This window comes from Oncorhynchus masou, chromosome 15, assembly GCF_036934945.1.
Source record: "Oncorhynchus masou masou isolate Uvic2021 chromosome 15, UVic_Omas_1.1, whole genome shotgun sequence".
Taxonomy (NCBI): Eukaryota; Metazoa; Chordata; class Actinopteri; order Salmoniformes; family Salmonidae; genus Oncorhynchus; species Oncorhynchus masou.
This window is the reverse complement of record NC_088226.1, coordinates 2,922,675-2,980,205: the sequence shown is the minus strand read 5'-3', so window position 1 is coordinate 2,980,205 and position 57,531 is coordinate 2,922,675. Positions and strand designations below refer to the sequence as shown.

General features: G+C 42.1%; 3 protein-coding genes and 1 long non-coding RNA gene across 5 annotated transcripts; 1 reads left to right on the top strand and 3 right to left on the bottom strand.

Moving 5' to 3' along the window:
- Nucleotides 1-2,941: 2,941 nt before the first annotated feature.
- LOC135554938 (progestin and adipoQ receptor family member 4-like) lies at nucleotides 2,942-14,712 on the bottom strand. The gene is made up of 3 exons (XM_064987325.1): nucleotides 13,590-14,712; nucleotides 6,447-6,665; nucleotides 2,942-4,182 (listed from the first exon to the last, which is right to left on the bottom strand). Exons 1-3 carry the CDS (start codon nucleotides 13,861-13,863, stop codon nucleotides 3,749-3,751), a joined length of 927 nt encoding a protein of 308 aa, XP_064843397.1. The 5' UTR covers nucleotides 13,864-14,712; the 3' UTR covers nucleotides 2,942-3,748.
- Nucleotides 14,713-19,183: 4,471 nt separating this feature from the next.
- On the top strand, nucleotides 19,184-22,811 carry LOC135555335 (perforin-1-like). The gene is made up of 5 exons (XM_064987675.1): nucleotides 19,184-19,341; nucleotides 19,980-20,567; nucleotides 20,764-20,902; nucleotides 21,062-21,279; nucleotides 21,447-22,811. The coding sequence occupies exons 2-5, from the start codon at nucleotides 20,035-20,037 to the stop codon at nucleotides 22,324-22,326; spliced, it is 1,770 nt and encodes a 589-aa protein (XP_064843747.1). The 5' UTR covers nucleotides 19,184-19,341; nucleotides 19,980-20,034; the 3' UTR covers nucleotides 22,327-22,811.
- A 475-nt stretch (nucleotides 22,812-23,286) lies between these two features.
- LOC135554937 (uncharacterized) lies at nucleotides 23,287-47,157 on the bottom strand. Of its 2 annotated transcripts, none has more exons than XM_064987324.1 (20): nucleotides 47,088-47,157; nucleotides 46,789-46,875; nucleotides 46,660-46,692; nucleotides 46,316-46,357; nucleotides 45,616-45,666; nucleotides 45,139-45,189; nucleotides 44,586-44,645; nucleotides 31,206-31,262; nucleotides 30,542-30,868; nucleotides 30,283-30,360; nucleotides 29,988-30,050; nucleotides 29,628-29,666; nucleotides 29,280-29,330; nucleotides 25,538-25,597; nucleotides 25,269-25,343; nucleotides 24,881-24,979; nucleotides 24,657-24,689; nucleotides 24,383-24,433; nucleotides 23,925-23,996; nucleotides 23,287-23,750 (listed from the first exon to the last, which is right to left on the bottom strand). In XM_064987324.1, exons 1-19 carry the CDS (start codon nucleotides 47,136-47,138, stop codon nucleotides 23,955-23,957), a joined length of 1,350 nt encoding a protein of 449 aa, XP_064843396.1. In that variant the 5' UTR covers nucleotides 47,139-47,157; the 3' UTR covers nucleotides 23,287-23,750; nucleotides 23,925-23,954. The 2 variants fall into 2 exon arrangements, with proteins under 2 accessions (XP_064843396.1, XP_064843395.1); XM_064987323.1 differs by having other exon boundaries at nucleotides 23,288-23,750; nucleotides 25,269-25,346.
- A 640-nt stretch (nucleotides 47,158-47,797) lies between these two features.
- On the bottom strand, nucleotides 47,798-50,604 carry LOC135554936 (uncharacterized). Its single transcript, XR_010457792.1, has 4 exons — nucleotides 50,448-50,604; nucleotides 48,525-48,569; nucleotides 47,936-48,001; nucleotides 47,798-47,833 (listed from the first exon to the last, which is right to left on the bottom strand). It is a non-coding gene; the product is annotated as an uncharacterized LOC135554936 (long non-coding RNA).
- Between the last annotated feature and the right edge of the window lie 6,927 nt (nucleotides 50,605-57,531).

Sequence of the window (57,531 nt, the reverse complement as noted above, 5' to 3'; positions counted from 1 at the left end):
TTCTTACCTTCCCTCGGACCCCTACCCAGTTCCGGAGTCCCTCACAGTGGCCTCTGTGGTGTGTGGCTCTAAAAGCCATGTTTCAGAGAGGAACCCCCTGGCCTCAACGTAACAGCTACAGCACCCTGAGAAGTAGAAAACCCAGGGTGGTGGAGTCCCATTGAGTAGAGAACTGGCCCTTTTTGTTTGTGACAGTTGAGAAACACCACTTGAACACACATCCACTTCAGACAGTGTAAATGTATTTGTATCTGATAATGCATAGATATCCAGTTGTAATCAGAGGTATTCATACATGCCCCCCCTCCTGTATCTTCCCCATCTTTTATTTTTATGAGGTTATATTTAATCGAGCAAAAGCATTCTTAAACCCTGGGTCTCTCAAAAACCCACACGGTTACCCATCTCTACAACAGAACTGAAAAGAATCCATTTCATCTGGGTTCACATATTTGAGTAAATAGGTTGGATGTGGTTGATATTAAATACACAGTAGTACCACCCCTCAGGTCCCTTTCCCTCGGACACAGAGCATTGTCTGAGGTGACATACAGATTGAATTCCAGGTTACTACTTCTGCTTTCTTTCCTTTAATTACATGTATAAAAAAGTATCAGCGTTATATACTGTTTGCACTGTATGTATATATAATCTACATACATACATGTATTTACATGGACTTTAAATAAGTTTCATTACTGGTATTCACTTTGATCCAAAGCCCTTTTGAAAATAAATAAACAGTGCAGTTTATTTGATATAGTTGTATTGCCTCTGTTCTAGTCCCTCATATTCCTGTATTAGTATATACTGTATGTAGTATGTTCCTCTCTTAACACTCATGGTCCACTGCCCTGACAGCATGTAAAGCTCTTAGCTGGAGTGACAGACACATGACGTGTCATATGTTACAATGCACAAGCATTTGGCTTAATACTAAGTTAAGGTCCTCGTATGAGACAATGACTTTCCCTTTGAGAGCTACTAACATGCATTAATAATCAGTTTCATTCAGTGCACTGTAATACAAGTTCAGCTTATGACGATACAAGGGGCCATGGCTGTAATGTACTCACCATGACAGGGGTGGTTTCACAAGGGGGCTGAGAAACGGTTTAACACTAGTCAGGGTCGGGTTGCAGTCTGAGGCCTGTGTGGGAGAGGCTGGGACATTCTCCCTCACCCTTGACTCAATGTGAGCAAAGTATGTGCTACAACAGAGGCCCTCGACACATCATTTGGCAACTTGTGAGTGAAGTGGTTATTAGTGTGGGTATGTGTGAGTGTGTGCACTAGGTTACAAAAGTGCAGTGTTACATAGAAACATGCAAACTTAACTAGTCCATGGGACGGCTAGGTTAAAGTTCCCTCAGAACAAAGTAGATTAATAAAACAAACCGCTTGGGCTCAACCTTCCACATACAGTCAATCGTTGAACAAAATCTATAAAACACAAAAGTAATCCAAAAAGTAAACATTGTATTGTTCCTCAGAGCATAAACTCAAATGCCAGTGCAAAAACTAGTGGCAACAATTTTGACTTTAAAACTGAGTAACCAGAAATAGTTTGCTCAGGGTTACTGGTTGTGAAAATGGTGAGAGGGTTAGGGGTTCATTCATGCTTGGTTGCAGTTGTCTAATGAAATACTATATGGCACAGGTCAGCTTGGTACTACAGTACTGTACCTCTCTAAGGGTAACAAAGTGCAAAGAGTCCAACTGGGCTATGTTATGTAGTAATAATGTCCAGCTTTGGCATAGAATGCAGTGCCTCATACCAAATCATTATCTGGCCTCGGACAGTTAAAAGCCTAGAAAGTAGCCTAGCTGTCGGCCATTTCCACCCTCCCAGAGGAACCTACTGGTTTCTAGTAGTCAAATAATAATAGTGCATTCGAATTTAAAAAACCCTCATCACAAACTGTCTCTCTAATACCGTAGCGTAATAAGCATTTGGTATCTGTTTGGTGGCAGAACTTCCCTTTTCAGTCAACAAGATCCATCTTGCAGTCATGTAACTATTGTTCAGGTATTATAAAGAGAGACATCCGGTCTGTTTTAGGCATCTTCATTTCAGACGTTATGTGCCCTTTTCATTGACTACAGTATGTGCCAAACATGATTACAATAATCAACGACAAAATATATTTTTTTAACTTCATAGTCATGAACTAATTCTAATAATCCGGATTCAAAACCAATTCAAATTCCTCAGTTAAATGTGAGGAATTGTCACTTTAAATATAGATATTGATGAATAAATAAAATGCACTGTCTCACAAGATTAATTGGTTAACCAATAATAAAGAGTAACTTCATGTAACTCAACAATAGCAATTGTAAACGTAAATAATCTGTCATGATTCCCTATTCAAAATGGTTGTATTTTCAATGGCACAAAGCATCCAAGTTCAGTCTAGCATTTAGGCTATGTGGACTGCACTAAAAGGGAGGTAAACTTCAAACAAAATGAGCACTCACAAGCCAAGGAATGAACCCTTTCACCCATACCCAGTTACCCTTCACCCATACCCAGTTACCCATACCCAGTTACCCATACCCATACCCTTCACCCAGTTACCCATACCCTTCACCCAGTTACCCATACCCAGTTACCCATACCCTTCACCCAGTTACCCATACCCAGTTACCCATACCCTTCACCCAGTTACCCATACCCTTCACCCATACCCAGTCACCCATACCCTTCACCCATACCCAGTTACACCCATACCCTTCACCCATACCCAGTTACCCATACCCTTCACCCAGTTACCCATACCCAGTTACCCATACCCTTCACCCATACCCAGTTACCCATACCCTTCACCCATACCCAGTTACCCATACCCTTCACCCATACCCAGTTACCCATACCCTTCACCCAGTTACCCATACCCTTCACCTAGTTACCCATACCCTTCACCCATACCCAGTTACCCATACCCTTCACCCATACCCTTCACCCATACCTGACCACAGAGAGACAGACAAAGCCAGAGAGAAGGGAGAAAGACAAACAAACATGGAAGAAATAATGAGAGGGAGAATATCCTCTCTAATACACAGTAACTCAAGTAGTTCCATAGGACTCTGTGACGGGTCTGGGAGTGCTTTGTGCATTACTAGCATGTATGCATGCTACGCTGTGAATGTGTGCGGTGTGTGTGTTTGTTCTAACGTTTATATGCTATGTGCTGCATAGGTTGCAATAGAATGACATCTGAAAAATACTTCAGAATGAATGAATGCATCATTGAAGGTCCACTTTGACAAAAGACATAGGTTGAAATGGTAATTGACACATGAGGATAAGTCAACAGCAAATGAAATATTGCTCAAGTGTAACTTCACTTGCATATCATGATTTTTTTGGTAGACATTTCTATGTGTATTTCTGACATCAAATCCTTAATCTCCTTTGTGTGTAATCTTCAAAGATCCTCTGCTGTGTGTGTGTGTGTGTTGACCAGTGAGCCAATTTCCAAATCCTTGTGTGTGTTCCCTAATATAAATAGCAACGCATGTATAATGGCAAGGTGGACACAGATACAGTATGAACATTCTTGCACATGTGTCAAAGCCTGCACCAATGCCTATTATGTAAAACACTTTATCTGGCCTTCCATGCACGTCTTCATGAACACCTCCCATCTTCCCTTCCCAAGCATTACCTATTGAAACAGCCCCCCCCCCCAGAGGTCCTAAACCCTGTTCCCCGCTGGTCCCCCTCCAGGCAGGGTGGGGCTCAGTCTGAGGGACAGTGGTGGCTGTTGATCCAGAGCAGGTCGTCCAGCACACCCCAGTGCAGGTAGAGGATGGAGCCCACCACCAGCACGTGCATGATCTGGTGGCTGTTGCACCAGTAGTCAAAGAGGCCCGGGCGGAAGCGCTCTGGGATGCGTGAGATGTTGATGATCCCGCCTAGTACAGCCAGCGCGTCCATGGTGAGGAAGTGTTGCAGCGAGGTGGGGCTGCCGCCTCCCACGCCCACCCAGCGCAGCAGGAAGAAGGAGAAGCGGAACAGGGCCTGCCAGGCAAAGGAGCGCAGACGCCGCACGCTACTCCGCGCCGTGATGGCCGAGTAGATAGCGTAGCTGGACAGCAGGATGTAGACGAGCAGAGCCACTGTGCGGGTGAATGGGTAGCACAGCAGGGTGCTGTAGACGATGGGCAGCGCTCCTGAGGCAAACACAACACACAAAGTCAGAGGCAGTTAGTCATTGAACTACACCAGAACAAATATTCCCATCCCAGAGAATCATGCACACAAAGCTGCCATCAAGGCAAAGGGTGGCTACTTTGAAGAATCTCAAATAGAAAATATATTTTGATTTGTTTAACACTTTTTTGGTTACTACATGATTCCATACGTGTTATTTCATAGTTTTGATGTCTTCACTATTATTCTACAATGTAGAAAATAGTAAAAATAAAATAAAAGCCATGGAATGAGTAGGTGTATCCTAACTTTTGACTGGTACTGTATATATAGATGACTTGCCTTTCAAAATAAAGGTTTAATAATAATAATAATACTTTATTTGACACTTAATAGGTACAGTGCCTTGCGAAAGTATTCGGCCCCCTTGAACTTTGCGACCTTTTGCCAAATTTCAGGCTTCAAACATAAAGATATAAAACTGTATTTTTTTGTGAAGAATCAACAACAAGTGGGACACAATCATGAAGTGGAACGACATTTATTGGATATTTCAAACTTTTTTAACAAATCAAAAACTGAAAAATTGGGCGTGCAAAATTATTCAGCCCCTTTACTTTCAGTGCAGCAAACTCTCTCCAGAAGTTCAGTGAGGATCTCTGAATGATCCAATGTTGACCTAAATGACTAATGATGATAAATACAATCCACCTGTGTGTAATCAAGTCTCCGTATAAATGCACCTGCACTGTGATAGTCTCAGAGGTCCGTTAAAAGTGCAGAGAGCATCATGAAGAACAAGGAACACACCAGGCAGATCCGAGATACTGTTGTGAAGAAGTTTAAAGCTGGATTTGGATACAAAAAGATTTCCCAAGCTTTAAACATCCCAAGCAGCACTGTGCAAGCGATAATATTGAAATGGAAGGAGTATCAGACCACTGCAAATCTACCAAGACCTGGCCGTCCCTCTAAACTTTCAGCTCATACAAGGAGGAGACTGATCAGAGATGCAGCCAAGAGGCCCATGATCACTCTGGATGAACTGCAGAGATCTACAGCTGAGGTGGGAGACTCTGTCCATAGGACAACAATCAGTCGTATATTGCACAAATCTGGCCTTTATGGAAGAGTGGCAAGAAGAAAGCCATTTCTTAAAGATATCCATAAAAAGTGTTGTTTAAAGTTTGCCACAAGCCACCTGGGAGACACACCAAACATGTGGAAGAAGGTGCTCACACTGAACACACCATCCCCACTGTCAAACATGGTGGTGGCAGCATCATGGTTTGGGCCTGCTTTTCTTCAGCAGGGACAGGGAAGATGGTTAAAATTGATGGGAAGATGGACCATTCTGGAAGAAAACCTGATGGAGTCTGCAAAAGACCTGAGACTGGGACGGAGATTTGTCTTCCAACAAGACAATGATCCAAAACATAAAGCAAAATCTACAATGGAATGGTTCAAAAATAAACATATCCAGGTGTTAGAATGGCCACGTCAAAGTCCAATCTGAATCCAATCGAGAATCTGTGGAAAGAACTGAAAACTGCTGTTCACAAATGCTCTCCATCCAACCTCACTGAGCTCGAGCTGTTTTGCAAGGAGGAATGGGAAAATTTTCAGTCTCTCGATGTGCAAAAGTGATAGAGACATACCCCAAGCGACTTACAGCTGTAATCGCAGCAAAAGGTGGCGCTACAAAGTATTAATAACTTAAGGGGGCTGAATAATTTTGCACGCCCAATTTTTCAGTTTTTGATTTGTTAAAAAAGTTTGAAATATCCAATAAATGTCGTTCCACTTCATGATTGTGTCCCACTTGTTGCTGATTCTTCACAAAAAAATACAGTTTTATATCTTTATCTTTGAAGCCTGAAATGTGGCAAAAGGTCGCAAAGTTCAAGGGGGCCGAATACTTTCGCAAGGCACTGTACTTACTATAGTCATTATTTATGAGATGGGAAAATGTTTTTATTTTTATTAGGTTATGCATGTGCTCTTTATGACAAAGTGTGAAATCAAACTTTTTTCCCCCTACCAAGTTACACATCTTGAAAGGCACCAAATTGCTGGAAGGACCCACTGGTTATTGGATACTCAAGATGATTTGCATATATGTAAATAAAAAATGGATTGCACAAAAAGAGTGCGCCAGAGAGTGTACACAGAAAACAAAAGGCCGGAAGAGAAAGAAAGGAGAGAAGGAGATAAAAAAGTAGAGAGAATGAAAGAAAGAATGAGAGAGAGCTTTTAGTTGCTACCCAGAAGCCCCTCTGCTTACCCAGAGTGTTGATCATACAGATGCCACACATGTCGAGGGTGAGAAGAGTGTGGTAGACAGGCTCTCCTCCCTCGTGGTTCATGAAGAGGTGGTAGAGCACAGAGCCCAGCTGGGGGGACAGGCAGGCCAGGAAGTGGACCACACCCAGCCATGTCACACTGATCTGGGACCAGGGGAAGTTGAGCGGGATGAGGAACAGGAAGCAGAGCAGAGGGATACCTGTCAGGAAGGGGTGATGGGGATAAACAGGGTTCGGTCAAATAGGCCTAAATCTTGCTGACAACTAGCACCAGGTTTACCAATACAAAACGCTTGCAGTTTGCACTACTGTACTGGATAGTTTATTTTCACCTGTTAATCTATTCCAATGAAATGACATAAAATGGCAAATGTGTTATGAATTTCCAATCACATTAGCAATACGGCATAGCGCTACTGCATAAACACCTTTTTTCACCTTCCACAAGCTCTTGTTTAGCTTCAGCAACAATTACTGCCGCACAACAGGGTTATCCCACGGTAACAGAATTACACAGTGACTGTATGGCAAGCAAAAAACAACTATGTACAATGACTACTTTGACCAACTTACACACCAGGATTCTCTCCGGGATATTTTAACAAGGAGGTGCTGCAGAGTACAGCCAAGATTTATGAACACCTGTAACTGCAATTTCCTGCAATCTAGAGCAAACAATGGCCTTATATGATAACAAATTAGGTAATAAAAAATGTTTTTAAATGGTTTGGTCCTACAGACAGTGAGTCATATGGCAGGCAAACAGGCATCCAGTTACTGTTTGATTGAACGCTAGGATGACATAAGCGACTTTGAGTGTAGTACGATTGTCCAGTATCTCAGAAATGGCCGGCCTCCTGGAATTTTTACGCATGACAGTGTCTAGGGTTTACTGAGAACGGTGCAACAAACAAAAAGCATTCAGCCAGCGTAGCCCTGTGAGCAAAAACAGCTTGTTGATGAGAGAGGTCAAAAGGACAATGGCAAGAATTGTGCAAGCTAACATGCAGGCCACAAACAGGCAAATAACGGAGCAGTACAACGGCATCTCGGAACGCATAACTCGTCGGTCCTTGTCACGGATGGGCTATTGCAGCAGACACCACACCGGGTTCCACTCCTATCAGCTAAAAACAAGAAGAGGAGGTTCCAATGGGAACGTGATCACCAACACTGGACAACTGAGGAATGGAAAAACTTTTCCTGGTCCAACTAATCACGGTTGCTGTTATGTCATGCCGATGGCAGAGTCAGGACTTGGCCTAAGCTGCATGAGTCCATGGCTCCATCCTTCCTGCTGTCAACGGTACAGGCTGGTGGCAGTGGTGTAATGGTGTGGGGAATGTTTTCCTGGCACATGTTAAGTCCCTTACTACCAATTGAGCCATGTTTGAACACCAACCACACCTTGTAGAATCCATGCCCTGAAGAATTCAGGCTGTTCTGGAAGCAAGAGGGGTGTCTGACCCAGTACTAGATGGGTGTACCTAATAAACTGGCCACTGAGTGTAAGTGCCTTTAGAAAGTATCCATACCCCTTCACTTATTCCACATTTTGTTGTTACAGAGCAAATTCTAAATGGATTAAATAGATGTATTTTCTCACCCATCTGCACACAATACCCTATAACGAAAAAGTAAAAACATATTTTTTCAAGATTTTTGCAAATGTATTTAAAATGAAATACAGAAATATCTCATTTACATAAGTATTCACACTCTTTTTCTTTGACACTCCAAATTGAGTTCAGGTTCATCCAATTTCCTTTGATCATCCTTCAGATGTCACTACAACTTCCTTGAAGTCCACCTGTTGCCAATTACATTTTTGGGGCATTTTGAAAGGAACACACCTGTCTATATATGTCAGAGCTGCAACTATCCCATGAAGTCCAAGAAACTAGTACATCTCCAAGATTGTGATGAGGCATATATCTGGGGAGGGTATAAAACAACTTGTAGAGTGTTCAAAGTTTCCAAGAGCACAGTGGTCTCCATCATTGGGAAATAAAAAAAATATGGAACTATCCAGACTATGCCTAGAGTTGGCCTTCTGACCTAAATTTAGCAACCGGGCAAGAAGGACCTTGGTCAGGGAGGTGACCAAGAACCCAATGAACACTGACAAAACTACAGAGTTCCTTGGCTGAGATGGGAAAACCTGCCAGAAGGACAACAGTCTCTACAGCCCTTTAAGGGAAAGTTTCCAGACAGATGCCACTTCTGAGAAAAAGCCACGACAGCATGCCTGGAGTTAGCAAAAATGCAGGTGAAAGACTGATAGCATCAGGCAAAATATTCTGTCGTCTGATGAGACAAATTTTACTGTTTGGCCTGAATGCAAAGCGCTATGTCTGGAGAAAACCAGGCACAGAACATCAACCGTCTAACACCATCCCTACTGTGCAGCATGATACTATGGACATGCTTTTCAACTGCAGGGATTGGGAGACTGATAGAGGGAACAATGAATGGAGTCAAATACAGGCAAATCCTTGATGAGAACCTGCTTCAGAGTGCAAACGACCTTAGACTGGGGAGAAGATTTACATTCCAACAGGACAATGACCTCAAACATACAGCCAAAGCAACGCTGGAATGCTTTCCAGCGTTGGAATGCTGTTCACCACCACTGCCCATCTAACTTCACAGAACTTGAGAAAAAAAACAAATTCAGATGTGCAAAGCTGATACAGACATACCCAAGACGACTCAAAACTGTAATCACCGCCAAAGGTTCTTCTGCAAAGTATTGACTCATGGGTGTGAATACTTAGATATTTCTGCATTTAATTTTCAATACATTTGCAAAAAAAATTAAAACGTGTTTTCACTTTATCATCATGGGGTATTGTGTGTAGATGGATGAGATATATTTTTTTTAATCAATTTTGAATTCAGGGTGTAACAAGAACAAAAAAGAGGTATGTCCGGAGGTGTGAATACTTTCTGAATGCACTGTTTTTTTCCCTCTTACATTATTTGGGAGATCCCTGCACAGTAAATACAATTAAAACATTTACTGGAAAACAGTGCAGATGCAAAGATCACAGTTCTTTCCTGTGAAAAAGTGCAGCGTAATTCCGTTACCATGGAATTACCCTTAAACTACAGAGATGTGTTGTAGGTTGCTTCACTTAGGCTATTGGGATGTGCTTGGAGAGCAAAATCAGGTCCTTGAAATTTGATACACACATATCACTCTCCTCCACATCCTGCCTTCTTCCCGTCTTTCGCTCACTCTGCTTTTCCGAATGTAAAATAATTTGTCCTGGCCAGGTGATACAGCCAATGCAATCCAACACCAGAGGAGGCTGGTGGGAGTAGCTATAGGAGGACAGGCTCATTGTATTGGCTGGAATGGTATAAATGGAATGGAGTCAAACGTGATTTCCATGTTTGATAATGTTCCATTTATTCCATTCCAGCCATTACAATAAGCCCGTCCTCCTATAGCTTCTCACACCAGCCTCCTGTCTAACATCTATTTTGAGTTTGATCTCTTCTGCACCCCTCCCTCCATACCCTCCCTCAGCACGACTGAACAGTACAACTGGACAGGCTCTCTAAGGCTGCATTTACACAGGCAACCCAATTCTGGGGGTTTTCCATTAATTGGTCTTTTGACCAATCACATCAGATATTTTTCAGAGCTGATCTGATTGGCCAAAAAAACAATTAGTGTAAAAAATATAATTGGATTGCCTGTGTAAACACAGCCTAAGCGGTCCAAAGTATGATTGCTACTCTTTAGACAGGAGTTGCGTGTTTCTATCCAAAAGTATTCCAGCTGTTGAACCTATTGTGCAAATGTAGCATGTGGACTCCATTTGTGTGATCTTATTTGGTTTTCAGGTGCCATATATTACCAAAAATGGGACCTGTGTGACTTCACCAACTTGAAATATATAAATATATACCATTTAGCAGATGCTTTTACCCAATGAGACCCAATGAGTCATACATCCGTATTTATGTAGCCTATTTTCTGAATGCTATTATGCTGCAAGAATATTGCAATAACCTTTTTCTCTGAATGACAAACCTTTTTCTCTGAACATCCTTTTTCTTTTAATTACTTTCTCTGAATGACAAATTGCATAGTAAGGGAGAGGCTAAGCTGCCTGCCAATCAATCAATCATTCCTGGTCTGAATAAAGGATTCCTCTTCCTTTCAGGAATAAATTCCCCCCTGCCCTGGTGATCACTAATCCTGTCTGGTTCAATGACTGTTGGCAGGTGTGCTGTAAGTAAAATGGAAGGAGATGGCTGACACTAAAACTCAACACTCCATTGGTACACAAGCATCCTTTATACCGTAGCAAGTTGACTTCACTTGAGGTCATCAAGAATCCTATGCTAGAGACCATGGTTTCATATGCAATCTTGGTCACTTCAATCTGAAAATTAAGAGGATTTTTAGAGACACAAAGAGCCTTCTCCTTCTCTACCCAACATATATACTGAAATTATAAGAGTATTTGGGCAAATTCATTGTGAATATCTAAAAATTGTTACCATACTTTCTGACATAATTACCACGTTATTACCAGTTTATTATGTGCTGTAATGTACTACCAAGTGCAACCAAAACTTTACATAAAGCTTATTATATTAGTCATCAGCTGGTGTTGAGCTTTGTCTTTGGCAACTTACTGTGATTCAACTAATGACAATAGCAAGCTGCTTGCTAGTTAGCTAGCCAGCTAACACTTCCCATGGCTGCTGTCACTGGTCACAGTACGGAGTAACTTCAGTGCCAACAGAAACTGTATTTGAATTCAACATTTTTGAATTTGTAATGCACAAATTCAATAAATAAATTGAACTTGTATTTCATGATTGAAAACTGAATTGAATTAATAGTTTTAATGTTTAATTTCAATTTAATTAAATATATTTTCAAATTCAGTTCTCTAAATTCAGATTCAAAACAAGAGGCAACATCCTGGTACTTTGTCAGCAAGGAATGGTAGAAGTTAACAGATTGAATCAAACGTTCTACAGGTTGAACAGGGTTCCGACGGTTTCTGAAGCCAATGTGGCATGTTTCATTTATTTATTTCCGATTAATTTGGCTCTAATATGTGTACCATTTTGGCTATAAGCTATTATGACCCCATTCCTGAATGGGACTCTCTTAAGACTCTCTTAAATATTGTCGTTCCTTCTGTTCCCCTCTATGATGCACACAGGACACGCAATAGAGTGTGACAAAAATAAATGCAATTTGGCCCCCATAAGAATATAGTTGAATTGCCCTGTCATAGCCCTTCTGAGGATAGCTTTTCCACTCCCTATTTAATCTTGCTCTTGTGACCTACTGGGTTCAAACCGGGTCCCCAACATGTCATAGACTGTGTTAGCCCACTTAGCTAAATCACATATGGATGAGTTCAGGAAGCTAACAAGTCTTCAAGTCTCCAGCAAGGGCTCCTGAGTGGCGCAGGGGCCTAGGGCACAGCATCTCAGTGTAAGAGGCACCACTACAATCCCTGGTTCAAATCCAGGCTGAATCACATCTGGCCGTGATTGGGAGTCCCATAGGGCGGTGCACAATTGGCCCAGTATTGTAAAAAATAGAATTTGTTCTTAACTGACTTGCCTAGTTAAATAAAGGTTCAATAAAAAATAAAGGTTACTCATTAAAAGACTGTGGATCTTGGTTACATTTCACCCACCTTTGACCTCATACTCACAGCACCAATATAACTGACTGGGTTTGAACTCAGGCCTACTGGAGAACAACACTTTCTGTGGCAAACAAAAGCATAAGAATCTGTTTACTACATTTAATGAGAGCACAACAGTGGTGGTTTGGTGATCCATGCATGTGATGAACAACCTTGCCTGAGACCGGAAGACATGATTAGGTTCTAACCCAGGTCTCCTGTGTGCCAGACAATGCAACTTTTCAGGTCTCAGAGTAGTCATCATGCAAGCATGGTCCATGAGCCAGCTGTTACACTTCACCCCCCTTTGACCTCCTCCTCGAAGAGACCCATCCAAGTCACAGAACCAATGCCTAAGCTTTAGCTCAGCAGGTTAACAAAGTCTTCACCCAGTCAGTCACATTATAATGAGTACCCTTGCCGGAGACTTGAAACTAATATGCCTAACATGTCAGACTAACACGTCTTCAAATCTCAGGCAAGGTTCTCATCACATAAACATGGTCACAGAAACCACATCCATGTTCCAAGTTTTATCTTTCAGCAAAGGAGTCATAATAGTTTGTAGCCCAAAGAGTTCAAACGCTTGAGCCAAATTCATTGGAAGAAGATAAATTCAACATGACACATTGGCTTTAGAAAACGCCTGAAACCTGTTTAACACAGAGCGCATGGTTCTCCCCAATGTAAGTGTGGTGCTGCGCCACCTTGTAGACTGGCTGCACCACTATGTAAAAAACATATTTTTTTGTTAGCATTTAATAGAGTATTTTTTGCTCTAGATTGGAAGAAATGGCACTTACACGTGTTAAAAAAAAAAATCTCTGAGTCCAAAGGGAGTCACTGCCCTGCTCCAGGCCTCCCCTCAGCCGTACTCTGCTGCACCACCTTGTTAAAATATCCTGGAGTGAACCCTGGAGTGTGTGATTCTATCTGTTATTCCTTGCTAGCAAAGTACCAGGATGATGTCTCTAGTTTTGAATCTAAATTTAAAGAACTTAATTTGAAAAGTGAATCTGAATGCATCTGAGAAGTTGAATATATGAAACTTTGCTAAACTTGAAATTATATTTTGTAAACTTAATACACAGACAATGAAAGCAATATATACCATATTTAAACTGAATATATAAATATTGCATTTGAATATTTAATGCAATTGAAATTGAATTTTTAAACGGAATGAAATATTCATTCAATTCAGTTTCAAATCATGAAATACAAGTGCAATTCATGAATTCAATAACTCAATTTGTGCATTACAAATCGAAAAATATAGAATTCAAATTCAATATCTTAATACAAAAATATTGAATTCAAATCGTTTCTGTTTGCACTGAAATCGCTCCATAGCAAAGCCTGAACTGCTCTCATGAACCCACTCATTTACTTTTAGAGAAATTTAGCTAGCCAGCCAGCAAGTTATCTTCATCTCAAAATATTTAAACTCACCATGTGTGTATATGTTTCCCAGTTCGTTGTGCATGTAAAAAAGGCTTCTTATACAGTCTTGGACAGAAGATATTGGTCGGTATCCAGTCAGGACGTATTTGTTGAATTGAAGATGAGGAGGTGAATTCGCCCAGTCTAATAGTCTGGGTCCATTTAAAAATGCCATAGCAACCAAAATAGTTAAAACGACGCCGCCAAAAAAGTAAAATAATGACTGTACACCTATATACACATATAATAGAATGATTGCGAATAAAAATTTATTAGACACCATTGATAGAATCTGAGGGGGTTAGCTAGCTATAATGTGCTGCTAGCTATATAGCTAGCTAGCTCCCATAGCTACAGTACTGTAGCGAGATAGCGACAGAAAATATGTTCTTTCTTTTCAGCACCACTACCCGGTGACAGCGTTTTTATCCCGCTGTTTGCTTTTAAAAACCGATACATGTGTCAACCACAGGGGTTGACAAGGACGAGGCCAACCACATACATGGTGTAAGCCCGTGGTATACATTACATATTACATTTGATTGCCGACATAACACCCAACATCTGTCGGAGGTTAGCGAACACAATATAATTCATGGTAGCTGCTAGCTAGTTACTCAATGTGTCGCTAGCTAGCGTACAACATTCCACGGCACATAGCATTAGCCATAGTTAGTTTATCTACACCGGTTCACAAGTCCAGTGGCTTTAGCTTAGCTACTCCCATCCGTCACCTTGATACCACTGACTACAGAGGAATGGGTTTAGCGGTCAGATTTCCAATACAGGACTAACGTTAGCAGGTCATAACGTAAAAGCAGATAAACGCTCGAGCAAAAATATCCATATTCTGGTTACAGCTAACTAACGGTAGGTAGTTTTTCACCGACCAACAACTGCAGATGTAGTGCGATGGAACGCGTTAGCGTGCTACTGCTGTGATTTACACCGGGAGATTTCAAACAAATATGGATAAGGAAGATGTCAACCCGACACCAAAAAATACAGATTTTCGTGTCCAAATCTTCTCTCGTGTTGGTACCCCCATTTCCCATAAAGATTCCGTCCAAACTCTTGTTAGATGTGACTCGTTTATTCACCGGCGTCGAGTCCCTCGCATCGGATGATTGATGCCCTGTACCGGACAGTGACGCTGTAATCCACTGTGGGTATAGAGCGGTACTGAAGAGAATTATTGCGGGGGACTGACAGTGGGGTTTTATGAGAAAACAGCACAAGGGAGACAGGGATAAATACCTCACCAGTCACTGTTTGGTAATATTTTGGAATAATGTTTAATAATGGCTGCACCAATAATTAGGTGATCCTCTCTAGAATTTAGGAAACATGAAGAAGAAACAGTTATTTGTACTTTAATCTTACATCTTCTTCTATGTATTTTTCTAATTACTTTCACGTAGTTAACACATATAGACCTACAACAGCAAAGTTTACTTTAAAATACACAAAAAATGCACTTTAGATAAGAAGGTGAAAGGTTGACTGTAGTGCCAGCCAGGGTGGCGGGAGCCATGTCAATCAACCAGCCCTTGCAGCTTGCGCTCTATGTTCACTCTTCATTAGCCAATAGGAAAGCCTATAACATGAACACGCCATTACTAAACCAATTGGAGGGCAGAATTGTATTAATGGGTGTGTTCATGTAACATATTATTATATGGGTGCGTTTCTATCTAATATGACTCTGTAGTTGTGAGAGGGCAAAGCATAGAGAAAATATATTGTCCCTATATTGTTGGAGGTATGCTTAATAATTCTAATTGACTGTATAGATTGTGATTCAATAACAATAACAATTGTTTACCAAAAAGTAATAACTTAGTTATTAGGAGCACATGAATGTTTCTCTAAATAGAATCTAAAATGTTGTTTCCACACTCTTTCTCTCTCTCTCTCAATTCAATTCAAGGGTATTTATTGGCATGGGAAACATATGTTTACATTGCCAAAACAAGTGAAATGGATAAAACAAAAGTGAAATAAACAATATAAAGTTAACAGTAAATATTACACTCACAAGTTCCAAAAGAATAAAGACATTTCAAATGTGATATTATGTGTGTTGTAACGATGTGAAATAGTTCAAGTACAAAAGGGGAAATAAATAAATATGGGTTGTATTTACAATAGTGTTTGTTCTTCACTGGTTACCCTTTTCTTGTGGCAACAGGTCACAAATCTTGCTGCTGTGACACACTGTGGTATTTCATCCAATAGATATGAGAGTTTATCAAAATTGGATTTGTTTTCAAATTCTTTGTGGGTCTGAGTAATCTGAGGGAAATATGTGTCTCTAATATGGTCATACATTTGGCAGGAGGTTAGGAAGTGCAGCTTAGTTTCCACCTTTTCTTGAGTGCCAGGTCGGCTTACGGCGACCTTTCTCAATAGGAAGGCTATGCTCACTGAGTCTGTACATAGTCAAAGCTTTCCTTAAATTTGGGTCAGTCACAGTGGTCAGTTATTCTGTCACGGGTGTCGTTGGAAGTAGACCAAAGTGCAGCGTGGTGAGCGTACATTTTCCTTTCATTTTAAAATGTCGCAAACAAAACAACAAACGAAAGAAACAACCGTGAAGCTTACAGGGCTAAGTGCCACAAACAAAGTTAACTGCCCACACTGAAGGAGGGTGAAAGGGCTACCTAAGTATGATTCCCAATCAGAGACAACAATAGACAGCTGTCCCTGATTGAGAACCATACCTGGCCAAAACATAGAAATAAAGAAACATAGAATATGAAACATAGAATGCCCACCCAAATCACACCCCAACCAAACCGAAATAGAAACATAAAAAGGCTCACTCAGGTCAGGGTGGGACATATTCTGCCACTGTGTACTCTCTGTTTAGGGCCAAATAGCGTTCTAGTTTGCTCTGTTTTTTTGTTAATTCTTTCCAATGTGTCAAGTAATTATCTTTTTGTTTTCTCATGATTTGGTTGGGTCTAATTGTATTGCTGTCCTGGGGCTCTGTGGGGTCTGTTTGTGTTTGTGAACAGAGACCCAGAACCAGCTTGCTTAGGGGTCTCTTCTCCAGGTTCATCTCTCTGTCGGTGATGGCTTTGTTATAAAAGGTTTGGGAATCGAATCCTTTTAGGTGGTTGTAGAATTTAACGTCTCTTTTCTGGATTTTGATAATTACTGGGTATCGGCCTAATTCTGCTCTGCATGCATTATTTAGTGTTTTACGTTGTACACAGAATATATTTTTGCACTCTCTCTCTTTCTTTTTCTCCCTCCCACTCTTTCACTCCCTCTCTCTCTCTAGATGAGTGTAATTTCATATCTAAACTTGAATAACATTATGAGTCTCCCAGTCGGCCAGTCTCAACATTTCAATAGTTGTCCTACGAGGTGACCCTATGGGTGTTACATGCCATAAATATCTGTCTCTTCGTATGAGAGACTTGATGCCATTGTATCTATTTTGATAGTTCTGATTGACACATCAAAATTAAGCTTGGAGCACATTTGAAAATGATCCGCCTGCAGAATGCTGTGGTAGCCATGCTGGTTAAGTGTGCCTTCAATTCTAAATAAATCACTAACAGTGTCACCAGCAAAGCACCCCTACACCATTACACCTCCATTACACCATTACACCTGGGAATCAAAAATGTTGAGACCATCCGTTCACCAACCTACCACAGCAGTTGGAACCACAACTCTCAAACCTGGACTCAGACTAAAGGACAGATTTCCACTGGTCTAATGTCCATTACCTGTGTTTCTTGGTCCAAACAAGTCTCTTATTATTATTGGTGTCCTTTAGCAGTGATTTCTTTGCAGCAATTCAACCATGAAGGCCTTATTCAAGCAGTCTCCTGTGAAGCATTTATTTAGGCTGCAATTTCTGAGGCTGGTAACTCTAATTAACTTATCCTCTATAGCAGAGATAACTCTGGGTCTTCCTTTCCTGTGTTGGTCCTCATGAGAGCCAGTTTCATCATTAGCTTGATGGTTTTGCGACTGCACTTGAAGAAACGCTCAAAATTCTTGATATTTTCCGTGTTGACTGACCTTCATGTCTTAAAGTAATGATGGACTGTCATTTCTCTTTGCTTATTTGAGCTGTTCTTGCCATACTATGGATTTGGTCTTTTACAAAATAAGGCTATCTTCTGTATACCACCCCTACCTTGTCACAACACAACTGATTGGCTCAAATGCCTTAAGAAGGAAAGAAATTCAACAAATTAACTTTTAACAAGGCACACCTGTTAATTGAAATGCATTCCAGGTGACTACCTCATGAAGCTGGTTGAGAGAATACCAAGAGTGTGCAAAGCTGTCATCAAGGCAAAGGGTGGCTGGCTACTTTGAAGAATCTTAAATATAAAATATATTTTGATTTATTTAACACTTTTTTGGTTACTACATGATTCCATATATGTTATTTCATAGTTTTGATGTCTTCACTATTATTCTACAATGTAGAAAATAGTACAAATTAAGAAAAACCCTTAAATGAGTAGGTGTGTCCAAACTTTTGACTGGTACTGTATGCTTGAAGGGTGCTTTCTTTCTTTCTTTTTCGGACCTGAGCCCTAGGACCATGCCTCAGGATTACCTGGCCTGATGACTCCTTGCTGTCTCCAGTCCACCTGGTCGTGCTGCTGCTCCAGTTTCAACTGTTCTGCGTGCGGCTATGGAACACTGACCTGTTCACTGGAAGTGCTACCTGTCCCAGACTTGCTGTTTTCAACTCTCTAGAGACAGCAGGAGTGGTAGAGATACTCTGAATGATCGGCTATGAAAAGCGAACTGACATTTACCCCTGTGGTGCTGACCTGTTGCACCCTCTACAACCACTGTGATTATTATTATTTGACTCTGCTGGTCATCTATGAACATTTGAACATCTTGGCCATGTTCTGTTATAATCTCCAACCGGCACAGCCAGAAGGGATTGGCCATCCCCCCATAGTCTGGTTCCTCTCTAGGTTTCTTCCTAGGTTCCGGCCTTTCTTGGGAGTTTTTCCTAGCCACTGTGCTTCTACACCTGCATTGCTTGCTGTTTGGGGTTTTAGGCTGGGTTTCCGTACAGCACTTTGTGACTGATGAAAGAAGGGCTTTATAAATACATTTGATTGATTGATTGCTGTCTTTTTTTCTGTCTTGTTGTGTCATGTGTTTGTTGTTATTAGTGTAATGGTGTAATGTCATATTGAAAATGTAAAAAACTTTATTGACAAAATAAAAAACATTCTTCCTTCAGTTATCTATGGCCAACTCATATTGCTCTGCCTCTTTAATCGTAACAAACTGATTATATTTGGTCTTTTCAGAACATACATGTAGCTTGTTATATTGAATGAGAAGGTAAATTCCTGCCTATATCACATTACCCTAGACCTAGTAGGCTATCATTATCTTCTCAACAGTTTCATTTTATCAACCCACACCACCACTTCAGAGAAATTACAAAGTAAATGGTCTGTCAGATGAAGGCATTTAACTGAAAGACCAATGTCGTATTTTTCCACTGAGCAGCACACCAGACCACCACCCCAACCCCTCTTCCGCTCAATTCTCGCTCTCTGAAACCACAGAATGTTCTATGCAGACACTCTTTTGCGTCGTCTATACTAAGACCAACATCCCCTCAACCTTCCATTTGCTCGTCCCATTTGAGTACGAACACACCTTTTCCTATATCAAAAAGGAACTTAATTACGGTACATTATTGCCCCAGCCTCTCACTCTCACATTCATCACATAGTGGACAGACTGGTCAAAGGTGAGTTTTAATGCTGTATATTTAGTTTTGCTTTGCACCAATTTTATAGAAAGGAAACATACACAAGTAGTTATGTGAATATGGACAAAAATATAATTTTTGAGTACAAATATTCTAATAATTGGATTTGACTTTGATAGTAGGCTGCGGTAACACATTTACTACCACATTAGATAACAAAAGTAAGAGAAATTGAACAAAATATGAACCAAAAAAACTGTACAGTCAATAAGAGAGTGGCCTTTGAAATGGATAAATAACTAACAAGTGGGATGAAATTGAACAAGATTGAATTTATGCAAGTGTTATGCTTATACCCTATTATGTATTTCCTAGTTGAGGGTCAGGATTCATTTCCATTGAGGATTCAATTCAGGGAATGAATATGATGACGGAACTAGAATTCAACAATAACCATTATGTAAATTGGGAATATTTTTGTAGAAGTTCCATGTAGACCAGCACCAAGTTGTCATATGTTTGTGTAAAATATGGTAAACATTGTTAGCTTATGATCTAGCCAATAGGTTACGTTTGCATGCTGACTTGCAATAAGTTATGTATGTTATATCTTGGTTATCAATAATTGTTTACTTCATTATAATAATGACCCTCTAAATAACGTTTATTTTTTTCAGCATGAAACAGTGACTTGTAGGTGCCCGTCGCAAACATCTTCTCACCTCATCCAGGATGTCCTTATTGATAGTGTGTCTCTGGGCAGGGCTTATGTTGTCCATTCCTCATCCCAGTTGCCAATCATGCACCATCGGCTCAGCCAATGAGTGCAAAGAGGCAGAATTTGCTCCTGGAACCAACCTAGCAGGGGAAGGCTTTGACATCACCAAAATGAAACGCAAAGGAGCCTTTGTCATTGACATGAACGTGTGGAAACGCAAAGACAAGACCTGCACCCTCTGTAAGAATCCCTATCTGGAAGGGAAACAACAGAGGCTTCCTTTGGCAGTGGTGGATTGGAGACCAAACCACCAGTGTAGTATGAAAGTGTCCAGTAAACTCCATCGCTCCAGTGAGTCTCTCGTCAGCTCCAGTGGCTCTTCTGTGGAGAATAACTGGCAGGTTAATCTAGAGTTAGAGAAGGGATCAAAAAGTGGGAAGATTATGCTCGCTGGTACCAACTCCAAATTGGCTGAGTACTCCATGGAGAAAACCAAGAGTGACAAGTTCAGTTTCACAAGCCACAGTGTGTCCTGCGGGTATTACAGGTAAACATCAGGTGGCCCACACAGCATGAGCTCCTTTTACCCATGTGTCTCTGTGAAACCTCATCTCAGTTTCCTTTGGGGATTGTAAATACAAGTGTGTTTTTGCATGTTTATGTATGGTATATTTCTGTGATCATTTCATTTTATAAGTGTTTGTCTGTATCATTACAATATTAACCCCCCTCTCCAAAAATAGCTATCGAGTATCTGGCCAGCCCAAGTTACACCGAGAATTCAAGACAGCAGTGAAGAATCTCCCCAAAATATATCAACAAGAAAACAAACAACGTTATTACAAGCTTATTGATAACTTTGGCACGCATTACATTACCAAGGTGAGGGAGAGAGATGGTCAACATCAATGTTGTAAATCATCAAGGCAATAGGCACACAAACTAAATAGCAAAATTAGGGGATGTTTGCCCCTAGATGTGCAGTTTACTGGCATCTCTCTGGGAACATTCATTACTTTCTACCTCTCATCCTGTGTGTAGGTGAGCCTGGGTGGAACGGTGCAGTCTGTGACCAGTATCAAGCAGTGCCAGGCCAGCCTGCAGGGTCTCAGTGCGGAGGAGGTGAAGATGTGTTTGGATGTGGAGGCGTCTGCCAGTGTGGGTGCAGGCAACAGCTTGAAGACTGAGTTCAAGCACTGTCAGGAGGATAAGTCTAAGACAGAGAGCAAGGCCAGCTTCTCCAGTGTCTTCAATGATAGGTGGGGAATTATAGTCTGCTGCTTTTTCACATATAGATTCTCCCTCACACAATTTCTTTATTTCTGTCTCTCTCTCTCTTCACACTTCCCTAATCAATACATACTCTCCCTTGCTGAAATGTGTACTGCCCCTCACAAAAAACTTTTCCCCCTCTGACACCCTACAGGTTCACAGAGGTGAAAGGTGGCCACACCACAGAACCAGAGCTCCTCTTCTCTGCTGAAAAAGATCCCGCCTCCTACAAGGCATGGCTGGACTCCCTACCACACTATCCGGACATTGTCACCTATTCGCTGGAATCTCTCCATGAGTTGCTGCCCACCACCAACCCAGCTCGGAAGCACCTGCGCAAGGCCATCAGCGACTACATCCTGGAGAAGGCCTTGTGGAAGAACTGTTCTGAACCCTGTCAAACTGGCATCAAAAGTGACTACAGAGACTCCTGCGTCTGCAGCTGCCACAACATCCCCGGGGTGAGCGCCGACTGCTGCCCCACCCGCAAGGGCCTGGCGCGGGTGGTCATCACTGTTCAGAGAGGGGCCAACCTGTGGGGAGACCACACCACTGCCACTGACGGCTACGTGAAGGTGGCTTTCGCAGGCCAGACAATCGGACGCACTACAGTTATCTACAACAACAACAACCCCAGCTGGGCAATGAGCTATGACCTGGGAACCGTGGATCTGTCAACCAGTAAGAAGCTGAGATTTGAGGTGTGGGACGAGGACGACAAGTGGAACGACGACCTGTTAGGAGAATGTGAGAAGGAGCTGACAGCCGGGGTGAAGGAGGATCTCTGCAACCTCCAGCATGGCCAAATGTTCTACAAGTGGGAGGCGGTGTGTGCCCCCAGTCTAGGTGGCTCTGCCTGTATGGACTATGTGCCCTCCCCTATGAATCCCCACCTGGAGAAGGTTTATGTGTCTCGCAACTCCCGTCTCATTCCAAAGGACATGCTGGTGAGTATGGGAGTGTTGGTGGACGGACCCAATCTCCATGGCAACAAAAGCCTCAGTCCAGGGAACAGAGAGTGTGGTCGATTTTAGAGGTATGCATGGTGAACCATGTCAAAACCCCAGATCTTTTTCAGGTAGATTTCTCCAACCTAAAATAATAAAATAAATGTTTTGGTAAAATAAATGTGTTTTGTTTTCTATACTGTATCTTTGAACTCCCGAGTGGCACAGCGGCCTTAGGCACTGCATCTCTGTGCAAGAAGCGTCACCACAGTCCCTGGTTCAAATCCAGGCTGTATCACATCTGGCCATTATTGGGAGTCCCATAGGGCGGCACACAATTGGCCCAGCATTGTCTGGGTTTGGCCGGGGTAGGCCGTCGTTGTAAATAAGAATTTGTTCTTAACTGACATGCCTAGTTAAATAAAGGTTACATTTAAACAAAATAAAACTATTTGAGTATTAGTTGCTTGTTTTGTACTTGTTTGTTTTTATTTACAAGGTAGCTTGCATTCAGTTTCAGATTGTTGAATGATTGGGTTACTTCTTGCATAATAAAATGCTTATAGCACACACAGGAAGATCTCGTTTATGTCTCAAATGCAAAGTTCTCTGAAGTTAACAATCAGGCAATATGTACATGTTGATGCAAGATGAGCACGTGCATAGCTGTCATTTCTTTTTCTGTCAGGTGTTGTATTGTTACGTTACGTTGCATTTGGTTTTGTTTACTGTATGTGAGATATCAGTTGTTTGAAGGCATAGTTGCATTACTTGAGAGAGGAAGGGCTATGGTTTCCTGTGCACGGATAAAGTTTAGGGGACGCCATGCAAAAGACGAATGAAACAAACTGCCGTGTTGAGATAACGACAAAACTATTTCCATTGTGGAACATGATAAAGGTCTTTGGGGATACATTGTCAGTAATAGCAATACAGTAACATAAGAAGTACTATGTCATGAACAAACACCACTGGCATACTGAGGTATTAAGGAATAGTTTTTCATACACATGACATCTTCTGTATTGAAAATCCATCACAATATCCCAAAGAATATCTCCCTTTATAATGACCTCAGAAGAACTCAGGTGTCAGGTTTTGGGAACAGGTCTTTAAATTTTATTTTATTTGGTGTTAATTTAAACTCATAGAGCTTCAGTCTTAAAACTCAACCCCCACATCACATGTGCAGTACATTTGCCATACTTTTGCCAAGGTTAAAAGAATGAGGAGACTGACAGACATTATACGGTTGCTTTCTGCCCTTTAGTGTGAAATGGATATGAACACAAACACACTGGCAAAACAATCTCCAAAACCAGTAGAGGAAGAGAGGGGACAGACACACAACAACACAAAAGACAAGGACCATGAACAAAAAAACAGACAAATACAGAACAAAAATGGAATAGCTAAATGTAACAACAGACCAAACAACAAACATCACCATGAACACATGACGGAACGGAACAAATATTCACTTCAAGAAGGCCTCAGCTGATTGACTTAACCTGGACAGAGAAAGAGAGAGAGATAATAAATGTTGTTCAGTGAAGCAGCTGGTTAAAGAGGACAATAAAACAAGGTAGACCATGAAGCTCTGATCTAAATGACTAGTAAGGTGACTTCATGTGCTCAGTCACAGAGACAAGCATAAATGAGTAACAAACACTCATCCCACCCACCTTTGTACCCTCCATTTCCAAAGAATCCAGTCAGTCCACCACCACCATATTGGCTTTCCTTCCCTCCTGCTCCTGAAGGAGACACACAGTCAGAGGTTTAGGTTTTGTTAGTTCAGCAGACAACAAAACAACCAAACAACAAAACAAACAAAAATGCAACGGTGTTAATGGACATCCCTGGTTAGATGTAGGAACCAGTGGAGGCTGGTGAGGGGAGGATGGTTTACAGTAATGGCTGGAATGGAGTCAATGAAATGGAATGCAACACATTTCATTCCATTCCATCCACTCCATTCCAACCAATAATCTCCCTCTCTATACTATAATTACTATAATGATCTACTCCATTCCAGCCATCACTATGGGCCATTCTCCCCTTACCAGCTTCCACTGATAGGAACTAATATGGTTATTCTGACAGAAGAGAGCAGGACTTTCAGTGTGACTTTATAACTTACCGTTACTGTAGGGGGCACTCGGACCTGCACCCAGCTGTCCTTGACCATATCCTAAGCAGTGACAAGATGAGTTGTAACAATAGTTACCACAAGCAGGACACACAGACACAAGGGACATTTACAAGACACGCACAGAACACGAACAACAGACTAACACTGAAAAATGTGTGCTCTTCCTCTCCCACATGCATTCACACCTTAAGCAGTTACCACACACATAATTTCCTGAGGCAAACAGTGTAGGGGTTGTGGTTGTGAGTGTGAGTTTAATCACCTGCTGGCTGTGCACCAAAGCCCCCTCCGTTTCCTGAAACGACAAGAGACAAGTACCCACATGTAAATAGGGAGAACAACGACAAACACATTCAGACATACTACAGAAAACACACAAAATCATATATAGCACATGAGCAGACGGACGTGCGGACACACAAACGCATACATATAGCGACAGACGACACATATAGGACAAACGGACATGTACACAAAGACATGTACCATTCTTGCAAGGTGGTTTCCCACCACCAGTCGCAGGTCCATAAGGCTGTGCACCCTGTTGTGCACCCTGTTGTGCACCCTGTGGCAATCCACCGTTGCCTTTAGAGAGATAGTCAGAGACAGCAGAAGCAAGACAGGTTTAGAGAGAAATTACCACACAAACAAGCACATTGTACACACACAATCTCTGACTCTCTTTCTCTTTCTCTTTCTCTTTCTCTTTCTCTTTCTCTTTCTCTTTCTCTCTCACACACACACACACACACACACACACACACACACACACACACACACACACACACACACACACACACACACACACACACACACACACACACACACACACACACACACACACACACACACAAACACACACTACCAGTCTCACCATATTTGCCAGAGGATTTGCTTCCATCACCACCAAGGCCCAGTTGCTGAGCACCATAAGGGAAGCTTCCATCACCTGCTGGGAGAGTTTATTACAACAAGTATTTAATTGAGTCTAATACTGTTACAACAAGACCTCACATAAACATTCACAACCACACACACAAACAGTTTTTTTTCTTCCTCACACATCCACACTGTATAAGCAGGGTCACAAGTCACAGCAAAAAATTGTAATACAAAAGATTCCTTGGGTCACAATGCTCTTACCATCCAGTCCAGCAGTATTGACTGGGGCTCCATTGTAAGGAAGCTGACCGACTCCTCCCCCTGTGGAACACCACAAGGGTCGCTTATAGAGTCTCATCATCTCTCCTCCCACCCCACAGACCACATCAATGCATGGAAAACATATGACTCAATTATGGCATCAACTGTATGCAAATGTGTAAAATGACAATGATTACTGGCTTTCCTGTGACAGTGACCCTTGAGTTTTTGACAGTGAAATTTGAGTCCCTCTGTTGCTGCTTCAGTGTTCATCACTGACTTGCTTTTTTTCTTTGTCTAATCCTTCTCTTCTCTCCATCTCTACTTTTCAACCCTTTCTCTACCTCTTTATTTTTCCTGACCACTCAGTTTTTTCAGTCCTTTTTCTGCCTCTATTATCTCTTGTTCTTCCTTTGTTCACCCTCCCCTCTCTTCAGAGTATATTTACCCAGGCCAGTATCATGCCCCAACCCATAGGCTGAGCAACCCCGTAGGGCTCTGAGCCGTACCTGCCCAACTTCCCACCATCAGGCCACAGCCCAGCAGGGACCACAGGCTGGCCCCCATAAGGCAGAGCACCACCAGGACCAGAGCCAGCACCCCCTACAGACACACACAGTGTACTGCATGAAGGAGGAGGCATGTGAGTTAAACAGAGATGGATTACGCAGATTACACAGTGCTGATCAGAGTGAGCATAGAGATTATGTCAGATGAGAAGTGAAACACAGAATGTGTATATGACTGTGTGAAGGTAATCATAAAATGGAGAGACTTCAATTTGTTTCGCTATGTGTCCTTTAGAATGAAGATATATGTAGATGTCATCATCCAGATGATGTCATGAATGATGTGCTGAACATGCATATTTTGATGAGCTGGCATTCCTGAAACAGATGTTTTTCAAACATAATTGTCTGGTTGAAGGGGTCATCCATATGGTGCACGTTTATGGATTATCACATGATTATGGATTAATTGATCAGGTATGTTTCAGATGGTCATTCCTGATGGTAATTCGGAGTGTTTAGGATGAGTGATTAGGTATTACACCGTGACATGTCCAGGGAGCGTGTCATTGCTTTCGTTAGCATGCATGTTTTGGAGTGTGATGTTATTAGTGACATCAATTAGGGTGAAAGTTATTCTCCTTCCATGTGTACATCCTGCTTGTTAGCAGAGGAATAAAACAAACGATGAACCCTTGGGCGGTAACTCTGTGGTTAGATAGAGGTACCCTAAAGTGATGAAGAAAATCCCACATAAAACAACTAGGAGATATTGACAAGACATGGTTGGCAGAACATTGGCATGGTTCAGAGTTATTTCCATATGGGAAACAATTGCTACACCTAGCGTCCACACTGTTACATTACACCTAGTGTCCACACTGTTACATTACACCTAGCGTCCACAATGTTACATTACACCTGGCATTCACACTGTTACATTACACCTAGCGTCCACACTGTTACATTACACTTGGCATCCACACTGTTACATTACACCTAGCGTTCACACTGTTACATTACACCTAGCGTCCACACTGTTACATTACACTTGGCATCCACACTGTTACATTACACCTAGCGTCCACACTGTTACATTACACCTAGTGTCCACAATGTTACATTACACCTGGCATCCACACTGTTACATTACACCTAGCGTCCACACTGTTACATTACACTTGGCATCCACACTGTTACATTACACCTAGCGTCCACACTGTTACATTACACCTAGCGTCCACACTGTTACATTACACCTGGCATCCACAATGTTACATTACACCTGGTGTCCACACTGTTACATTACACCTAGCGTCCACACTGTTACATTACACCTGGCATCCACAATGTTACATTACACCTGGCATCCACAATGTTACATTACACCTGGTATCCACACTGTTACATTACACCTAGTGTCCACACTGTTACATTACACCTAGCGTCCACACTGTTACATTACACCTGGCATCCACACTGTTACATTACACCTAGCGTCCACACTGTTACATTACACCTAGTGTCCACACTGTTACATGACACATGACATGTTATATGATTATGACTTGACAAAATACTTCCCTCTTACCTCTCTCAATGCATACTTTGAACGGTTGTTATTTGTTTTGAGTAGGCCTAAGTAAGATCCTAAATTATGATGTTATAACTACTTATGAGTTGTTATGACAGCTTATGCAAGTTTTATAATGCACTATAATGCCTTATTTGTATATATGCCTCATAGAAAGTGTTACTGACCTTCCTCATCTTACTGAGAGCGAGTCAAGTTCCCATAGAATAGAGTAGTTACCAGATTGAGATATTATTGAGTTATTATTTATACTGCTGGTGATTCCCTGATCCACCTCTATGCAGACGACGCCATTCTGTATACATCTGGCCCTTCTTTGGACACCATGCTAACAAACCTCCAGATGAGCTTCAATGCCATACAACACTCCTTCCGTGGTCTCCAACTGCTCTTAAATGCAAGCAAAACTAAATGCATGCTCTTCAACCGATCGCTGCCCGCACCAGCCCACCTGTCCAACATCACTACCCTGGACGGTTCTGACCTAGAATATGTGGACAACTACAAATACCTAGGTGTCTGGTTAGACTGTAAACTTTCCTTCCAGACTCACATTAAGCATCTTCAATCCAAAATTAAATCTAGAATCGGCTTCCTATTTCGCAATGGCATTCCTTCACTCATCCTGCCAAACATACCCTCGTAAAACTGACCATCCTACCGATCCTTGACTTCGGCGATGTCATTTACAAAATAGCCTCCAACACTCTACTCAGCAAATTGGATGTCTATCACAGTGTCATCCGTTTTGTCACCAAAGCCCCATATACAACCCACCACTGTGACCTGGACGCTCTCTTTGGCTGGCACTCGCTTCATATTCGTCGCCAAACCCACTGTCTCCAGGTTATCTATAAGTCTTTGCTAGGTAAAGCCCGCCTTATCTCAGCTCACTGATCACCATAGCAGCACCCACCCTTAGCATGCGCTCTAGCAGGTATATTTCACTGGTCACCCCCAAAGCCAACTCCTCTTTGGCCGCCTTTCCTTCCAGTTCTCTGCTGCCAATGACTGGAACGAATTGCAAAAATCACTGAAGCTGTACATAGCCCATCTGTAAATAACCCACCCAACTACCTCTTTCCCATATTGTTCTTTTTTCTTTTGCTCCTTTGCACCCCAGTATCTCTACTTGCACATTAATCTTCTGCACATCTATCACTCCAGTGTTTAATTGCTAAATTGTAATTATTTGCCACTATGGCCTATTTATTGCCTGACCTCCCTAATCTTACTACATTTGCACACACTGTATATAGACTTTTCTATTGTGTTATTGACTGTACGTTTGTTTATTCCATGTGTAACTCTGTGTTGTTTGTGTCGCACTGCTTTGCTTTATCTTGGCCAGGTCACAGTTGTAAATGAGAACTTGTTCTCAACTGGCCACCTGGTTAAATAAAGGTGAAATTAAAAAAAGAATGAGTTGTTACTGGTTTATGAATGGTTACCTCCTGCTCCCTTCCCTGCCTTGCCTCCCAGCCCAGCAGCACCATCCGCTAACACTGTTGGGTACCCAATCCCTGAAACATAATTATAATCATCAATCAATTATAATTATGTCTGTATGTGAGCGGGTCAGTTAGTTGGTCAGCCACCCACAGATGTTAGTTGGTTGGCTATAGATGATGAGACCTACCGGCTCCATAACCATTGCCTCCAGTACTAGCACCGTAGCCATTGCCATAGCCTGTGGAGAAGAGGGGGCATGTTAAAAACCTTGACAAGAAAGCAGGCATTTAGCCTAAAACACAGTCCCCAAACAACACTGCATGCAGCTTTCCAGCTCCTCTAGCTTTAGCGTGGGCTTGTTAAATGTTGTGGCAGACGTTTTCCACAACAGTACTTCCTGTACAGGGGATAGAAAGGTTAACAGATAAGGACAGGTGCATGCCATGTACAGACAGACCGACAGACAGACAGACAGACAGACAGACAGACAGACAGACAGACAGACAGACAGAGACACATGCCCGGCGCCAAATACCTGCAGGCACTGCATTGGCCCCCCCAGCTGGGCCTCCACCTGCATGAGAACAAAAGAAGTCAAGGTCCCTTCCTGGTGGTACAGACCCTGAGGATCTGTCTTCTCTCATTTAAGATCACTTCTCAGTGACAACTTTGGTGCAGTTGTCTTCCGTCTCTAGAGAGGCAGCTATGTTTCACACTGCTACTGTAATCCTCAGTCATTCCCAACATATCTATTGAATCTCGTATTTCATCGTCAATGCCTCAGCTCTATACTTCAGTCTACAGTGTCCTCTAACTGTAGTTATATTTTAAGGCATTTGACCTTAATAAAGGAATTTGACCTTAGCATTTGACAAGAGGAAGCATGCTGACTCACCATTCCCATAGCCATTGCCCGCTCCAGCCCCGGGGTATGCTCCTCCCATTTGATCACCATAACCTGTGAGGACAACCAAAAAACATTAGAGCACAGCACATCATTCATAGAGAGAGTACTATATGGGATATTTCATAAAGAGAAAAGAGGAGATTGAAGAAGAGTGAAGAAGATGGCAAATGGAAATGAGAGAGAAAATGAAAGGTGGGAGAGATAATAAGGGAGCATGAGAAGCAGAGAAAGATAGAAAATTAGAACTAGAGAGTGCAAAAGTGTGACAATTAATAGTCCTTACCTGCTGATTTGCCTGCTCCACCCTGGGGGTATCCTCCTGCTCCACCCTGGGGATATCCTCCCTGTCCCAGATTAGCACCTGAGAGAGAGAGAGAGAGAGAGAGAGAGGGAGAGAGAGAGAGAGGAAGAGGGCAAATGAGAGTGAAAGAGAAAAAAGAGAAAAGAAAAGAAAGAGAGAGAGAGAGAGAGAGAGAGAGAGAGGGAGAAGAAAGAAAGAGAGAAATAAAGAGAAAAACATGGCGATAAAGTAAAAGACTCACCACCTCCAGCTTTTCCTGGTTTTCCTGCACCCTGGGGATATCCACCTGCTCCACCCTGGGGGTATCCACCTGCTCCAGCCTGGGGGTATCCTCCTGCTCCACCCTGGGGGTATACACCTGCTCCACCCTGGGGGTATCCTCCTGCTCCACCCTGGGAGTATACACCTGCTCCACCCTGGGGGTATCCACCTTCTCCACCCTGTGGGTATCCACCTGCTCCACCCTGTGGGTATCCACCTGCTCCACCCTGGGGGTATCCACCTGCTCCACCCTGGGGGTATCCTCCTGCTCCACCCTGGGGGTATCCTCCCTGTCCCAGACTGGCACCTGAGATAGAGAGCAAGAGCGAGAAAGAGTGAAAAATGGATTTAGACAGAAATAGAAAGACAAAGCGGAAAGCTTTGCCTGCTCCATTCTGGGGGTATCCTCCTTGCCCAAGACCTGTAGCATAGGTGCATTCATTACTCAAGCGATCATCTACTTTTTAAATCATTTCAATTACATCACCTAACATGCATTAGAATGTACTGTGAAGAGGTAACATGGAACCTGTGCCAGATTGAGTTTCCAATTGACTTTCTTTATGCCACAGAATAGTGAGCCATCCATTGAAAGGGGAGAATATGTTGGTAAGGTTTCTGTCTGTCAGTGTCAGTTCCATTACCTGCTCCATAGCCGTTGTTTCCTGCCCCCGGGTAGCTTCCTGCTCCAGCACCGTAGCCTGTGGAATAAGTCAACAAAGCTCAGCACAAAACCCTGTGATTGACTTGAGACTGAACGACACAATCCCTAAACTCATCGCATTGTGATTGACCCTGTTACCTGTGGAGGAAAACATACAGCGAGCACTCATCACATAATGCTGCTATTGGCTCCAAGCCTGCAGAGCACAACATCCATGCACATTACATATCACTGTGATTAGGCCGTAGCCTGTAACACTCAACATCCATGCTTACCACATAACTGTAACCAATCAGAAAGATATGTTTACACAAATCCAAGCCACAGTGAAAATAAGACAAACCTTAGACTAAATGCCTGGTCAAATGTCACGTCAACCATCCCTAAAGCAATTCATCAAAAGCTTCCAGTGTGCTTCTAGAACACAAACATAGAGCCAACAAGACCGGTGCATCATTCATACAGGGTATTATCATAAACAGTGCCTTCGGAAAGTATTTAGACCCTTTGATCTTTTCCACATTTTAACTATTTTCAGGTCTCTCCAGAGATGTTCGATCGTGTTCACGTCCAGGCTCTGGCTGGGCCGCTCAAGGACATTCAGAGACTTGTCCTGAAGCCACTCCTAGGTTGTCTTGGCTGTGTGCTTAGGGCCGTTATCCTGTTGGAAGGTGAACATTTGCCCCAGTTTGAGGTCCTGAGCACTCTGGAGCAGGTTTTCATCAAGGATCTCTCTGACTTTGCTCCGTTCATCTTTACCTCGATCCTGACTAGTCTCCCTGTCACTGCTGCTGAAAAACATGGGATGGTACCACGTTTCTTCCAGACGTGAAGCTTGGCATTCAGGCCAAAGAGTTCAATCTTGGTTTCATCAGACCAGAGAATCTTGTTTCTCATGGTCTGAGAGTCCTTCAGGTGCCTATTGGCAAACTCAAGTGGGCTGTCATGTGCCTTTTACTGAGACGTGGCTTTGGTCTGGCCACTATACTATAAAGGCCTGATTGGCGGAGTACTGCAGAGATGTTTGTCCTTCTGGAAGGTTCTCCCAGGCAGCTCTAGGAAGAGTCAAGGTTGTTCCAAACTTCTTCCATTTAAGAATGATGGAGGCTATTGTGTTCTTGGGAACCTTCAATGCTGTAGACATTTTTTGGTACCCTTCCCCAGATCTGTGTCTAAAAACCTGTTCTCGGTTTGTCATTATTGAGTATTGTGTGTAGATTGATGTGGATTTTTTATTTATTTAATCAATTTTAGAATAAGGCTGTAACGATACAAAATGTGGAAAAAGTCAAGGGGTCTGAATACTTTCCTAGGGCACTTTAGCCATTGACACAAAGTGATCGCGACAAACGACAGTTAATGGCACATGCAGGTGGATATAACACACAGACTGCTAGATTGTATGGGGTTACCAGTTTTGGTTGCTTTAGCACCCTGTCCATTGGGCTCTCCCACTCCTGGACCATATCCTAGAGACCACAACAAATGTTACTCGACACTGCTACCTTCACAATATTACAGACACAAAGGAAAATAGAAAAAAGGGACAGACACAGAGGTTTACCATGGCCTTTGGCTCCCTGATCCCTGGAAACTCCAGCTCCTGGACCATATCCTGGAGACCACTAAACAAGTTAGCTCTGTAGCTTATAATAACAGAAACAGCGTCCCTCTGTTATAGCGCTTGCAACACTAAGGGTTGTGGGTTCGATTCCCGCTGGGGTCACCCATTTATAAAATGTATGCATGCGTGACTGGAAGTCGCTTTGGTTTACAGTGCCTGCTAAATGGCATATATTATTATATATTATGTGTCCGGCTCGAAGGACCATGAAAAACACCACCACCCAGAGAGTGGTTTAAAATGAGAAACATATCGCCCTGTCTCCTCCTACTGTGTCTTTGTCCAAACAGGGGACCCACTTTAAACAGTACCTCTCCCTGTGTCCAACCCTCACTGGAAGGTGCTCAGACAGAGTGACGTTACAGAGACTGAGAAAGAGGTTTACCATTGCTTTTAGCACCATTGATAACTCCAGCTCCTGGACCATATCCTGGAACCAACAACAGTTGTTACAACTAGAGGTCGACCGATTAATCAGAATGGCCGATTAATTAGGGCCAATTTCAAGTTTTCACAACAATCGGTAATCAGCTTTTTTGGACACCGATCACGGCCGATTACATTGCACTCCACCAGGAGACTGCATCGCAGGCTGACTACCTGTTATGCGAGTGCAGCAAGGAGCTAAGGTAAGGTGCTAGCTTGCATTAAACGTATCTTATAAAAACAATCAATCTTAACATAATCACTAGTTAACTACACATGGTTGATGATGTTACTAGTTTATCTAGCTTGTCCTGCGTTGCATATAATCGATGCGGTGCCTGTTCATTTATCATTGAATCACAGCCTACTTCACCAAACGGTTATTTAACAAGCGCATTCACGAAAAAAGCACCGTCGTTGCACCAATGTGTACCTAACCATAAACATCAACGCCTTTCTTAAAATCAATACACAAGTATATATTTTTAAACCTGCATATTTAGATAATATTGCCTGCTAACAGCAATTTCTTTTAACTAGGGAAATTGTGTCACTTCTCTTGCGTTCTGTACAACAGAGTCAGGGTATATTCAGCAGTTTGGGCCGCCTGGCTCTTTGCGAACTGTGTGAAGACCAACTTCACCAAACGGGGGATGACTTAAAAAAAGCGCATTTGCGAAAAAAGCACAATCGTTGCACAAATGTACCTAACCATAAACATCAATGCCTTTCTTAAAATCTGGTGGCGTAACTTGCTCTGAGACCTTGAAGTAGTTGGTCCCCTTGCTCTGCAAGGGCTGCGGCTTTTGTGGAGCGATGGGTAATGATGCGCTCGATGGTGGCTGTTGTCGATGTGTTCCTGGTTCGAGCCCAGTTAGGGGCGAGGAGAGGGACGGAAGCTATACTGTTACAATGTCAATATTAAAGTGCGTATAAGAACATCCAATAGTCAAAGGTATATGAAATACAAATGGTATAGAGAGAAATAGTCCGATAATAACTACAACCTAAAACTTCTTACCTGGGAATATTGAAGACATTGAAGACTCATGTTGAAAAGAACTACCAGCTTTCATATGTTCTCATGTTCTGAGCAAGGAACTTAAACGATAGCTTTTTTACATGGCACATATTGCACTTTTACTTTCTTCTCCAACACTTGGTTTTTGCATTCTTTAAACCAAATTGAATATGTTTCATTATTTATTTTAGGCTAAATTGATTTTATTGATGTATTATATTAAGTTAAAATAAAAGTGTTCATTCAGTATTGTTGTAATTATCATTATTTCAAATACATTTAAAAAAAAAATTGTCCGATTAATCGGTATCGGCTTTTTTTGGTCCTCCAATAATCGGTATTGGCGTTGAAAAATCATGATTGGTCGACCTCTAGTTGCAACCACTGATTATTCAAAACCATTTACATTCCCACAACACACTGCTCTTTATCCTAGTAATTCAAAACATAGATTCTTAGCCATGCACAAAAAATATATATATCACAGAGACTAGCTGACTATCATTTGGGAGGATATCAGCAAATTTCATGTCACCAAAAATATATTTTTAAAGATAGTTCTAAATATACAGCTCCACTTCAATACAGAAAGAGACAGAGACAGACTCTGACACAGACCGGGTATCAGAGGTTTACTATTGCTTTCAGCACCACTGGGTTGCTGAACTCCTGGGCCGTATCCTAGAGACCACACTAGTGATTACTTTGCACTACTTGCTCAACACTGTTTAAAATTGACCATTGGAAAGCTTGGTTACATCCTTTCCAGAACAGTTATAGGCATTTAATAAGTCTGTCGGGTTAACTTTACTAGGGTAGGGGGAAGCATTCTGAATTTTGGATGAAAAGTGTGCCCAAATTAAACTGCATGCTACTCAGTCCCAGAAGATAGGATATGCATATAATTAGTATATTTGGATAGAAAACACTCTAAAGTTTCCAAAACTGTTAAAAATAATGTCTGTGAGTATAACAGAACTGATACGGTAGGTGAAAACCCGAGGAAAATCCAACCAGGAAGTACTATTATTTTGAAATGCTGTTTTTCCATTGAAAGCCTATCCACCATACAAAGACTTAGGACCCAGTTCATGAGCTCTGTGCTTTCCTCTACATGTGACCAGTCTTTAGGCATTGTTTCAGGCTTTTACTCTTAAAAATGAAGGAGTTACAGCACTTTCAATTAGAGGCCAGTGGAAATTTCCATTCATCAGCCATGCGCCCTGATAGTGAACGTGCTTTTCTTGTTTCTCCTTTCCTATTGACAAAGCTTTTTTCCGGTTGAAATATTATTGATTATTTATGACAAAAACAACCGGAGGATTGATTTTAAACATCATTTGGCATGTTTCTACTAACTTTAATTGTACTTTAAAAAAAAAACGTTTTGTCCTGGAATTAGTGCACGCACCTTCTGCATTCGGATTATGGACACAACGCGCAAACAAAAAGGAGGTTTTTGCTCATAAAGAGGGACATTATCGAACAAAACAAACATTTATTGTCTAACATGGAGACCTGGGAGTGCCACCAGATGAAGATCATCAAAGGTAAGTGATTAATTTGAATGATTTTTCTGACTTTTGTGACACATCTTCTTGTTTGGAAAATGGCTGTATGGGTTTCTGTGACTAGGAGCTAACCTAACATAATCGCAAAGTGTGCTTTCGCCGTAAAGCATTTTTGAAATCTGACTCAGAGGTTGCATTAAGGAGAAGTTTATCTATAATTCTATGCTTAACACTTGTATCGTTTATCAATATTTATGATGAGTATTTCTGTTATTTGATGTGGCTCTCAGCACTTTCACCGGATGTTTGTTTGAGACAATGCATTTCTGACCATAACGTGCCAATGTAAACTGAGATTTTTGGATATAAATAGGAACTTTATCGAAGAAAACATACATTTATTGTGTAACATGAAGTCCTATGAGTGCCATCTGATGAAGATCATCAAAGGTTAGTGATTAATTTTATCTCTATTTCTGCTTTTTGTAACTCCTCTCTTTGGCTGGATAAATGGCTGTGTTTTTCTGTGACTAGGTACTGACCTAACATAATCGTTTGGTGTGCTTTCGCAGTAAAGCCTTTTTGAAATAGGACACTGTGGTTGGATTTACAATAAGTTTATCTTTAAAATGGTGGATAATACTTGTATGTTTGAGGAATTTTAATTATGGGATTTCTGTTGTTTTGAATTTGGCGCCCTGCAATTTCACTGGCTGTTGTTGAGGTGGGACGCTAGTTGTACCACTGGTACCAGAGAGGTTAAAGCGAGACTTATTCCAATATGGTCTTAACTGTAAAGCTGACAAAAACATAATTGTTGCAGTGGCAGTGCCATCCAGCATGCAGAACAATGTGCAGATCACCACTGATGAAGACCAGCCAGAGAAACAGAAACAACCCAGTAGCAGAAGTCTACAATTTTTAGCACCAAGCCCAGTAGACACTCCAGCTCCTGAAGCATATCCTGGAGACCACAACTACTGATACTGATCACTGGTTACTCAACAAGCCAAGTAAGACTTATAGTCACAGGTTCTGTAGCTTATCATACGAGAGTGACAGAGAAAGAGAGATTGAGAGACTGTAACACTCAGATAGAGCTTTACCATAGCTTTTACCACCGTTGAGGGCTCCAACTCCTGGACCATATCCTAGAGACCACAACAACTATTACTTAACACTGGGTCAAAGCAAGTTAGTGCTGTAGAATGTATTATCAAATGTTTTGTAGGTTATGATAATGAGTGCCATCCAGTTATTTAAACTCAGAGATTTAAACTGGCATTACTATTGCTTTTAGCCCCACCATTGGGAACTTCAGCTCCTGGACCATGTCCTGAAGACCACAAAAACTGTTATTCAACACTGCTTTTAGAAAATCAAAACCACTTGCATAAACACAACACATGTTGTCTTTGACACAGACAGACAAGATCCACAAAGACAGACAGAGACACACAGACAGGGTATCAGAGGTGTACCATTGCCTTTAGCTCCCTGATCACTGGGAACTCCAGCTCCTGCACCATATCCTTAAGACCACAACAACTATTATTGAACACTAGTTACTCAACACAAGTTAGCTGTGTAGATCTGATCATCAGAGGTTCTGTAGCTAAACATAGGAGAATGTCAGATGAATAGAGATTGAGAGACTGTAACACTCTGAAAGAGGTTTACCATTGATTTTACCACCATTGGGAACTCCAGCTCCTGGACCATATCCTGGAGACCACAACAACAGTTACTCAACACTGCTTATAGACAATTGATCAAAACCACTTGCACAACACATTTTGCCCTTGATCCTAGTATTTCATCACATAGCTTATAGCCGTGCACAAATATCTAGCAAACACCAGCCGGATGTGTTAAGGCGCTTATCACCAATACTCTTCTAAAGATAGAGTACCATACAGCATGCAACACAGACAGGCAGGGTATCAGAGGTTTACCATTGCTTTTAGCGCTGTTAGGTGCTCCAGCTCCTGGACCATATCCTGGAACCACAACAACTCTTACTCAACACTGTTCTACAATTGACCAGGCCAGCATCCATGGATCGGTCAAATTCTACAATATGCTCAATGAACTGGCAACAGGCATGCAAAAATATGTTACAAACTGTAACATTATCACACAGCATGCAGCATCCTGCTCGACCTCAACTTTGACATGGACGACAAACATTGAAGACAGACGTAGACACAGACAGGGTAGCAGATGTTTACCATTGGGTTTAGCACCCTGACCATTGGGAACTCCTGCTCCTGCACCATATCCTGAAGACCACAACAACTGTTACTCAATACATGTTACTCAACATAAGTTTTCTCTGGAGATCTTATCATCCGAGATTCTGTACCTTATTTATAATAAGAGATGCTATAGCATTTCACTGTAATAACAAGTTTATTTGGCCTGATGGAATGGTTCAGAGTACTTAAATGTCTGGCTCGAAGGACCAGGAAAAAGAGCGTCACCCAGTGATTGGTGGACTAAGAGAAAGGTGCCAGTTTACCTCTTAAGTGACAGAGAAATAGAGACTGATGAAGACTCGGAAAGAGGTTTACCATTTCCTTTACCACCGTTGGGTGCTCCAACTCCTGGGCCATATCCTGGAGACCACAACAACTGTTACGCACCACTGTCAACACTGATTTATTGTCAATAATCACTTGCATGAGCATATCCCATATCCTAAAACCAACAGCTCTTATTCAAAACTGTTCTAAAAATGACCAGACCATGCAAGCATAATATGCTATAAACATTTGCATTACCACACAGCATGCACCATTCAGCTCAACCTCAATTTTGAGATAGAAAGACACACATTGAATAGGGCCGTAGACATAGACAAAGTAGCCATGGTTTACCATTGGGTTTAGCACCCTGACCATTGGGAATGCCAGCTCCTGGACCATATCCTGAAGACCACAACAACTGTTATTCAATACAAGTTAGCTCTGTAGATCTCGTCAATGACCATTGGGTTCAGTCTGAAGTCATGAAAGATACAGCAATAGAGATACAGTCTCTGACATTTAGTAATGGTAACAGAGGTTTACCACTGGGTTTAGCACCACTGGGTATAGCACCACTGGGTTTAGCACCACTGGGTTTAGCACCACTGGGTTTAGCACCACTGGGATTAACACTGCTGGGTATAGCACCACTGGGATTAACACCACTGGGTATAGCACCACTGTGTTTAGCACCACTGGGATTAGCACCACTGGGTATAGCACCACTGGGATTAGCACCACTGGGATTAGCACCACTTAGTGCTGCAGCTCCTGGACCAAATCCTGGAACCAACGACAACTCTTACTCAACCCTGTTCTACAACAGACCAAACCAGCATCAACATTTAGTGTTATCACACTGGCTTGGGCATACTCTATCTGTCAAAGGCCTCAATATGCTAATTCTAACAAACAGTTGAGGTTACAGACATGCAGCAATGCATCACAAAGGCAGAGACAAACAGACAGGGTATCAGAGGTTTACCATTGCCTTTGGCTCCCTGATCACTGGGAACTCCAGCTCCTGGAACATATCCTGAAGACCACAACAACTATTATTGAACACTTGTTACTCAATTAATTTCGGCTCTGTACTTACTATAAGCAGAAGTGATGTATCTTATCATAAGAGAGCAACAAAGAAACAGAGATGGAGATAGACCTGTAACAAGAGGTTTACCATTGCTTTTAGCACCGTTGGTAGCTCCAGCTCCTGGACCATATCCTGGAACCAACAACAGTTGTTACAACAGCAAAACATAAATCAAAAGCATTTGCAAACACAATGCATGCTGTCCTTGACACAGACAGACAAGTTGCACAAAGACTGACAGAGACACACTGACAGGGTATCAGAGGTTTACCATTGCGTTTGGCTCCCTGATCACTGGGAACTCCAGCTCCTGGACCATATCCTGAAGACCACTACAACTGTTACTTAGCGCTACCTTCTCAAATCTATTCAAATGGTCTTGACACATAAATTGACAAAGACCTACTCATATCGGTATCACCAAACATGCAATACAGTGAGAGTGTGCAGATCACCTCTGACACAGGGAAATAAACATAGAAACAGAAACAACTACAGGGTAGCAAAAGTTTAACATTTTTAGCACCAGATACAGTAGGAACTCCAGCTCCTGGACTATACCCTGGAGACCACAATAACTGTTACTCAACACTGCTTATAGACAATTGATCAATACCACCTGCACAGCACATTCTGCCCTTGATCTTAGTATTTCATCGCATAGGTTAAAGCCATGCACAAATATCTAGCAAACACCGACATTAAGGCGCTACAGAGGGTAGTGCGTACGGCCCAGTACATCACTGGGGCTGAGCTCCCTGCCATCCAGGACCTCTATACCAGGCGGTGTCAGAGGAAGGCCATGAAAATGGTCAAAGACTCCAGCTACCCTATATAGACTATCATAGACTGTTCTCTCTGCTACTGCATGGCAATCGGTACCGATGCACCAAGTCCGGAACCAACAGGAACCTGAACAGCTTCTACCCCCAAGCACTAAGACTGATAAATAGTTAGTTAAATAATTAGTCTGGGTAGCTGTATCTGGGTAGCTGTATCTGGGTAGCTGTACCTGGGTAGCTGTATCTGGGTAGCTGTACCTGGGTAGCTGTACCTGGGTAGCTGTACCTGGGTAGCTGTATCTGGGTAGCTGTATCTGGGTAGCTATATCTGGGTAGCTGTACCTGGGTAGCTGTATCTGGGTAGCTGTACCTGGGTAGCTGTATCTGGGTAGCTGTATCTGGGTAGCTGTATCTGGGTAGCTCTATCTGGGTAGCTGTATCTGGGTAGCTGTATCTGGGTAGCTGTATCTGGGTAGCTGTATATGGGTAGCTGTATCTGGGTTGCTGTATCTGGGTAGCTGTATATGGGTAGCTCTATCTGGGTATCTGTATCTGGGTAGCTGTATCTGGGTAGCTGTATATGGGTAGCTGTATCTGGGTAGCTGTATCTGGGTAGCTGGATCTGGTTTGCTGTATCCTTGGTAGCTGTATATATACCCTGTGTATATAGCCAAGTTATCGTTACTCGTAGTGTTTTTAATTAATCCTTGTTTTATTATTTTTCTATTTTTTCTCTCTCTGCATTGTTGGGATGGGTCCGTAAGTAAGCATTTCATTCTTAGTCTACACCTCTAGTTCATGAAGCACGTGACAAATACAATTTGTCACGTGTCAGGAACATATCACCAATTTTGTTCTAAAAATAGAGTACCATACAACACAGACATGCATGCATAATATGCTACAAACTTTGGAATTACCACACAACATGCACCAGAAAGCTCAACCTCAACTTTGAGATAGAAAGAGAAACAGTGAAGACGGACGAAGACACATACAAGGTATCAGAGGTTTACCATTGCCTTTGGCTCCCTGACCTTTGGGAACTCCAGCTCCTGGACCATATCCTGGAGACCACAACAACTGTTAATCAACACTGATTACTCAACAATGGTTATCTCTGTAGATATTATCAATGACCATTGAGTTCTGTCACAAGTAATGAAAGATACAGCAATAGAGAAATAGAGATAGAAACTCTGACATTTAGTAATGGTATCAGAGGTTTACCACTGGGTTTAGCACCACTGGGTATAGCACCACTGGGTATAGCACCACTGGGTTTAGAACCACTGGGTATAGCACCACTGGGTTTAGCACCACTGGGTTTAGCACCACTGGGTATAGCACCACTGGGTTTAGCACCACTGGGTATAGCACCACTGGGTATAGCACCACTGGGTATAGCACCACTGGGTTTAGCACCACTGGGTTTAGCACCACTGGGTTTAGCACCACTGGGTATAGCACCACTGGGTATAGCACCACTGGGTATAGCACCACTGGGTTTAGCACCACTGGGTTTAGTACCACTGGGTATAGCACCACTGGGTTTAGCACCACTGGGTATAGCACCACTGGGTTTAGCACCACTGGGTTTAGCACCACTGGGTACAGCACCATTAGGAACACCAGCAACTGGACCATATCCTGAAAACCACAACACTGGTTAGTAACCACCACATACCGTTTAAAGAATGCATGCCTGAGCACTGCGTAAAACTGCATCAAATACCACAATAGCAACAATAGGGAAGTTAGGCATCCAGTCAAAATATACAGCAACAGTGTACTTACAAATCCCTAACAGATCATAGCAGGTCACCAGCTGATATTCACACACTAGACAGTGATATTTGTCAGAAGGGCAATATCATCCAGAAATACCAGCATCATGCAATACTGTACGTAGCTGACAGACAGAGTAACAACAGACAGAGAAACAACAGACAGAGTAACAACATACAGAGTAACAACAGACAGAGTAACAACAGACAGAGAAACAACAGACAGAGAAACAACAGACAGAGAAACAACAGACAGAGTAACAACAGACCGAAAAACAACAGACAGAGTAACAACCGACAGAGAAACAACAGACAGAGAAACAACAGACAGAGTAACAACAGACAGAGTAACAACAGACAGAGTAACAACAGACAGAGAAACAACGGACAGAGAAACAACAGACAGAGTAACAACAGACAGAGTAACAACAGACAGAGAAACAACAGACAGAGAAACAACAGACAGAGAAACAACAGACAGAGTAACAACAGACAGAGTAACAACAGACAGAGAAACAACAGACAGAGAAACAACAGACAGAGAAACAACAGACAGAGAAACAACAGACAGAGAAACAACAGACAGAGTAACAACAGACAGAGTAACAACAGACAGAGAAACAACAGACAGAGAAACAACAGACAGAGAAACAACAGACAGAGTAACAACAGACAGAGAAACAACAGACAGAGTAACAACAGACAGAGTAACAACAGACAGAGAAACAACAGACAGAGAAACAACAGACAGAGAAACAACAGACAGAGTAACAACAGACAGAGAAACAACAGACAGAGTAACAACAGACAGAGTAACAACATACAGAGTAACAACAGACCGAAAAACAACAGACCGAGAAACAACCGACAGAGAAACAACAGACAGAGTAACAACAGACAGAGTAACAACAGACAGAGAAACAACAGACAGAGAAACAACAGACAGAGAAACAACAGACAGAGAAACAACATACAGAGTAACAACAGACAGAGAAACAACAGACAGAGAAACAACAGACATAGTAACAACAGACAGAGAAACAACAGACAGAGTAGCAGAGGTTTAACATGGGGTTTAGGTTTAGCACCCTGACCATTGGGCACTCCACATCCTGGACCACTTCCTCGAGACCATAATACTGGTTATTCAACACAACCTAAAACAGGTTATTCAGCAGCTATCTGATTGTAATATATAACTGTAATGTCATATCTTCCCGCTGTTAGAGTTTAAACTTTTGACAGAGACAGACACACAGAGATAGAGTAGCAGATGTTTACCATTGGGCTTAGCACCCTGTCCATTGGGCACTCCAGCTCCTGCACCATATCCTGAAGACCACAACAATGACTCATTAGGTACAAAAATATATAAAAACAGACCAAACACGTGAGATAAAAGCTAACATATTGACAAGTTGTTGAATCGGTACGTTAGTCATGGGCACGCAGTCTTAGCAACACTTGTACTGCAACTAATATGAACCATACATATACTTCAGGAACCCAGTATGAAACAGGATATTGAACACCCCAGCACGCAACAAGCAGTGTTCACTTTTAAACTGTGATACTCACTCTAACGAAAGCTAAACTGAGGATATAGCAGAGACTCTATATTTAGACCGTCAGAGTCAGGGGGATGAATTGGGATTAGCATGTAAGTCAGAGTTTTGAATGAACCAAGCCGTCCTCTGTGGCGCAACACTGATACATAGAACAGACACCAGGGCACAGACACAGACAGGATCACACACTGAGCTACAGACGGGATGACAGGCAAACACACGGTTGTCTTTAGCACCCTGTTCAATAGGTTGTTCAATAGGTTTTGTCTCCCTGTCAATCTGGTATTGTAGGTCTATAGTTTTTGTCTCCCTGTCCATCTGGTATCGCAGGTCTATAGTTTTTGTCTCCCTGTCCATCTGGTATTGTAGGTCTATAGTTTTTGTCTCCCTGTCCATCTGGTATCGTAGGTCTATAGTGTTTGGCTCCCTGTCCATCTGGTATTGTAGGTCTATAGTTTTTGTCTCCCTGTCCATCTGGTATCGTAGGTCTATAGTTTTTGGCTCCCGGGCCATCTGGTATCGTAGGTCTATAGTTTTTGGCTCCCAGTCCATCTGGTATTGTAGGTCTACAGTGTTTGGCTCCCTGTCCATCTGTTAGTGGTTAGATCATTGGACTAGAAACCGGAAGGTTGCAAGATCAAATCCCCGAGCTGACAAGGTAAAAATCTGTCGTTCTGCCCCTGAACAAGGCAGTTAACCAACTGTTCCTAGGCCGTCATTGAAAATACGAATTTGTTCTTTACTAACTTGCCTAGTTAAATAAAGGTAAAATTACAAATTAAAAAACATCCACAAGACTCACAAAACATCCACGTCAAACTGTAAGCCCATTGGATATACCAGCAACTCGAGCACTGACGCTGAAACCTTGAAAGCACTTAGTAAGTATAGAGAACCAGATCAGAGACTTAGAACCAGATCAGAGACGAAGGAAAGGCCACCAGGTGCACGTATGAAACGTTAAGTTCTAGACTAATTATTATAAAGAGTTGACATGAAAACAAGGAAAGCGAGGTTTACCCTGTTTGGATGGTTTAGCACCCTGTCCAGTGGGAACTCCTCCAGCTCCTGCAGCATACCCTGGAGACCACAACAGTGGTTATTCAAAAAGATTCACCCATAAACCAACCAATAAAAGGACTGGCATCTGAACCCCAAAATGAATCTAAAATTCTATATGACAATGTGATTTCAAATATCATATTGAAAATAGAATACTTTGATCATCGTTAGGAGTCACTTTCTGTGATTGGTCAAGAAGACCCAGGACAAACCCATGCTGTTAGAAAAACCCAAATCCCTATACAAAGTTAGGAACAAAACCCACAACCACAACATGCCGACAGGGGCTGTGATCCACACATGGCAATAGATATTGGCATGGTGTCTCAATAGCATTCAAACAAAACTATGACTGAAAATGATACCTACACCATCTGTAGACAGTATGTGAACTTACACAAATCAATATCATGATTGTGGCATAATGTGTCTACATGCAACATGCACCTTTATGGAAACTAGCACAAAGACACACATAGACAGACAAACACACAGGGTAGCAGATGTTTACCATTGGGTTTAGCACCCTGTCCATTGGGCACTCCAGCTCCTGCACCATATCCTGAAGACCACAATAGTGATTACTCAACACTGGCGACTATAGGACGGACTCATGCAGATACGATGCTCTGATCCACAAACATAACCATACACAGACACACCCACTTACATACTTTACTACTAACACAATTCCAATCACACCACAACAAAACACATATGGCTGCCCATTTGAAAGAATATGGCAGCTGTAAAATAAAGACAACCATGGATGGTAAGTAGATAGACACCTGTTAATGCACTGAGAAAACAGCCTGCATTTACACCATGTCTGACTGCATCAGCAAAAGGCATAAATACTGATTACACAGAAGAGATTGAAAACGGCAACACGAAGAGCAGACATGAAGGCACAAACTTAAAAACGCTGGTGAAAACAAACAAACATGAATGCGGACACAGACGGAGACAGCAGGATTGGAAAGTTTACCCGGTTTTGGTCCCTTAGATCCCTGTCCATTGGGATACCCAGTTCCAGCACCTAATGTTTGCAAAGGGGCACTGTCAATTGGAATGATCAAACTCCACATGCAGTGTATGAGGTACAGAGGCTTTGCAGCAATCAACCACTTTGCTTGTACAGATGTAGGATCTTAATTTCAGCCAGTTTGCTACAGCAGGAAAATAATCCTGCTGCGACAAGAAATGTGAATTATTATGTGGATTAGAATTCATTTTTAAGAGTAAATTGACACACCTGTGCATCAATCTATGTAACATTATAAAAAGATACCCAACAAAACCAGTCAGTTTAATGGACATTTATGTAGGGGTTAATACATTTTTCATTAGGGCAAATTAGGTCTGAAATTTCAATGTGGAAAATCTTTTTAAAACTCACATTCTTCAAATTAAGATCCTACATCTGTAAAGCCAGTTTACAGATGCTTGGTGTCTATGTAGGACCCAGCTGGCTAACGTACACTGTACAGTGTACAGTATGCAGATGACAATTTGTAAGATGCGTAATATGGAAATCCCCACTGATTTATTGATTGGGATTGACAGTTTGTTCAATGAATTAAGTGCTTGAGGTGTGAGCTGTAAAAGATATGAACCCTGGCTTGTAAAATAGTAGACTATAGTATTGGCCTTTAGATGGTTCAGGCCAGCAGGGATTGGCTGCTTACCTGGTCGTGGATAGCCTCTGGCTCCAGCTCCAGCCCCGTAACCTAGCAACAAGACAAGTAGCAAGGTCAAAGGACATGCAACACATAACTCTTTACATCATGTCATTAACCACATAACCACAAACAGAAAGCTTAAATCTCCACCCCTGGAGTTATTATTATTATATTCCAAGATCACATTCTGGTTTATTAGATGAGAACCAGTCTGCACTCACAGACAATGTCACAAATTCAACTTAACTATGATTAGATCCAACAGACAGTGACAGAGGAGACGGACTTGAGGATCTTAAATATTGTGTGTTCTATACAAACAATTACCAGGTAACAGAACAAACACGTACCTGGCTGTGTGCCATAGCCATTACCACCGTATCCTGACAAACACAGACAAACAGACAGATGATGTTTACTCGGCATTGTTAGTACAAACTTTGAAATAAAACATCTCTTCTCCTGAATGTCACACTCACCTCCACCTCCACGTGGTTTCCCACCCTGTGAGCCCAGTCCGGCTCCCGTCCCCATTCCTTGGCCGTTTCCTGCTCCCAGACCAGCACCTACAATCAGACAAATGGAAAGAGTCATATTATGTCGACATTTATTAAAATAAATGAATGAATATTTAAATCAACAAGGAAAACTGCTGCAAGAGTTAGACATGTTTGGCATATAACCATTGTGGATTTCATGTAAACCTAATTTACTAAGACATTTCATCTTAACAAGCCTTGTTCAGAGACTGTTTGTTAAGTAAAGTAGTAGACGTTACCATATCCTCCCTGGCCTCCGTTACCATATCCTCCCTGGCCTCCGTTACCATATCCTCCCCTACCCCCGGCCCCTCCTGGGCCTCTGTATCCCCCTTTGGGAAAGACAGTGGAGACATGTCACATATTGATACACACAAATAACACATTGAACAGAGTAGATAAACACAAGCTGAATCAAACAGAGAATACTTACAGTGAGAATACAAAACATTAAGGACACCTGACACAGCCTTTGCCTGGTTTCACCTGGTCAGTCTATGATCCCTTAGTGATAGTCACTTGTTAAAGTCACTTCAATCAGTGTAGATGAAGGTTAAATAATGGTTTTTAAGCCTTGAGACATGGATTGTATATGTGTGCCTTTCAGAGGGTGAATGGGCAAGACAAAAGATTGAAGTGCCTTTGAACAGGGTATGGTAGTAGGTGCCAGACACACCGATTTGTGTCAAGAACGGCAACGCTGCTGGGTTTTTCACGCTCAACAGTTTCCTGTGTGTATCAGGAATGGTCCACCACCCAAAAGACATCTTGCCAACTTGACAAAACTGTAGGAAACCTTGGAGTCAACATGGGCCAGCATCCCTTTGAACACCTTGTAGAGTCCATGTCCAGGTGAATTGATGCTGTTCTTAGGGCGGGGGGATTCCTAATGTTTGGTACAGTAGACTCAGTGCACACGTTTTAGCTCTACCTTTGAGAAACTCACCTCCTCCAAGCTGCTGAGCCCCCCCTGGATAACGACCACCTGTGATTCATTAGAAAGACAGGTCATGATGGTTCATAAATTAAATCACAAATTATGATTGGCAGCACTAAAAATATAAATATGGCAATCAATCAATATTACCCCCAGCTCCTCCGGTTTTGGCGGGCTTGCCTCCGTAGCCTCCCTGTATCCCAAGAGCACCAGCCCCTGGAAGACCACAAGACACCACAGGGAGATGTGAGACGTCAGTGATCAGTGATGCACCATAGTGGAGCATGTTTCTCTATGGTGGGAAAAAAATCTAAATGTTGTATCATATGAGTCTATATTAAATCATTAATAAGGAGGATGAGCATTGCAAGACAGAATCTAAGCCCGATTTCTTACTGACGATTGCACCACTTTCCATTTTTAATTGATTCTAAAAATGCCAGACAACTTAAGCAGAAGCTATATTTAGTTGAGCAAATTAGTTTAGACCATGCTCAAGATGGGTCAATTGAGTGCAGTCCTGAGATAAGACAGAATCTGTTCGGGGCTGATTGTTGGTGGAAGTTCCACAGGGAGATGTGAGACATCAGTGATCAGTGAGCACCATAGTGCTTGCTTAGTGCACAGCAGTGCAAGGAGAGAGGAGAGAGGAGAGAGAGAGAGAGAGAGAGAGAGAGAGAGAGAGAGATGTGGGGTGGGGGAGACAGACAGACATACAGAGACTAGTAATTGCACTTACCCCTGGGTAGCATTTTCCCCATGCCGCCACTTTGAGGTTTCACTCCTAATAGAGATGAAAAACAGAATTGCAAATCACTCTATGAAGTATGCTATGCTGTGGTTTGGAGAGAGATGAAGGCCTTCATCGTTTCCTGATGGCCAGTGCCAGTGTTACACCATCCATAACATAAGCATTTGAAACACTACAGCTGATTAAATATTAAGTGATGTCATCGGATGATGAGTAGTGAACATCTCACTCCCATCCCATGCAAACTCAGCTCCAACTGGGCAGCTTGAGGGAAGAGAAACAGACATTCCCATTGATGGAGTGGAGAGACAGACAAAAAGGAGGGACTGTGTGCAGGTTGTAAAGGCTTCTTTCACAACAGGTTGTCAAATTTGGACCGCTGCTGCCACCTCACCTTCCCATGCTTTGATTCAAAGCAATCAGACGAGATGAAACTACAGAGGCTTAGCGGGGTCACCAGACTTGGAGCAGGTCTGTTTCACTGAGATCCAGGCAGCAAGGACCACGTAGGCCCATTTTTCCCCTGATCTGACACGGACATTGGAAATTTGACACATAAATGTCAGTTGGGCGGTTTTGCAGAGATATCTGAGCATAATACCCAAGTTGATTCCTGATAGTTTAGCAACATGTCTACAGCTATCTGTCACTCAGCTGTACAGGTGTAGGATCTTAATTGGATCCCCATGTTGCAGGATAAATGTCCTGCAATGCATAAAATGTGAAACTTGTAGTGTATTTGAGGTTTGTAATTTTCACTTTGAAAATTCAGACTTGATTTTTCCAGGAAAATATCAATTAATTATAATCCACATAATAATTCACATTTCCTGTTGTTGCAGGATTATTTTTCTGCTGTAGCAAACTGGCTCAAATAAAGATCCTACATCTGTATGTTGACAGGCCTTCCAGACCTCTCAGATAAAGTCACCAGAAACATGAAATGCATGTTGTCAGGGTTGAAAACAAAGTAGTTACTCTGAATTGTTCAAATGTTCCATACAATTTTTAATTGTTTTCATTTTATCCCCAACTATTCAATTAAAGCAATTATGCTGGCAATTATTTGCTGATTTTCTCTGTGAATTTTAGAGCTTCTTTGATTACATGTGTCAAAGGAATTTCTAGGGAATTAATGTTATATTAAACATATCTTATAATTCAAATGTTATTTCAATTTAATTTGGACAATTCACATTGGCAGGTTTTTTTTATGGAAGTTGCAAGTTGTGCGTAATAGGTAACTAAATGTGGACCACAAAGCAACACATCCAACAACAAAAATAGTTCACATTTCATATATGAATGTAATATGAATATTATCATGCATAACCATTTAAGTAATCAAACTACAATTGTTAAATATTCTTTATTATAAAAAAAAATCTAAGTTGAGAAACAAGCAAATCCATAATTTACAGAACAATACAATATCTTCGGAAACTACAATAAACTAATAAATAATTGACATTTAAACATTTAAGTCCAATTTACACTGCTGTGCACACAGCAAGCACCCGTGAAGATTTAAGGTGGTAACAAGCAGTCCTGTGCTGACACCTACTGTACAGTGTTTCACAACACAACGTAACGTGTCTGAATGCTATTATAATCATGTTCTACAAAGACAGTCTTGAAACTACTCCAACATTAATTAAAAATACAATTTCTGATGTACCAACTCTACAAATTAAGAAATGATGGTGGCATGTCTTAATCTCTCTTTCTATCCTTCCCAATCCTCACTTCTTCTCTCTCTTCTCTCACCTGTGATCTACATCCTTTAGACAACGTTCTCACTTTCTCTCATATTCTGTCATATTCCCTCACATCCCTCTTCCACATTCCTCTCATCACTCTTCCATCAGCCATTCTATCCTCCACACAGATAGTCTTGGTTATGTCTCTTACCTCCTTGTAGTGTGTGCTGTGCCAGCCATAGGACCAGCGAGGTCTGAAGGAGCGCTTTTACCAGCATGGTGGAGGAGACCTGGTCCGGCAGAGAGAAAAACAGGCAGACAGACAGAAAGACAAGGAGAGAGAGAGAGAAACTGGCCGACTGGACAGGGGCACAGCACAAGTAGACATCTCCAGTGTTTGCCCACGCCTTAAATACGATTCTGGTTTTGATACCCTCCCCCTGACCAGCCCTGCCCTCTACCCTGCAATTGGCCGTTGCTGCATCGAAGCACCTGCCCCATTTCTCTCTCTCTCTCTGGACAGGCAGTCAGACCCACCTCTGCCCATCCAACGACAGTCCACATCAGGTTGCTGATCAGCTGGATTGCTGCCAGCCAGTATATTAACATGGCAATGTGATTTGTGTGTGATGAGCGGGATAAGACAATGCTTCAAAGAGGTGATAAGTGTGAGATCACTGTTTAGATCAGGGATCAGCCGTGGAACGATGTTTTCTTGAGTAGATGGTCGGGGGGCTGGAACATAGTTACAAATCATTTGTAAACTGCAAATTGACCGCAAGAAGCCCAAACAGATATATTTGACTAGAACATAATTTCAAACCTTGCTTACATTTGTATACGATCACGTGTCTCTCTATTATTCATGGGAATCACTTGGAGCTGATTTTCTGGTGTTGGGGGGGGGGGGGGGAATTGTGGGCCTTCAGTTGAGGAAGCCTGGTTTAGAAGGTAAGGAAGGGGCAGTAGGACAGAAGGGCATTTTCAGTATGATAGTGTTTTTATTTTTTTAAGTATTGTTTATTTAACCTTTATTTACCTAGACAAGTCTATGTGTGTAGGGGAAGGATGGGAATGTGTATACATTCAAGGTGGCCTTGGAAATCCACTTCTTTGGACTGGCTGTATGATATTATTACATAACCCTATTACATAGTTACATCATATTTCTAACATTTCTGAACGGGAACTTATTATATTTATCAAAACACATATTCTTAAACAAATACATAGACCATACCCCCAGAAACACCCAATAAGCTGAAATTCCTTCTCCAAGAGAACATGTATACATACACCAGGTCTTTGTCCCTGTTGTTTAGTTCTACTCTGTAACCCCTCCCGTCTTTAAATCACATCTTGACCATAAGGAAAGAACCCTCAATGGCCCTCTGCCTCTAACAACCCCTTCAGACCCCTCCTACCCCCTCCCCGCCCCTCCTTAGACTTAGTGACCCCTTCAGACCACTCCTACCCCCTCTCAGAGCCTCACGGTCACGCCAGCCCAGCATGAGCTCACAGTGGCAATTTACAGTGACAAAACAGTGCATGAATCACTATTCTGGCTGGAAGCAGCAAGAAAATCCTTAGAAAATGTAGAAGACTGATAACATTCAAGTTGCAATCCAATCAAAACCAATAAACAGACAGCCCGGTTACTTGTTCCCCCCCCCCCCCTCTTCTCATGCATTGAGCACATGTCTGAATTTATATACAGTCAAGCAAATTTTTGAGTACAATGGTTTTTTGAGTGATATTGTTAGTATATTCCTGTCAAGCCAAAGGCAAAGGGAAGCTGTTTTAGGTCTACCTCAGGTTAGTGGAGACCAGTGGAGGTTGGTGGGGGGAGCTATAGGAGGACAGTCTGATTGTAATAGCTGGAATGGAATCAATGGATTGGAGTCAAACGTGGTTTCCATATGTTTGATGTGTTTGCTACCGTTCCATTTATTCCATTCCAGTCATTACAATGAGCCCGTCCTCCTATAGCTCCTCCCACCAGCCTTCACTGGTGGAGACATATTAGATGGACACAGACAGACAAAAAGCAAATTCTTGTCAGTGATGAGAGCCAATGAAGATGCTGCCCAGAGAAAACACACTTAGAGTATCTGATGCCATCTCCACATACTGCACTGTTTACAGAGAGAGGGCTGGAACAGGCACACACACATATTTCAAACTTTATTATTTATCAGATGCAGTTATCCAGAGCAACTTACAGTAGTGAGTACCATCATCTTCATGCAGGTCCCCCGTGGGAACTGAACCCATAACTGTGGCATTGCAAGCACCCTGCTCTACCAACATCCCTGGTCATCCCTACTGCCTCTGATCTGGAGGACTCACTAAACAGAGAACATCCCTGGTCATCCCTACTGCCTCTGATCTGGAGGACTCACTAAACAGAGAACATCCCTGGTCATCCCTACTGCCTCTGATCTGGAGGACTCACTAAACAGAGAACATCCCTGGTCATCCCTACTGCCTCTGATCTGGAGGACTCACTAAACAGAGAACATCCCTGGTCATCTACGCCTCTGATCTGGAGGACACACTAAACAGAGAACATCCCTGGTCATCTACGCCTCTGATCTGGAGGACTCACTGAACAGAGAACATCCCTGGTCATCCCTACTGCCTCTGATCTGGAGGACTCACTAAACAGAGAACATCCCTGGTCATCCCTACTGCCTCTGATCTGGAGGACTCACTAAACAGAGAACATCCCTGGTCATCCCTACTGCCTCTGATCTGGAGGACTCACTAAACAGAGAACATCCCTGGTCATCCCTACTGCCTCTGATCTGGAGGACTCACTAAACACATCCTTCATTTGTAAATGATGTCTGAGTGTTGGATCTTGCCCCTGGCTATCCGTCAATTAAACAAATCTAAGAAAATGGTGCAGTCTGGTTTGTTTTACATAAGGAATTTTTAAAGAGTTATCCTTTTCCTTTTGATACTTAAATATATTTGAGCAATTACATTTACTTTTGATACTTAAGTATATTTACAACCAATCACTTTAAGACTTTTACTCAAGTAGTATTTTACTGGGTGACTCACTTTTACTTCAGTCACTTTCTATGAAACTATATTTACTTTTACTCAAGTATGACAATTGGGTACTTTTTACACCACTGCTGTGCCACACGGGAATACATATATATGTAAAAAACATACTCGGGCAAACTAACACAAAGCCTCTATACACAACAGTCCAGTCTACTGACAGGTGTAATATAAATGGATAGGGCTGTTGCTCTGGGGAGAGAGATGATGATGATGATGAAGAGTGGTAGAGAGAGCTTTCACAGTCAGGTGTTCCAAACAAGACCCATTAGGTTCATCAATGACTGTCTTGTTTTTACTAAACAGGTGTGACTGTACACCTCCTAAAGAATTAAGGAAAGGGAAAAGAATGAGAACACGCAAACAGAATGTCTGAAATTTACACAAACAGCCCAGAAAAAGGCCCAGTAAATTGCAGGATAAATATGACATCAGTCTAGAGTAGTTTGTTTCTGCCAGGCACTGTAAGGCTCAGTGAAAAGCATGTTGGTATAAATGTTTAATGTGGAAACCTGTGCAACCAGGTTGAAATATTCCTCAATGCCACCTCCTCTCTTAAAAAATGAAAAGGGATTTTTCCATAATTATTCTACAGTGAGACGTTGTAAAAATGTTCCTTCAAAATAACCTGTCTAAAACCTTTTATTACACTGTTTGTACTCTTAGTTTTCACCTCAGTTCGTAAACAAGAGGCATTGGTCCATCCATGGGATTGTGGTCCCTCATTTACTCACACATGATCTACTGTCTTCTACACTTCCACTGTGCTGTGTGAGGGCTGCTACCACTAACACACACTGTCTACCTACACCTCCATGACTGCCGAATATATGAGGATATAAAACATTAAAAGAGTCTATATGGCACCACGCTGATATCCAAAACCTTACACAATATACAATAGTGGAATTCAAAGAACTCTGGTTATTTTCATGATTGTATAGAACTGAAAGCACAATTGCATATTGTTTCTCATAGTGGTGCTCTGAATAGAAACCCTAACTTAGACATAAATGATTCAAATTACTCCCTCACCCACGTTTGACCTCTGCATGTATATTTTCTGGTCATTTCAATCATGGGGATCTTTTGGAAGGCATTGTCCAAACCCACAGCTTCTGTGTGGTCAGTGCACTGCACAATTAATGTCAACACAATACATTTTTTTATTATTGTTTTTATTTTTATTTAACTAGGTAAGTCAGTTAAGAACAAATTCTTATTTTCAATGACAGCCTAGGAACAGTGGGTTAACTGCCTGTTCAGGGGCAGAACGACAGATTTGTACCTTGTAAGCTTGGGGATTTGAACTTGCAACCTTTCGGTTGCTAGTCCACCGCTCTAACCAATAGGCTACCCTGCCGCCCCACATTGATGAGAGGATCCAAAGAACACTGGCTATTTTCAGAGAAAAGAGAGGCAGAAAGAGGGAAGAAAGAGAGTAGAAAGAGAGGGAAGAAAGAGAGAGGCTGAACGAGGGAAGAAATAGGGAAGAGGGGGAAGAAAGAGGGAAGAGAGGCAGAAAGAGAGAAGAAATAGGGAAGGGAGACGAAATAGGAAAGAAAAAATGAAGAAAGAGACAGAGAAGAGGAAATAGAGGCAGAAAGAAGGAAGAAAGTGGGAAGAAAGAGGGAAGAAAGAGAGGCAGAAAGAGGGAAGAAAGTGGGAAGAAAGAGGGAAGAAAGAGAGGCAGAAAGAGGGAAGAAAGTGGGAAGAAAGAGGGAAGAAAGAGGGAAGAAAGAAGCAGAAAGAGGGAAGAAAGAAGCAGAAAGGGGGAAGAAAGAGGGAAGAGAGAGGGCAGAAAGAGGGAAGAGAGAGGGCAGAAAGAGGGAAGAGAGAGGGCAGAAAGAGATGGTGTAGACAGTGTTGGCTCTTTGAGGAAGTGAGAAGAACAGGCTATGCAATGTGTGGACGGACATCTGGACGGCTATTTATGTGTGGTCAGTCAAACTGAAAATACCGTGCCTCACTGAACACACAGACTGAAACAGAGACAGGAAAAACACACCATACCATAGAGACAACCTCATAGTTGGTAAGGAGGAGGGGGCTGAACAGGTAGTTCCTGCAAACACAACACACGATGAATGCATGCACCTACACTGATGCAAGCACACACACTGAGACGTCGCAAGACAGTGTGCCACCGCAGCACTGCCATACATACATAACAATCAGTCAATTCTTCCTTTCTGACAGGTTCTCACATGCTTGTGCGTAGGTGTGTGCATTCAAATGATTTGCAATCATGTTTTTCATCTCTTAGGATTGAGGTAAATGCCATTATTAGTGTGTGTGTCTGTCTGAGATAAACCTGTGCCCACTACATCTGTCCCAGGGCCTCATTCATCCTCTGAATGTCAACAACCCATCTCTTCAGATACATGTTTCAAACCCAGACAAATATGGTGCTGGACACATGACATAATTATTTGTCATGTATTTTTTTAATTACTTACCGCAGATTAGCCCTGATGTTCCAGAGTGTTAGGCCTACGTGGTTTAATGCTCCTCTGGCATTATGCTGCTTCAGGCCTACGTGGTTTAATGCTCTTCTGGCATTATGCTGCTTCAGGCCTACGTGGTTTAATGCTCTTCTGGCATTATGCTGCTTCAGTCTCGTACGTTGCTCTGGCCACAGCTGGGGGTTCTCAATATTAGTGTTCAGCTCTGTGTAGCATATCAAAACTGAGTTAAGAGAACACAAAGAACCACAGAAAGGTCTGAAAAGCATGCTCACCTCCCTTGCTGTGCAGGTGCAACGGACATACCAGAGGATGTGGCTGAACCAACAGGTGGTGGTTGTGTCTGATGACAAATCTGTTTGCAATAAAATATCCCTCTGACAGACCACCATGCACCCTCTCACAGATGGACAACTCAAACAATCAATATTTGCAGTCAAATTCAATCACTGCAGTAGTAATGGATATAAAAACCTTGACAACAGTAGCGGAACAGAGAGATGCAAGGGAAGCTTTTGTGTAGATACACGACTCAGGTTGCCCGAGCTGGATCCTCCAGGACACACAAATCAAAGACAAAAAGCTGACCAGCAGCAGGGGTATGGACAGGGGGAGTATGGAATCCAACATGAGCTGTGCTATTACCTATACTCTTAGAAAAAAAGGGTTCCAAACGGGTTCTTCGGCTGTCCCCATAGAAACCTTTTGAGTTCCATGTAGAACCCTCTGTAAAAAACAACAACAATTATTTCAGTGTAAACTCAAACAACTGAAACCAAATATCAAATATGTAGAAAAAAATAATAGATCTAAATATGTTTTTATTATATAATCTTTGAGAACTAACAATCACCAATATAAAAGCGAAACATTCAGGGGAATAGAAAAATCCAAAAACAATGCATTTAACAGTATTGATGTTGTTAATACATTTTAGAAAAAGAACCAGCCATGGCAAAATGTATAGAATTGCAGGAATGTATCTTTAAACTGCTAAATGTTCTCTCAGCTACATGGCAGAATATGTATAATCCAGTGGAGGCTGCTGAGGGGAGGACGGCACATAATGGTTGGAACGCAGCAAATGGAAACCATGTGTTTGATGTATTTGATACCATTCCACTCAATTACGCTCCAGCCATTATCACGAGGCCGTCCTCCCCAATTAAAGTGCCACCAACCTCTACCTGTGGTAGAATTGCTTAAAAAACTGCATCTATATCTTTCAACTCCATGGCAAAATGTGTAGAAATGCAGAAAATGTACTTTGAAACTGCCAAAATGCATCTCGGCTCCACAGAGAAATTCTAAGAATTGCAGGAAATTGGCTTTAAAAAATGCAGCCCGGGGGCAGCAGGAGCAGGGGTGCCAGGAGGAGGAGGTGGTGAGTGGGGCTGTTTAAACAGTCCTATAGAATCCAGACTGATGAAACAGAGAGGAGAGGGAGAGGGTCACATACAGACGGGCCGGCCTGTCAAAACATCATGACTCTGCCAAGCTCTCAGTGAGAAAGAATGGCCAAGAGACTAGCTGCCGGCCTGGTTGGGTGATCTACAGTTTCCTGCCCCATAGGCCAGGCACGCAGTAATGGACAGCTCCATTAACACTGTAATAATTACTGCCTCTTATTCAGATTGAGATAACCCACTGGGCACACTACGTCATTTCAACATGGATAATTGGGTAATATTTGGTTGAGACATTGACCAATGAGGTTACAACCTATATTCACCCACTCAAAAAGACAGACAAAAG

Excerpts from the sequence above, each read along its gene's own strand:
- LOC135554937 (XM_064987323.1), bottom strand. The coding sequence starts at position 47,138 with ATGGTAACGGAGGCCAGGGAGGATATGGTAACGGAGGCCAGGGAGGAT. Across the intron at positions 30,869-31,205 it reads AAACAACGGCTATGGAGCAG|GTGCCAGTCTGGGACAGGGA; the intron begins GTAATGGAACTG and ends TCTCTATCTCAG. Across the intron at positions 23,997-24,382 it reads GAGTGCCCCCTACAGTAACG|GAGCAGGAGGGAAGGAAAGC; the intron begins GTAAGTTATAAA and ends TGTCTCCTTCAG.
- LOC135555335 (XM_064987675.1), top strand. The coding sequence starts at position 20,035 with ATGTCCTTATTGATAGTGTGTCTCTGGGCAGGGCTTATGTTGTCCATT. Across the intron at positions 20,568-20,763 it reads GTGTCCTGCGGGTATTACAG|CTATCGAGTATCTGGCCAGC; the intron begins GTAAACATCAGG and ends CTCCAAAAATAG. Across the intron at positions 21,280-21,446 it reads TCCAGTGTCTTCAATGATAG|GTTCACAGAGGTGAAAGGTG; the intron begins GTGGGGAATTAT and ends GACACCCTACAG.
- LOC135554938 (XM_064987325.1), bottom strand. The coding sequence starts at position 13,863 with ATGGTGTCTAATAAATTTTTATTCGCAATCATTCTATTATATGTGTAT. Across the intron at positions 6,666-13,589 it reads GGGAAACATATACACACATG|GTATCCCTCTGCTCTGCTTC; the intron begins GTGAGTTTAAAT and ends CCTTCCTGACAG. Across the intron at positions 4,183-6,446 it reads CTGTATGATCAACACTCTGG|GAGCGCTGCCCATCGTCTAC; the intron begins GTAAGCAGAGGG and ends TGTTTGCCTCAG.